At 46.8% G+C, this 71,284-nt stretch overlaps 2 protein-coding genes across 2 annotated transcripts; both read left to right on the forward strand.

Moving 5' to 3' along the window:
* Positions 1–41,138: 41,138 nt before the first annotated feature.
* LOC310637052 (zinc finger protein 24-like) lies at positions 41,139–45,880 on the forward strand (the record flags this gene model as incomplete). Its single annotated transcript, XM_083379955.1, has 4 exons — positions 41,139–41,721; positions 42,560–42,680; positions 45,649–45,704; positions 45,851–45,880. Exons 1-4 carry the CDS (start codon positions 41,248–41,250, stop codon positions 45,878–45,880), a joined length of 681 nt encoding a protein of 226 aa, XP_083236081.1. The 5' UTR covers positions 41,139–41,247.
* Positions 45,881–45,953: 73 nt separating this feature from the next.
* LOC310637055 (uncharacterized protein) lies at positions 45,954–51,352 on the forward strand. The gene is made up of 2 exons (XM_083379961.1): positions 45,954–46,236; positions 48,517–51,352. The coding sequence occupies exons 1-2, from the start codon at positions 46,119–46,121 to the stop codon at positions 50,145–50,147; spliced, it is 1,749 nt and encodes a 582-aa protein (XP_083236087.1). The 5' UTR covers positions 45,954–46,118; the 3' UTR covers positions 50,148–51,352.
* Positions 51,353–71,284: the final 19,932 nt, after the last annotated feature.

Raw genomic sequence — 71,284 nt, forward strand, 5'->3', positions numbered from 1 at the left:
GGAGACAGCAAAACGACTGAGGACTAGGGTGCATGAACACAAGCTTGCTATTAGAAGACAAGAACAACATTCACAGGTGTGGACACACATGGCTACACGCATCCATCCTCTAGCAGGGACCGAGGCAATTGCCAGCGACAACACTAAAGGCAGACGCTTGTTTAAGGAAGCTTGGTTTTCAAACCACTCCTCCATCAACCGGCATATAATATAATGCCCCCAGCATACCAGGCACTAAGAAATTGGGAAGAGGAATGACAGTGCGCAACATGAAGACAAACAGTGCAAGCATTCACAAATTACCTCATTGCATCAAATCCAAGATTGCACCAGCACACAACCACTCTGCAATGTCGAACACAAGGAAGAAGAGCAACAACCATTTAAGACCCCTGGCATGAGAACACGGACAATGACCAGAGTTATGGCTACAACACATGGAGCTATAAACAATTCACTTTTAACAACAGATACCCAGAGACAAGTACATCCCCAAAAATGAATGCGTGACAACTCAAAGAAATACGGCAGACCTCAACAAACAGATCTGAGCACGCTCCATGAACAGAGTGGAGACACCAACAGTATAAACGGAATCTCCCCACCCCAGCATCTCCATCCTGATGACGTTGGCAGTTGGCCAACGAAAGCTTGATTTTTTAGCAATAAAAACTGTTTTAGTTTTTAATTCCATCCCAGTGTTCGTTTGTTTGTTAATTTTAACATGCCTGGGATTCATATTTTTAACCTTATCAAGAAATATATATGTATGTGTGTATATGCTTTTTTAAAAAAATCGGAAAGCGTTAAAAAAAAAACCTTAGCAAGTTTCTGTATCCCTCAGGATGGAAAAACAAGAGGTACAAGGACCCTGGGGTTGAGAGCTAAGGCCTATTTTTTGTTAACTTGCTATCCTAAGTACAAGCCAGATTGATACAATGTGAGCTTTAGTCCTGACAGTCCCTCTCTCTAACCCAGGGGCAGGCAACCTTGGCTTTTTTATGTCTCATGGACTTCAACTCCCAGAATTCCTGAGACAGCATGGCTCAGCTTGGAAACCTCTCCCTTTTCCCTCAGCATGGCCGGCTCAGGAATTCTGGGAGTTGAAGTCCACGAGTCACAAAGCGGCCTAGGCCAGAGGTAGGCAACCTTGGCTCTTTTATGACTCGTGGACTTCAACTCCCAGAATTCCTGAGCCAGCACGGCTCAGCTTGGAAACCTCTCCCTTTGCCCTCAGCATGGCCGGCTCAGGAATTCTGGGAGTTGAAGTCCACGAGTCACAAAGCGGCCTAGGCCAGGGGTAGGCAACCTTGGCTCTTTTATGACTCATGGACTTCAACTCCCAGAATTCCTGAGCCAGCACGGCTCAGCTTGGAAACCTCTCCCTTTCCCCTCAGCATGGCCGGCTCAGGAATTCTGGGAGTTGAAGTCCACAAGTCATAAAGTGGCCTAGGCCAGGGGTACGCAATCTTGGCTTTTTATGACTCGTGGACTTCAACTCCCAGAATTCCTGAGCCAGCACGGCTCAGCTTGGAAACCTCTTCCTTTCCCCTCAGCATGGCTTGCTCAGGAATTCTGGGAGTTGAAGTCCACGAGTCATAAAAGAGCCAAGGTTGCCTTCCCCTGCTCTAACCCCTAAGCAGAAGGCAAGGATGAAATTTGGCTTTTTTTAATAATACAGATAGTCGTTGACTAACAACCGCAATTGAGCCCAAGATTTATGTTGCTAAGCGAGACATTTGTTAGGTGAGTTTTTCCCCACGACCATCTCCTGCCACAGTTGTTAAGTGAATCACTGCAGTTATTAAGTCGGTAACACGGTTGTTAAGTGAAACTGGTTTCCCCATTGACTTTGTTTGTCTGAAAGTCGCAAAAGTTGATCACACAACCCCAGGAGCTGCCACTGCCATAAATCTCAGGCAGTGGCCAAGCTTTTTAATCTTGACCACATGACCCATTAGAGAGGCTGTAAGCGTGAAAAATGGTCATAAGTCACTTTTTTCAGTACCATTGTAATTTTGAACCGTCAGTAATTGGACAATTGTAAGTTGAGGACTACCTGTAATTTTATTAAAGTTTACAACACAGAGATAAACTAATGCAACTGAAGTTTAACGAAGAGAAGGGTGAGGGGTGACATGATAGCAGTGTTCCAATATCTCAGGGGCTGCCACAAAGAAGAGGGAGTCAAGCTATTCTCCAGAGCACCCAAAGGCAGGACAAGAAGCAACGGATGGAAACTAATCAAGGAGAGAAGCAACCTAGAACTAAGGAGAAATTTCCTGACAGTGGGAACACATTTTTGCCTCCAAAAATAGAATAGAATAGAATTCTTTATTGGCCAAGTGTAATTGGACGGACACACACAAGGAATTTGTCTCCGGTGCATAAGCTCTCAGTGTACGTACAAACAACAAGTGATAATCACAATCATAATCATAAAATACAATCATCACTGGAGGTTTTTAGAGAAGAGATTGGAATGCTATTTGTCTGAAGTAACAGAATTACAGAATAGCAGAGTTGGAAGGGACCTTGGAGGTCTTCTAGTCTGACCCATAACTCCATGTCAACATAGTGATAGACTTCAGGGCCGGCGCATTGTGCAATAAGTTCACATGGTGCAATAAGATTGTGTGTTTGTTAGTAGGATTCACTGGGTTAGGAATTTATTTATTTTTTTACTTCACTGTGAATTGTGTTGAGGGGGTGCACGAAGGGATGCTCAGCCATCTCAGGGGCTGCCCCAAAGAAGAGGGAGTCAAGCTATTCTCCAAAGCACCTGAAGGCAGAACAAGAAGCAACGGATGGAAACTAACCAAGGAGAGAAGCAACCTAGAACTAAGGAGAAACTTCCTGACGGTTAGAACAATTAACCAGTGGAACAACCTGCCTCCAGAAGCGGTGAATGCTCCAACACTGGAAGTTTTTAAGAAGAGACTAGACAGCCATTTGCCTGAAATGGTATAGGGCTTCCTGCCTGAGCAGCGGGTTGGACTAGATGACCTCCAAGATCCCTTCCATCTTCTTCTTCTTCTTCTTCTTCTTCTTCTTCTTCTTCTTCTTCTTCTTCTTCTTCTTCTTATTATTATTATTATTATTATTATTATTATTATTATTATTTTATTATTATTATTATTATTATTATTATTATTATTATTATTATTATTACACATGTTGTACTTTGACAATCCCCTTCATGGATTACTGCCTTGTCGTGGCGAAGGGGCTTGCGTAATTCAATGAAGCTATGAGCTATGCCGTGCAGGGCCACCCAAGACGGACAGGTCATAGCCGAGAGTTCTGACAAAACGTGATCCACTGGAGAAGGAAATGGCAACCCACTCCAGTATCTTTGCCATGAAAACCCTATGGACAGTACCAAAAGGCAAAACGATATGACGCTGGAAGATGAGCCCCTCAGGTCGGAAGGTGTCCAATATGCTACTGGGGAAGAGCAGAGGGCTAGTACTAGTAGCGCCAGAAAGAATGAAGCGACTGGGCCAAAGCCGAAAGGACGCTCAGCTGTGGATGTGTCTGGTGGTGAAAGGAAAGTCCGATGCTGTAAAGATTTTTTCTCCATAGGAACCTGGAATGTAAGATCCATGAATCAAGGAAAGCTGGACGTGGTGAAACAAGAGATGACAAGACTGAACATCGACATCTTAGGTATTAGCGAACTAAAATGGACAGGAATGGGTGAATTTAATTCAGATGACCATCAGGTATACTACTGCGGACAAGAATCCCTCAGAAGAAATGGAGTAGCCTTCATAGTCAATAAAAGAGTAGGAAAAGCAATACTAGGATACAATCCTCAAAATGACAGAATGATCTCAGTTCGAATCCAAGGCAAACCATTCAATATCACAGTAGTCCAAGTCTATGCCCCAACCACCAGTGCTGAAGAGGATGAAATTGACCGGTTCTATGAAGCCCTACAGCACCTTATAGAACTAACACCCAAAAATGATGTTCTTATCATCATGGGGGATTGGAATGCTAAAGTAGGAAGCCAAAAGATAAGCGGAATAACAGGCAAGTTTGGCCTTGGAGTACAAAATGAAGCAGGGCACAGGCTGATAGAATTTTGTCAAGAGAATACGATGGTCATAGCAAACACTCTTTTCCAACAACCCAAGAGACGGCTCTACACATGGACATCACCAGACGGTCAACACAGAAATCAGATTGACTATATGCTCTGCAGCCAAAGATGGAGAAGCTCCATACAGTCAGTAAAAACAAGACCAGGAGCTGACTGTGGCTCAGACCATGAGCTTCTCCTTGCAAAGTTTAGGCTTAAACTGAAGAAAGTAGGGAAAAGCACTAGGCCACTCAGGTATGAATTAAATCATATCCCTGTTGAATATACAGTAGAGGTGACAAATAGATTTAAGGAATTAGATCTGATAGACAGAGTGCCTGAAGAACTATGGACAGAGGTTCGCGACATTGTACAACAGGTAGCAACCAAAACCATCCCAAAGAAAAAGAAATGCAAGAAAGCAAAATGGCTGTCTGAGGAAGCTTTGCAAATAGCTGAGGAAAGGAGGGAAGCGAAAGGCAAGGGAGAAAAACATAGATATGCCCAATTGAATGCAGAATTCCAGAGAATAGCTAGAAGAGATAAGAATGCCTTCTTAAATGAACAGTGCAAAGAAATAGAAGAAAACAATAGAATAGGGAGGACCAGAGATCTTTTCAAGAAAATTGGAGAGATGAAGGGAACGTTTAATGCAAAAATGGGCATGATAAAGGACCAAAATGGTAGGGACCTAACAGAGGCAGAAGAGATTAAGAAGAGGTGGCAAAATTACACAGAAGAACTATACAAGAATGAGCTTAACGTCCCAGATAATCACAATGAGTTGGTCACTGACCTCGAGCCAGACATCCTAGAATGTGAAGTGAAGTGGGCCTTAGAAAAGCTGAGCAACAACAAAGCTAGTGGAGGTGACAGTATTCCAGCTGAGCTGTTCAAAATCTTAAAAGACAGTGCAGTAAAAGTGCTACACTCAATCTGCCAGCAAATTTGGAAAACTCAACAGTGGCCACAGGATTGGAAAAGATCAGTTTACATCCCAATTCCAAAGAAGGGCAGTGCCAAAGAATGTTCAAACTATCGCACCATTGCACTCATTTCTCATGCTAGTAAAGTCATGCTTAAAATCCTACAAGCTAGACTTCAGCAGTATGTGGATCGAGAACTACCAGAAGTACAGGCAGGATTTCGAAGAGGCAGAGGAACTAGAGATCAAATTGCCAACATACGCTGGATCATGGAGAAAGCTAGGGAGTTCCAGAAAAACATCTACTTCTGCTTCATTGACTATGCTAAAGCCTTTGATTGTGTGGATCATAACAAACTGTGGCAAGTTCTTAAAGAGATGGGAGTACCAGACCATCTTATTTGTCTCTTGAAAAACTTATATGCGGGTCAAGAAGCAACAGTGAGAACTGGACATGGAACCACTGATTGGTTCAAAATTGGGAAAGGAGTCCGGCAAGGCTGTATACTTTCGCCCTGCCTATTTAACTTATATACAGAGCACATCATGAGAAAGGCAGGGCTAGATGATTCAAAAGTTGGAATTAAGATTGCCGGAAGAAATATCAACAACCTAAGATACGCAGATGATACCACTCTAATGGCAGAAAGTGAAGAAGAACTAAAGAGCCTCTTGTTGCGGGTGAAGCAGGAGAGTGCAAAACTTGGGTTGAAACTTAACATTAAGAAAACCAAGATCATGGCATCTGGCCCTCTCAGTTCCTGGCAAATAGATGGGGAAGAAATGGAGGTAGTGACAGATTTTATTTTCCTGGGCTCCAAGATCACTGCAGATGGGGACTGTAGCCAAGAAATTAAAAGACGCTTGCTCCTCGGAAGGAAAGCCATGGCAAATCTAGACAGCACACTAAAAAGCAGAGACATCACCCTGTCAACAAAAGTGCGTATAGTCAAGGCTATGGTCTTCCCAGTTGCAATGTATGGCAGTGAAAGTTGGACCATAAGAAAGGCTGAGCGCCAAAGAATTGAGGCCTTTGAACTGTGGTGCTGGAGAAGACTCCTGCGAGTCCCTTGGACTGCAAGGCGATCAAATCGGTCAGTCCTAGAGGAGATCAATCCTGACTGCTCTTTAGAAGGCCAGATCCTGAAGCTAAAACTCAAATACTTTGGCCACCTAATGAGAAGGAAGGACTCACTGGAGAAGAGCCTAATGCTGGGAAAGATTGAGGGCAAGAGAAGAAGGGGACGACAGAGAATGAGGTGGCTGGATGGAGTCACTGAAGCAGTAGGCGTGAGCTTAAATGGACTCCAGAAGATGGTAGAGGACAGGAAGGCCTGGAGGAATGTTGTCCATAGGGTCGCGATGGGTCGGACACGACTTCGCAGCTAACAACAACAACACTTTGACAATAAAGGTTGATTTGATTTGATTTGACCCCCTACTCAGGCAGGAGACCCTATACCAGGGGTAGGCCACCTTGGCTCTTTTATGACTCGTGGACTTCAACTCCCAGAATTCCTGAGCCAGCCATGCTGAGGGGGAGAGGTTTCCAAGCTGAGCCATGCTGGCTCAGGAATTCTGGGAGTTGAAGTCCACGAGTCATAAAAGAGCCAAGGTGACCTACCCCTGGCCTAGGCCGCTTTATGACTCGTGGACTTCAACTCCCAGAATTCCTGAGCCGGCCACGTTGAGGGGAAAGGCAGAGTTTCCAAGCCGAGCCATGCTGGCTCAGGAATTCTGGGAGTTGAAGTCCACGAGTCATAAGAGAGCCGAGGTTGCCTACCCCTGCCCTATACCATTCCAGACAGGGTCTCCTTCTTGAGCAGCGGGGTTGGACTAGAAGACCTCCAAGGTCCCTTCCAACTCTGCTACGCTGTACTTCCTTGAGGCCACCAAATCTCGAGATGGGAGCTTGACTTAAGCATGCACACAGGGCATGGCATCCTGCAGCTCTTCGGTCCTCGAGGGGTTAAAGGAACAGAAGAGGGGTTCCTAGAGAGGAAGGAACTCGGGGGAGGGGGGGAGGGCGGGAGGGAGTGGAGGACTGAGTCTGTCCAGCGAAGGCACGCCCTGCTGCTGGCAGAAATGCAGGAGGCGCGCGCAGGTTGCATCCTTTGCCTGCAAACTCCGGCAGGCTGCAGCAGCAGCTACAGCCTCCGATCGCCTCTCCGAAGAGCATCTGGTAAGCAATCCAGTGGATCCCGTCCCAGGTGGGAGGCGGTGTCTGCATCAGCCCCTTGGGCTGGGAGGGTCCCTGCTTTGGCCATCGCGGGCTAGGGAGTGCAATTTGCTCAGTTTTGCCAGTCGCCTGCCGGCTGGTTTGATAGTTGGATCTGAATCCAGGTCATAATAATAATAATAATAATAATAATAATAATAATAATAATAATAATAATAATAATAATAATAATAATAATAATAACAACAATAACAATAATAACAATAATAACAACAACAACAACCACCTTCAATCCCTTAATCATCTTTGTTTCTTTTCTTTGCACCCTTTCCAGAGTCTCAACATCTTTTTTATGTCGTGGCAACCAAAACTGGATGCAATATTTAATTTAATTTAATTTAATAATTTGATTTCTATACCGCCCTTCTCCCGAAGGACTCAGGACTGGCGACTATTATTCCAAGTGTAATAATAATAGTAAAGTTGGAAGGGACCTTGGAGGTCATCTAGTCCAACCCCCTGCTCAGGCAGGAAACCCTATACCATTTCAGGCAAGTGGCTGTCCAGTCTCTTCTTAAAAACTTCCAGTGTTGGAGCCTTCACCGCTTCTGGAGGCAGGTTGTTCCACTGGTTAGTTGTTCTAACTGTCAGGAAGTTTCTCCTTAGTTCTAGGTTGCTTCTCTCTTTTCTGGTCCAACTGATGTTGATCAAGTCGGTGTACGGCTGAGAGCGACCACACGGCTAGAGAGAGTTTTCTCCTGGATTTTCTTTCTCTGTCCTTAAAGCCGATCCTTCGGGTCTTCCAACCTAAGGCATTTCCTGACAGTTAGAACAATCAATCAGTGGAACAAGGTGCCTCCAGAAGCTGTGGGTGCTCCAACAGTGGACGTTTTTTAAGAAGCGATTGGACAGCCATTTGTCTGAAATGGTTTTCTTGACAAGGGTTTTGTGTGTGTGTTTTTTTCCCCCAGATAAGGGTTGCCGTTTCCTTCTTCCCAGGGCTGAGAGAGAGTGTCTGGCCCAAGATCACCCAGCTGGCTTTGTGCCTAAGGCAGAACTAGAATGCATAGCTTCCTGGTTTCTAGCTTTGGGCCTTAGCCACTACGCCAAACTGGCGGTCAGAAATATAAACTAGAAATCAAGAAAAATAAGAAAATTCCATCAGTATTTCTCCCCGTCATGAATGAATGAACGAATGAACCTTTATTGTCAAAGTACAACCAAGTATACAATGAGATTGGCTGAGCCTCCCTTCGTGCCCCCACCCCCAACTTACAGTGACACAAACCATCTGATTACACCATGTGAGCTAATTGCACAACACACCGGCCTCCCAAGTCAATCATGCGTAAAGTTTATAAAATTATTTCCCATTCAAAAGCCTAACGTCCATGGATAAAAGCTGTTCTTCAGCCTGTTGGTACGGCTGGCTATACTCCTGTATCTCCTACCCAATGGTAGGAGAGTAAAGAGATACCGTCCAGGGTGTGAGTCGTCCCTGAGAATTTTCCTCACTCTTCCAAGGCAGCGAGCCCCGGCGATGTCATCCAGTGGTGTCAGGGGACAACCCACAATGTCTTGTGCTGTGCTCACTACCCTCTGTAATACTTTCCTATCCGCAGCTGTCAGACCAGCATACCAAACCACAATACCATACGAGAAGACGCTCTCTGTAGTAGACCGGTAAAAGAGGGTCATTAGCCGTTGTTCTACCCTGTTCTTCTGCAAGACCCTGAGAAAGTGAAGTCTCTGTTGGGCCTTTCTAGCCACCTGGGTTGTGTTAACTTTCCAGAGGTAGACTCCCAGAAATTTAAAGGAGGAAACTCTCTCCACGCAGTCCTCCCCGATGTAAAGTGGGGCAGGTTCCTCCTTTTTCCTCCGGAAGTCTAGCACCATCTCTTTCGTCTTGCCGGTGTTCAGGTGCAAGTTGTTGTTGTACCTCACCCCTGCATGCTGTCTCATCCCCACCTGTAATAAGACCCACTACGGTAGTATCATCTGCGAACTTAATTATCGCATTAGAAGGGTCGGACGATACACAGTTATATGTGTATAATGAATACAGGTAGGGGCTAAGCACGCAGCCCTGTGGCGAGCCGGTGCAAAGCTTCAGGGGGGTGGATAAAGCAGACCTGACCCTCACTGTTTGTAACTGGTCCCTGAGAAAGTCTTGAATCCAATCGCAGATGGAGGGGGGAAAATTCAAGTCAGTCAGCTTTTCGATGAGAGTGCTCGGCAAAATGGTGTTGAAAGCCAAGCTGTAGTCAACAAAAAGCATCTCGACATAGCTTCCAGGTTTCTCGAGATGGCTTGCTACAGAGTGTAAAGGAGTAGCTATGGCATCGTCTGTCGACCTATTCCCCCTGTAGGCAAATTGATGTTTGTTGAAGTCCGATGGGAGGCATGTCCTAAGATGTTGGAGAACCAATCTTTCGAAGCATTTCATGACTACAGACGTTAATGCAACAGGTCTGTAGTCATTCAGGCACTCAACTGCAGTTTTCTTGGGGACCGGGACAATGATAGCTGCTTTCAAGCATGATGGTACACAGGCCGTTTGCAAGGAGATGTTAAAGATCCTTGTCAGGACCCCTGCTAATTGGCCGGCACAGTTGTTAACCACTATCCCCAGCACCCCATCTGGGCGTGCGGCTTTGCTGGGATTCACAGCCTTCAATACAGCTCTCACTTGGTGTTCACACAGGGTGAGTGGCTGATAGTCAGAAGGCCGGCCAGCAGAGGTTACGGGGCAGCTCCCCTGCCAACGAGGCATCGGTATTAACCGTGTTCCTCGTATTGCCCTTGTGGTTGGTTAGGTGCTGCAGTCCCTGCCACACTTGCTTCAGATTCTTGTCTGCTAGGTGGTTCTCCGCCTTGGGTTTATATTGTTGTTTCGCCATCCTAATGCCTCTTCTGAGATTTGCCCTGACCTCTCTGTATGTGTCCCTGTCCCCTGCCTTAAAGGCTGAATCCCGGGCTCTCAGGAGTGTTCGTACCTCTTTGCAATTCCCCTGCACTATCATCCCTAGAGGGACGCAGTGGCTCAGTGGGTTAGGACGCTGAGCTTGTCGATTAGAAGGCAGTTTGGCGGGTCGAATCCCTAGTGCCGCATAACAGAGTGAGCGCCTGTTACTCGTCCCAGCTTCTGCCCACCTAGCAGTTCGAAAGCACGTAAAAATGCAAGTAGAAAAATAGGGACCACTACGGTGGGAAGGTAACAGCGTTCCGTGCGCCTTTGGTGTCTAGTCATGCCGGCCACTTGAACACGGAGACGTCCTCGGTCAAGCGCTGGCTCTTCGGCTTTGAAACGGAGATGAGCACCGGCCCCTAGAGTCGGAAACGACTAGCACGCATGTGTGGGGGAATCTTTACAACGGATGGAAACTAGTCAAGGAGAGAAGCAACCTAGAACTAAGGAGAAACTTCCTGACAGTTAGAACAATTAACCAGTGGAACAGCTTTGCCTCCAGAGGTGGTGAATGCTCCTACACTGGAGGTTTTTAAGAAGAGACTGTACAGCCATTTGCCTGAAATGGTATAAAGTTTCCTGCCTGAGCAGGGGGTTGGACTAGATGACCTCCAAGGTCCCCTTCCAACTTTATTATTATTATTATTACCTTTATCATCCCTAGGGAGATGATGATGAGATAAAGGTCTAGGAATGAACTGTCCTTTTTAAATACCTAAATCAGTATTTTCCAATCTCAGAAACTTCAACTGTGCGTGGACTTCAACTCCCAGAATTCTGTAGCCAGACACCGACGGGGGAACTCTGGGAGTTGAAGTCCACACATTTTAAAGTTGCTGAGATTAAGAAATAGTTGCCCTAAATTGAGCTGGCAAAGCCTTATTACCCAAGAGTCAGATTGGTCTTTAGAAAATGTATCCCTCAGCTATCTGGCTTTTGCCTGCCTCGTCTTGCTGCAGAAATAAAGGTAGTCCTCGATTTACAACAGATCATTTAGTGACCATTCAAAGTTACAACAGCACTGAAAAAAGTGACGTGACCATTTTTTTCCACGCTTAACGACCATTGCAGCATCCCCGTGATCGCGCAATCTAAAATTGGACACTTGGCAATTGGCACGTATTCATGACCTTTACGGTGCCCTGAGGTCATGGGATCCCCTTTTTGCAAAAGCCAATAGAGAAGCCGGATTCACTTAACCAACCGTGTGACTAGCTCAACAAGCTGCAGCGACTGGCTTAACACTTGTGGCAGGAAAGGTCGTAAAATGGGGCAAAACTCACTTAACAACTGTCTCGCTTAGCAACAGAAATATTTGGGCCCAGTTGTGGTCGTTAAGCCGAGGACTACCGATAATCCCCTGCTTTCTCAGAAATATAAATTGTGTCTCCCCTCGGCTTTACAGGGCTGGGTCCATGTGCTGAAGTCACTTTGAAATTACAGCAAGCGATTCTCTGGCCATGTTAAACGTTGCCCAGGAGCCGCAGTCGAATCTACGGCGACCGAACGTTGATGGCCCACAAGCCAAACGTGCCGTTCCTTGCAGTCAGGTGGGTAGCAGTGCCCAAATTTGGGCAGCGACTGTTGACAGTGGAGACCCTATGCCGAGTTTGAGCGCACAGCCTCAGCCCTTCCGGCAATTTTGCTACCAGGAAGTTGAGGGTCCGCGAGAGACTTGCAGTCGGCTCCACGAGCTTTGTCGTCTGTGGTTGAAGCCGGAACATCACACCAAAGCGGAGATCTTGGATCTGGTGGTGCTGGAGCAGTTTCTGACCATCTTGCCCGCAGAGATCGAGTGCTGGGTGAGACAGTGTGGGGCAGACACCAGTTCTCAGGCGGTGGCCCTGGCCGAAGGCTTTCTCCTGAGCCAAGCGGAAGACAGGAAGCAGGAAGATCAAAAGGTGAGGGAGATGCCTCCTGGCTAAGTTGAGAGGTGGGTGAATGGTCCTGGAAGTCACCCCTTTCCTAATTCCGTCGGATTTTTCTGGAAATGGTCTCTGGAGGAGATTGAGGAGATCCTTTCCCCAAAATCTCGTCCTCTCTCTAATCTCTGCCCTTGGGTGATTCTCTCTCTGATGCAGAAACATGTCACTGAAGTGGCTCCACAGTGGATCTTAGATCGTCGAGATGGTATATCACTGGGTAAGGAATATGAAGTCATTTTCTCACTCAATTCTCCCCCCCCCATTGATTTTCTTCAAAGATAATTGTTATATTGGGTATAGTTGGCTTCTGGGAAATATTTTTAGGGTTTTGTCTACCCATATTTTGCCTTTTGGTACTGCCATGGGGTTTGCAATGTATGGCAGTGAAAGTTGGACCATAAGAAAGGCTGAGTGCCAAAGAATTGAGGCCTTTGAACTCTGGTGCTGGAGAAGACTCCTGCGAGTCCCTCGGACTGCAAGGCGATCAAACCGGTCAGTCCTAGAGGAGATCAACCCTGACTGCTCTTTAGAAGGCCAGATCCTGAAGCTGAAACTCAAATACTTTGGCCACCTAATGTGAATGAAGGGCTCACTGGAGAAGAGCCTAATGCTGGGAAAGGTTGAGGGCAAGAGAAGAAGGGGACGACAGAGAATGAGGTGGCTGGATGGAGTCACTGAAGCAGGAGGCGTGAGCTTAAATGGGCTCCAGAAGATGGTAGAGGACAGGAAGGCCTGGAGGAACGTCGTCCATGGGGTCGCGATGGGTTGGACACGACTTCGCAGCTAACAACAACAACTGCTACCCATATTACCATCTTGAAAAGAGCTTAAATGAGGAGGAAGATTTTGGTGACCTCTTTTCCCACTGAATTGAATACAGGTGGTCCTTGACTTACAACCGTTCATGTAGTGACCGTTCAAATTTAACAACGGCACTGGAAAAAAGTGACTTATGACCGTTTTTCACACTTACAACTGTTGCAGCATCCCCCCCCATGGTCACGTGATCAAAATTCAGACGCTTGGCAACTGACTCGTATTTACGACGGTTGCAGTGTCCCGGAATCATGGGATCCCCTTTTGTGACCTTCTGATAAAGTCAGTGGAGAAGCCAGATTCACTTAACAACCGTGTTACTAATTTAACAACCGCAGTGATTCACTTAACAACCCTGACAAGAAAGGTCGTTAAATGGAGCAAAGCTCACTTAACAAATTTCTCACTTAGCATCAGGAACCTTGGGCTCAGTTGTGTTCTTAAGTTGTGGACTATATGTACTGAACTTGAAAAATATGCTCCCGTGATCTTGACCACGGTGTTTGGCAACTGGCTCAGACTTATGATCAGTTGTAACACCCGCTGTCATGTGTTGCAACCTTCCCTGCAGGCTTCCCCAGAAAGTCAGTGGGGAAGCCGGCAGGGAAGGTCATAAGTCGCCAGGGTAAGTTTCTCTTCTACCCAGGTAGTCCTCGACTTACAACCACAATGGAGGCTAAAATTTCTGTTGTTAAGTGAGACATTTGTTAAGCGAGTTTTTGCCCCATTTTATGACCTTTCTTGCCATAGTTGTTAAGTGAATCACTGCAGTTGTTAAATTAGTAACACAGTTGTTAAGTGAATCTGGCTTCCCCCATTGACTTTGCTTTGCAGGCGGTCGGAAAAGGGGAATCACATGACCCCAGGACACTGCAACGGTCATAAATATGAGTCAGTTGCCAAACATCTGAATTTTGATCATGTGACCATGGGGGGGGGGGAATGCTGCAACGGTCGTAAGTGTGAAAAACGGTCATAAGTCACTTTTTCCAGTGTTGTTAACTTTGAACGGTCACTACATGAACGGTTGTAAGTCAAGGACTACCTGTATTCAATTCAATGGGAAAAGAGGTCACCAAAATCTTCTTCCCCCAAGCCTTGCCGTGCCTCCCTCGTGCAGCCTTGCTCCCCCCCACCCCCACCCCCCACTCGGCAGCAGCCACTTATCTGCCTTCTTCCCTTGGACTTCCGATTTCCTGCTGGCTTCCCCACTGACTTGGTTGTAGGGAGCTGACAGGAAGTTTACTCAGCTAATTGGTTAACGACAGCAGTGGCAAGAGTTTGCCATCGCTAAGTGATGCAGTCAGACTTTATAAACACATCACTTCGTGTAGGAAGTTCTGCTTGAAATTGCTATTTTAAGTTGAGGACTGTCTGCTTTTAAAATCCCTTCCTTCCTTCCTCCCTTCCTCCGTTTTCTTCCTTCCCTTCCTCCCTCCCTTCCTTAAATTCCTTCCTCCCTTCCTTCCTTCCTTCCTTAAATTCCTTCCACCCTTCCTTTTCTTCCTTTCCTTCCTTCCTCCTTTCTTTCTTTCTTTCTTTATAATAATAATAATAAGGGACCTCGGAGGTCATCTAGTCCAACCCCCTGTTAAGGCAGGAAACCCTATACCATTTCAGACAAATGGCTGTCCAGTCTCTTCTTAAAAACTTCCAGTGTTGGAGCATTCACCTCTTTCTTTCTTTCTTTCTTTCTTTCTTTCTTTCTTTCTTTCTTTCTTTCTTTCTTTCTTTCTTTCTTATAATAATAATAATAAGTTGGAAGGGACCTCGGAGGTCATCTAGTCCAACCCCCTGCTCAGGCAGGAAACCCTATACCATTTCAGACAAATGGCTGTCCAGTCTCTTCTTAAAAACTTCCAGTGTTGGAGCATTCACCTCTTTCTTTCTTTCTTTCTTTCTTTCTTTCTTTCTTTCTTTCTTTCTTTCTTTCTTTCTTTCTTTCTTTCCTTCCTTCCTTCCTTCCTTCCTTCCTTCCTTCCTTCCTTCCTTCCTACATTTCCTTCCCTCCTTCCTTCCTTCCCTTCTTTCTTTTTCTCTGCCTGCCTGCCTGTCTGTAGAAATGAACATGCAGCCTACTTTGTCTCTCTAACTAACGTCCGTCAGAAGATACTCCCTGTTTTCAACAGCATATGAACAGATACAAGGAGCCCCTGATTTAGGGTCATAATTTGGACCAGAAATCTGGTGGTGAGTCAAGGCACCCGCCTGACTAGCCCCGGTTTTTTTTTCCCTACTTTTTTCCTGGTGGTTGTTAAGTGAATCACAGCGGTGGTTAAACAAACCCTTCTTCCAAATAGTTGGGGGTGGGTGTGTTGTTTTTTTGGGGGGCCGGAAGCTGGCAAAACATGTCGCAAATCATGGTCAGGTGACCGCAGGAAACTGCATCCTGTCCTAAAGGTGAGCCGGTTGCCAAGCGTTGTGTGACTGCAGTGTGGAGGGACATTTTACACAAAACACACCTCTGACGTAACTCCAAAAGTTCATAAAATGACCCATATCTTAGAAAACTTTGGTCATTTTGCCTAGAAGTGGGGCGGAGGGAGGGGGAGGTTTGTCCCTGACTAAAATAAATAAAATAAAGGGACGCGGTGGCTCAGTGGGTTAGGACGCTGACCTTGTCGATCAGAAGGTCAGCAGTTTGGCGGGTCGAATCCCGAGTGCCGCATAACAGAGTGAGCACCTGTTACTCGTCCCAGCTTCTGCCAACCTAGCAGTTCGAAAGCACGTAAAAATGCAAGTAGAAAAATAGGGACCACTACGGTGGGAAGGTAACAGCGTTCCGTGCCCCTTTGGCGTCTAGTCATGCCAGCCACATGACCACGGAGACGTCTTCGGACAAGAGCTGGCTCTTCGGCTTTGAAACGGAGATGAGCACCGGCCCCTAGAGTCGGAAACGACTAGCACGCATGTGCGGGGGAACCTTTACCTTTAAAATAAATATCCCCTATATTTGTCCCTTTCTAGGAACTGCACCAAGGCCGACTGGCTTACGCTCCTCTTTGTCTCTCGATGGTTCGGTGGAAACCTGTCCTTTGCCACAGGACCAGGTACGTGGGGAACAGCTGGAGAGGCGTCCAGCCCTTCTTCTGTTACCTTCTCTCCATCACACTCTCTCAGCTCCCATTGCAACAGGAAGTCCACGGATGGAAAGTTGATGGGGGCACAGTGGTTAGAATGCAGTCTAACTAGTCCTCAACGTACGACTGCAATTGGGCCCCCAATTTCTGTTGCTAAGTGGAGACATTTGCTAAGTGGGTTCTGCCCCGTTTTACGACCTTTCTTGCCTTGGTTGTTAAGTGAATCACCTGGTTGTTAAGTGAACCTGGCTTCCTCATTGGCTTTGCTTATCGGAAGGTCGCAAAAGGGGATGCCCTGACTTTGGGGCACTGCAACCGTCATAAATGTGAACCCATTGCTAAGCATTCGAATTTGGATCACACGATCGTGGGCATTGCGGCAAAGGTCGTAGCGTAAGTCATAAGTCACTTTTGTCCGGGCCGCTGTAACTTTGAATGGTCACTAAATGAACTGCTGTAAGTCGAGGATTACCTGTATTGCAGGCAAACTCTGCATTCCACAGCCAGGAGTTCGATCCCGACCGGCTCAAGGTTGACTCAGCCTTCCATCTTTCCGAGGTCGGTAAAATGAGGACCCAGACTGATGGAGGCAATATGGTGACTCTGTAAACCGCTTAGAGAGGGCTGTAAAAGCCCTGTGAAGCGGTATATAAGTCTCGGTGCTATGGCCATTCCTGACTTCTGTTCTGCGACCCTCCACCAGGTGGAGCTCTCTAGATAAGTTGGGGCTGAGCCCCCAGTTTTGCCAACTGGGCCTGCTGAGAACGATCGGTGTTGGAGTCAACAGCCTGTCTGCAGGGCACCGAATTGCCAACGGGAGTTTAGTTGATAATGCTCACTGCAGCTTGGCCAAGACTTTGCCCAGTAGGAGAAGCCTGGCACGGGATGGGTACGAAGGAAAGTCTTTCTTTCTTTCTCTTTCTTTCTCTTTCTTTTTTTCTTACCTTACCTTACCTCTCTCCTTCTTTCTTTCTTTTTTCTTCCTTTCTCTTTCTTTTTTTCTTACCTTACCTTACCTCTCTCCTTCTTTCTTTCTTTTTTCTTCCTTCCTTCCCTTCCCTTCCATCCCTCTTTCTTTCTTTCTTTCTTTCTTTCTTTCTTTCTTTCTTTCTTTCTTTCTTTCTTACCTTACCTTACCTTACCTCTCTCCTTCTTTCTTTCCTTTTTCTTCCTTCCTTCTCTTCCTTTCCCTCCCTCCCTCTTTCTTTCTTTCTTTCTTTCTTTCTTTCCTTCCTCCCTTCCTTTCCCTTCCCTTCCCATCCTTTTCCTCTCTCCCTCTTCCTTCCTTCCCTTCCCTCTCTCCCTCCCTCTTTCTTCTTTCTTTCTTTCTTCCTTCCTTCCTTCCTTCCTTCCTTTCTTCCTTCCTCCCTTCCTTTCCCTTCCCTTCCCATCCTTTTCCCCTCTTCCTTCCTTCCCTTCCCTTCCCTCTCTCCCTTTCTTTCTTTCTTTCTTTCTTTCTTCCTTTCTTTCTTTCTTACCTTACCTTACTTTACCTCTCTCCTTCTTTCTTTCTTTTTTCTTCCTTCCTTCTCTTCCTTTCCCTCCCTCCCTCTTTCTTTCTTTCTTTCTTTCTTTCTTTCCTTCCTTCCTCCCTTCCTTTCCCTTCCCTTCCCATCCTGTTCCTCTCTCCCTCTTCCTTCCTTCCCTTCCCTCTCTCCCTCCCTCTTTCTTTCTTTCTTTCTTTCTTTCTTTTTTCCTTCCTTCCTCCCTTCCTTCCCTTCCCATCCTTTTCTCCTCTTCCTTCCTTCCCTTCCCTCTCTCCCTCTTTCTTTCTTTCTTTCTTCCTTCCTTCCTTCCTCCCTTCCTTTCCCTTCCCTTCCCATCCTTTTCCTCTCTCCCTCTTCCTTCCTTCCCTTCCCTCTCTCCCTCCCTCTTTCTTTCTTTCTTTCTTCCTTCCTTCCTTCCTTTCTTCCTTCCTCCCTTCCTTTCCCTTCCCTTCCCATCCTTTTCCCCTCTTCCTTCCTTCCCTTCCCTCTCTCCCTTTCTTTCTTTCTTCCTTCCTTCCTTCCTTCCTTCCTCCCTTCCTTTCCCTTCCCTTCCCATCCTTTTCCCCTCTTCCTTCCTTCCCTTCCCTTCCCTCTCTCTCTTTCTTTCTTTCTTTCTTTCTTTCTTACCTTACCTTACCTTACCTTACCTCTCTCCTTCTTTCTTTCTTTTTTCTTCCTTCCTTCTCTTCCTTTCCCTCCCTCTTTCTTTCTTTCTTTCTTTCTTTCTTTCCTTTCTTCCCTCCTCCCTTCCTTTCCCTTCCCTTCCCATCCTTTTCTCCTCTTCCTTCCCTTCCCTCTCTCCCTCTTTCTTTCTTTCTTTTCTTTCTTTCTTCCTTTCTTCCTTCCTCCCTTCCTTTCCCTTCCCTTCCCATCCTTTTCTCCTCTTCCTTCCCTTCCCTCTCTCCCTCTTTCTTTCTTTCTTTTCTTTCTTTCTTCCTTTCTTCCTTCCTCCCTTCCTTTCCCTTCCCTTCCCATCCTTTTCCCCTCTTCCTTCCTTCCCTTCCCTTCCCTTCCCTCACTCCCTTTCTTTCTTTCTTTCTTTCTTTCTTTCTTTCTTTCTTTCTTTCTTCCTTCCTTCCTTCCTTCCTTCCTTCCTTCCTTCCTTCCTTCCTTCCTTCCTTTCAGGGTCTGGTGACATTGGAGAAGGTGGCTCTGGGCTTTACGGAGGAGGAGTGGGGGCTTCTGGATTCGGAGCAGAAAGCTTTGCATCAAGAAGTGATGGAGGAGATTAGGGGGATCGTGGTTTCTCTCGGTAAGGCCCCCTTTAATGCTTGTTTCTTAAAATCAGTGTATTTTGTTTTAAAAAGTCAGCAGTTCAGAACGACCCATGGTTGTAGTTAAATTTGCAGGATGTTTTAAAATTCTCTATCCCTCCCTCCTCACCCCCCACAAAAGCTGAGAAGCAGTTCTCCAAGGCCTTACAGCAGGGTGGAAAGCAACCTGATCTCAGAAGTGGCGGGGGAGGCGGCACAGGCCCAGCCAGTCAATACTTATTGGCTGACGGTACCCACAGATTACAGATGATTGTTTTTATTCTTCTTATCATTATTTAGTATAGGGGTGTCAAACTCAATTTCATTGAGGGCCGCATCAGCATTGCGGTTGCCCTCAAGGGGCCGGGTGGGTATGGCCAGGGTGGGCGTGGCTAGAGTGCGTATGGCCTACTGGGTGAGCATGGCCAGCTCTACATCGTTCGCATCAAGGGTGCCTATGGGGGCCTGGGCAGGAGTGGGACAGATCTGAGGGTCTCTGGCAGGAGGAGGGTCTCTCAGCCAGGGCCAAGGCAGTGGGGGCCGTTCCCTCACTGTTTCCAGGATGGCTTCACGGGCCACATGAAACCACTTTGCGGGCCGGATGTGGCCCCCGGGCCTTGTGTTTGACATGTCTGATTTAGTACATAACTGCTCGGCTTTATTATTGTCAATTGCCTTGAATGCCAAGGTTTGGCAGAACAGAAGCTCGAGAAACAAACAGCAGGGACACTTGAGGTTTTATTATTTGGTATAACCAGTCTTTATCTCCAGGGAGTCATTTTTTATTGTGGAGATGCTACGAGAAGTCAAAAGCTTGAGGAACGGTTGTAAGTCACTTTTCTCAGTGTCGTCCTACGAATAGTTGCTGAACAAATGGATGTAGGTTGAGGACAGGTGGTCCTCAACATACGACCACCATTGAGCCCAAAATTTATGGTGCTACATGAGAAGTTTGCTAAGGGAGCCTTGCCCCATTTTACGACTTATCTTGCCACAGTTGTTAAGTGAATCCCTTAATCTAGTAGCATGGTTGTTAGGTGACTCTGGCTTCCCCACTGATTTTGCTAGTCAGAAGGCCACAAAAGGGGGGGTTACATGACCCCGGGACACTGCAACCGTGATAAATGTGATGTCAAGCCTCGAAGAATTCCTGTGCTGTGTCAGCCATTATTGCTTCTTAGTTTGCCTACAGACTCGGGGGAGGGGAGGGAAGAATGGAATGCAGGCTTCAGACATCAGACTGCCATCCATGGGAACCAAGGTCGCTCAAGATTGTTGACAGAACTAAAGACATCCTCTCATAATAATTCTCTGATTTATAATTGGACAATGTGACCTGCACTAATAAGGGGAGGGAGGTTTCTCTACTTTTAACGTAACAATTTAGGCACAAAAAAAACAGAGCTGGTTTTCCTTTCATCTGTGCCAAAATGATGTGCTCAATAAAGTTTTGCATTAGAGATTACATTGTCTCAGCTAGGCTTACTTTGTTCGGTTCGTCCTTTGGAACCTTGACATGTGAGTCACTTGTCAAACATCCGAATGTAAATCATGTGACTCTTGGGATGCTGCAACGGTCATAAGTGTGAAAAAGGGTCATAAGTCACTTTTTCCAGTGCTGTTGTAACTTTGAATGGTTGCTAAGCAAACTATTGTACATCAAGGACTACCTATATTTTTTTTCGCGATCTTTTCACAAACTGATCCTTCCATATTTGTGTTTTTTTAAAAAAGATTGACCAACAGGATTCATTATTGTGAGCTAAACCTTAGTTCCACAATTCCAGATTTGACTATTTGCTTAAAAAAAAAACCTTTTGTACATGCCAAGTCTCTCTCACTTCTGGCTTTTTGTCATTCTTAGTTGTGCTCATTCTTTGATTTTTTACCTCTTCTCTGAATCCTTTTTTTCCCCAGAGGCTGACAGACAGCAGAATATGTCTGATGGAGAACCAAGCAATCTGTCTTTGGAAGGAATTGGACGTGAAGTAGAGGAAGAAAAGAAAATAACAAACGCCGAATTAAACAGTGAGGCCCGTGAAGGGCGAACAGAGAAAGCCATGGAGAAAAATGAGTGTCTGATATGTGGGGAGATCTCCAGTTGTAAATCCTCCTTTTATCTCCACATGGGATCCCACGCGGGGGAAAGACCTTTCCGGTGCCAGGTGTGTGGCAAGAGTTTCAAGAGGAGAGATATCCTGATTTCCCACCACCGGACTCACACGGGCGAGAAACCGTACGAATGTTTCAAATGCGGGAAATGCTTCAGCGACATCAAATACCTCAGCTCCCATAAAAAGATCCACACGGGCGAGAAGCCGTACAAATGCAAGGAGTGCGGGAAGGGTTTCAGTCAGAGCGCCAGCCTCACTTCCCATTTCCGCATCCACACGGGCGAGAAGCCGTACCAGTGCCCGACGTGCGGCAAGGCCTTTGCTCAGCAGTCGAACCTCAATTCCCACCAGATCAGTCACACCGGAGAGAAACCCTACGAATGCCTGGAGTGCGGGAAGAAGTTCAGCCACGGGGCGAGCCTCACCCACCATCAGCAGCTCCACACCGGGGAGAAACCCTACGGATGTCTGGAGTGCGGGAAGAGCTTCAGCAGTAGCAAAAATCTCATTTCCCATCAAAGAATCCACACCGGGGAGAAACCGTACACGTGCTTAGAGTGCGGGAAGAGCTTCAGCCAGAAGGTGTACCTCATCACTCACGAACGGATCCACACGGGAGAGAAACCCTATCAGTGCCTCGAGTGTGGGAAAAGCTTCACCAGCGGCAAATATCTTCTTTCCCACCAGAAGGTGCACACCGGGGAGAAACCGTACACCTGCTTGGCCTGCGGGAAGGGCTTTCGGCGCAAGATGCAACTTGCCACTCATGAAAGGACTCACGGGGGAGAAACCCCCAAGTGTTGAATGCTCCTCGGGAGGAGAAGTGAAAGCCCCTTTGAAGTACAGGTAGTCCTCAACTTACGACCACCATTGAGCCCAAAATTTCTACTGCTAAGCGAGACAGTCATTAAGTGATACTAATGAAGGAGAATATTTGGAGCTCAGGGTTGAAATGAGGGGTCCTTGGTGTTCTCTGAGCCTGCTTGTTTTCTTGCAGACATTTAGGTGACATCATCAGTGCTAATAAGGAGTGCTGTTTGCTGTCGGTTTATATTCTGGGGTCTTGCCTGTCTGGGTGGGTGGGGGCGGCCTTAGGGATTCTTTGGTTGGGCTGTTTACTAATGGCCCCTTGGCAGTTTCTTGATTGGGGTATTGCTTACTTGACTGTTGGTCAACTCCAAGGTCAATTTCAGACCAATAATCAAGTAAGCAATACCCCAGTCCCAGAATTCCTGAGCCAGCCACACTGAGGGGAAAGGGAAAGGTTTCCAAGCTGAGCCATGCTGGCTCAGGGATTCTGGGAGTTGAAGTCCAAGAGTCATAAAAGAGCCAAGATTGCCTAACCCTGGCCTAGGCCACTTTATGACTCGTGGACTTCAACTCCCAGAATTCCTGAGCCAGCCACGCTGAGGGGAAAGGGAGAGGTTTCCAAGCTGAGCCATGCTGGCTCAGGAATTCTGGGAGTTGAAGTCCACAAGTTATAAAAGAGCCAAGGTTGCCTACCCCTGGCCTTAGGCTGCTTTATGACTCGTGGACTTCAACTCCCAGAATTCCTGAGCCGGCCACGCTGAGGGGAAAGGGACAGGTTTCCAAGCTGAGCCATACTGGCTCAGGAATTCTGGGAGTTGAAGTCCACGAGTCATAAAAAGAGCCAAGATTGCCTACCCCTGGCCTAACCAAAGAATCCCTAAAACGTCTGCAAGAAAACAAGCCAGCTCAGAGAGCACCAAGGACCCCGTCACCTGTTAAGTGAGTTTCGTCCCATTTACAGTCTTCCTTTTCACAGTTAGATCCCTGCAGTTGTTCAGTTGGTAACACAAGTGAATCTGGGCTTCCCCATTGCCTTTGCTTGTCGGGAGGTCGCCAAAGGTGATCACATGACCCCGGGACACTTGCAGCCATCATAAGTATGAACCAGTTGCCAAGGGTCTGAATTTTGATCACATGGTTGTGGGGATGCTGCGATTGGTCATCAGGGTGAAAAAGTCTTGTCGCTTTTTTTCAATGCCATTGTAACTTTGGACAGTCACTAAATGAATAGTTGTAAATCGAGGACTGCTTGTGGTCCAGACAAGAAACCAAAGCTGTGACTGCTTAAGACTTCCTTTATTGTAAAGTCACAGTAAGAGAATCTTTCCAGTCTGAAAACGCGTCTCCCCTCTCCTGCCTTTACTTTCCAGGGAACTAGAGATGGTCCCTGCTAAGATGCTTTCCATGCCTTTTGTTCTCCTACAGGCTGAAATATTTCTTGTCTGATTTACTTAGGCTGCTGTTCGTCATCCTCCTCCTCCTCTCTCCCTACTCTCACAGACCATTACAATCAGAGTTGAGTGGATGAAGGAGGAGGAATTTTGAGGTGCAGAAATTCCAAAGGACCCCTAGAGGACAGCAAAGAGTTACTTTTTCCCCGTGTCTCTTTCCTGCCATCTAGTGGCCATCTCAATCTTTGCAGTCCCTGAGCAAAATGAGAATTACCCTGCTCTTAAACCTCTTGCCACAACAGGATAAACACATTCAGAAGAGAAGAAGCTCAAATAAATTGCGGAATACCTCAGACTCCAGACATTTCTTCATCCCACACACACCTTATGAGGGTTAGGATGTAACAACTTTGTTGAATACACAACAGTGATTCTAGTGAATCCTTCCCGGCAATATGTCCGAAGACTTTTTGAAATTGCAATTAATTCAGAGTGCTACCGTGGCTTTGTAGAAGATTCCAGCAGTTGACATTGTTTCTTTAAACTAAGCAGGGTGTGCAAAAGGGATAACCTAAAAGGATATCTAAGAACCTTTCCTTAGATCTGCTTGATAAGCCGGGCTGGCGCAGTGGTTAGAATGCAGTACTGCAGGCTGACTCTGCCCACAGTCAGGAGCTCGATCCTGACCGGTTCAAGCTTGACTCAGCTTTCCATCTTTCCTAGGTTGGTAAAATGAGGGTACAGATTGTTGAGGGCAATATGCTAACTCTCTAAACTGCTTAGAGAGGGCTGTAAAGCTCTGCGAAGCAGTATTATATTTATATTTATATATTTATATTTATTAAATTTTTATACCGCCCTTCTCCCGAAGGACTCAGGGCGGTGTACAGGGCAATAAATATAAAAACGGAATACAAAAGTTAAAAAGCAATTAAATATTATGCCCAAGTTTAAAACAGTAATTAAAAGACATATTAAAACCCCAACCCTAACCCATCAAACCAGTTCAGATTGCTCGAATAAATAAGTTTTTAGATTGCGCTGGAAGGAGCGAAGGTCGGGGGCCATCCGGAGCTCGACCAGCAAGCGGTTCCACAGGTCTGGCGCGCCCACAGAGAACACCCTCCCCCTAGGGGCCACCAATCGACATTCTTTGATCGGAGGCACCCTGAGGAGGCCCTCTCTGTGGGAGCGCACTGGACGGAGGGAAGTTGACGCCGGCCGCAGGTGTTGCCGTAGGTAATCCGGACCCATGCCATGTAGGGCTTTGTAGGTCATTACCAACACCTTGAATCTCACCCGGAGGACAAACTGCAGCCAATGCAGTATATAAGTCCAAGTGGTGTTGGTGTTGCTATTGCTATTCCAATGGAGAAACGTGGCTTTAATCAAGCTGGGGTGGAGATCCGACAGGAGAAAAAGACTTCTCACTTCCAGCTCTGGTAGACCTGCAGTTGAACAGGACCATAGAAAAGGTCTTCTGTCCCACATCTGTGGAATTCCCTGCTCCCTTTGTTCGTGCTCTTCCAGCAAATATGACTATCTTTATTTGTGGTGGGATTCGTTCCACGCAGATACAGATTTTATATGATATTTTACTTTGTGTTGTATCTGTCTGTGCTTGCTATATGACACTAGTAGTCCTTTGTCATTTTCAAAATGAATCTTGTACTAGTTTAAATTGTTGCTAGTTAACTCTAAATTGAAGAGACGCGGTGGCTCAGTGGGTTAGGACGCTGAGCTTGTCGATCTGAAGGTCGGCAGTTTGGTGGGTTGAATCCCGTAACAGAGTGAGCGCCTGTTACTCGTCCAAGCTTCTGCCAACCTAGCAGTTCGAAAGCGCGTAAAAATGCAAGTAGAAAAATAGGGACCGCTACGGTGGGAAGGTAACAGCGTTCCGTGCGCCTTTGGCGTCTAGTCATGGCGGCCACATGACCACAGAGACATCTTCGGACAAGCGCTGGCTCTTCGGCTTTGAAACGGAGATGAGCACCGGCCCCTAGAGTCAGAAATGACTAGCATGCATGTGCGGGGGAGCCTTTACCTTTACTTACTCTAAATTGAAAACTAGAAGATCAGGATGTATTAGAAATGTTATTATTAAACTATTGTGGGATTTCCAAATATAAACTGATAAATGTCTGGGCGTGTAACACAGCAGATTTAACTGGGGTTGAAAGAAGAAGCTGTGGACAATTGATGTGGCAAATACCAGTGGGTAGTAGAAGAGAAGACAAAGAATTGGAGAACATTGCAAAGTGTCAAGATCTGAAAATCAGAGTTGAAAAATTAAGGTATGAACTGGCCATGGTGGCGCCAGCAGCTATGGGCATGCTGGATGCCATACCCAAAAAATCTTGGAGATGCTTAGAAAACATTGACAAAATTTGCATCTGTCCGTTGCAAAAGGCTACACATTGGTACATTGTGCTATGCTTGCTTCTTGGGAATAACTCAATGCGAATTAAGGCCAATACCAGCTAAAGAAGTGGCAGCTGTTACAGGAATTGGGTATGTCTAGTAGTCTAATCAAGGGACGTGGTGGCTCAGTGGGTTAAGACGCTGAGCTTGTCGATCAGAAGGTCGGCAGTTTGGCGGGTTGAATCCCGAGTGCCGCATAACAGAGTGAGCGCCTGTTACTCGTCCCAGCTTCTGTCAACCTAGCAGTTCGAAAGCACGTAAAAATGCAAGTAGAAAAATAGGGACCACTCCGGTGGGAAGGTAACAGCGTTCCGTGCGCCTTTGGCGTCTAGTCATGCCGGCCATATGACCACGGAGACGTCCTCGGACAAGCGCTGGTTCTTCAGCTTTGAAACGGAGATGAGCACCGGCCCCTAGAGTCAGAAATGACTAGCACGCATGTGCGGGGGAACCTTTACCTTTACCTTTTAGTAGTCTAATCAAAAGAAGGACTGTTCCACAAAGAAGAGTGGGTCAAAATATTTTTCAAAGCACCAGAAGGCAAGACAACAAACTAACCAAGGAGAGAGAAAACCTAGAACTGAGGAGAAATTTCCTAATGGAATATCTTGCCTTCAGACGTTGTGGGTGCTCCATCACTGGAGGGTTTCAAAAAGAGACTGGACAAACCATTTGTCTGAAATAGTACAGGGTCTCCTGCTTGAGTAGGGGGTTGGACTAGAAGACCTCCTAGGTCCCTTCCAATTCTATTATTCTGTGTTCCAATACATTATAAGAGATTCAGAAACAGGCTTCTTTATAGACAGCAAAATGAATCAGGATAGGTAAGTATGTTAAGGAAGTCGACAAAGGAAAATGTAATTATTCTGAACATAGATAAATGTCACGGGTTCTCCCTAATGGACTGATGGAGGCTTTGCCCGCTTTAGAAGAAACTCCATATAAAATTTCAGACAACAATGGATTTAAACAATGATCTTTGCAGGTGTTTAATGACATCTGGGGAAGAAATGGAGGTAGTGACAGATTTTATTTTCCTGGGCTCCAAGATCACTGCAGACGGGGACTGTAGCCAACAAATTAAAAGACGCTTGCTCCTGGGGAGGAAAGCCATGGCAAATCTAGACAGCACACTAAAAAGCAGAGACATCACCCTGCCAACAAAAGTGTGTATAGTCAAGGCTATGGTCTTCACAGTTGCAATGTATGGCAGTGAAAGTTGGACCATAAGAAAGGCTGAGCGCCAAAGAATTGAGGCCTTTGAACTATGGTGTTGGAGAAGACTCCTGCGAGTCCCTTGGACTGCAAGGTGAGGAAATCAACCCTGACTGCTCTTTAGAAGGCCAGATCCTGAAGCTAAAACTCAAATACTTTGGCCACCTAATGAGAAGGAAGGACTCACTGGAGAAGAGCCTAATGCTGGGAAAGATTGAGGGCAATAGAGGAAGGGGACGACAGACAATGAGGTGGCTGGATGGAGTCACTCAAGCAGGAGGCGTGAGCTTAAATGGACTCCAGAAGATGGTAGAGGATAGGAAGGCCTGGAGGAACGTTGTCCATAGGTTCGTGATGGGTCAGAAATGACTTCGCAGCTAACAACAACAATGACATCTACTTAATGAGACAGGTAGAAGCTGAAATTCTCTTGAGCAAATGATTAACGCAGCGGTGAGATAGAAATTGCTGTCATTAATATTAGTGTTAATTGTGACCACATTTTAATTCCTCCTATTGTAGAGCTATCAACATAATGGTTGTCATTATATTTTAGATGATCCTTGTCTATTATTTGGGGTGTGTTTGTAAATAAACGACAGCTGATTCATTCAACGTGATCATTATCAGAGATTTTCTTTTTGGTAAGAAAGAAACACCCCGGTTTTCAAAATGAGGAACCTAACAAACTGGGAAATGTCTTTCCAACTCAGAGGATTGATTAGTAGGGGCGGTAAAACTCCTTTGAAGTTAGTTCAGCCAGTGACGTAATGGACAGCTCCCTGAAGTTTTGGGAGCAATGCGGAAGTAGCCAGCCATTCCATCGGAGGCTTTTTTTTAATCCTGCCAATTTCCCAACATCTCTAGTACGTGGGGGTTTAAAAAAAAAAATTGGCCACTTTAAGGCAGGTGGACTTCAATTCCCATGCTGTCTGGGCTATTCTGAGAGTTGAAATCACCCGTCTTAAGGAGACCAAGATTGAAAAACACTGTCCAAAGGGATCACCAAAACTTGGCTATTGGCAGCTACCGATGACTCAAACCATTTTGCTGGATTTCCATGTTAGGGACAGCCGTCTGTTGACCCAACTCTACATGGGGAGCAAGATGCAGACTAGACCACTGTGTTTGGTGGGCATAACTGGTTACAAATCCAACCCATTGATCTCCAGTCCTCAACTAGCCCAAAGGGCCCATTGGCTGAACGCAGCCTCCGGCTTTCAAAGCCCTCCTGGCTACACACCGGCTGTCAACCCAACCCAGGGTTCTTCCGATCCACGTTCCCTTCCTTCCAAAACCGTTCAGTAACAACGATCCTCCCTCCAGACAGGTTAAAAGAGGGATGCCAAGAAAGGAAGGGAAAATGGAAGATTGTGGAGGGACCTGCCTGGTGTGAATGGAAAATTGCTCCAGGGGAGGACAGTGTGGGGTTGCAGCCTTGTGGCTGCAAGGCTCACGGTTCGGGGATGCAGATATGCCAGCGGGCAAAAGGAAGGGTGAAGGCGCAAGATAGAGAGAAACTTTATTGTCATTTTTTTATTGTGAGCACAATGGCACACATCAAAAATGAAATTTAGTTGCCCGCTCTCAGTGAGACACATACATGACACACACCTAAAACAAACTACATACAACATATGTATAGACCCACACCCCTACATGTACATAACAGTAAAATATTAAACACTGTCCATCTTGAATATATAACGGAGGAAGGAAGCCTAAGAGTTCACAAGGTTAATGCTGTGTGGAATGAAACTATGGCTGAATCTGGATGTTCTGCTGCGGATACCACAAAGCCCCCTCCCAGAAGGTAACAAGGAAAACAGGTCGTGAAGAGGGTGTGTAGTGTCCCAGATAATCTTACGGACCCTGCTCAAGCAACGCTTCTGTGCTATGTCCTGGATGGGAGGGAGGGAGCTGACAATGATCTTTTCAGCCATCCTCACCACTCTCTGCACCGCCTTCCTGTCCGAAGCAGGGATGCTTCCAAATCAGACTGTGATGCTGTATGACAGGATGCTCTCAATCATCCCCCTGTAGAAAGTGGTCAGGACAGGGGAAGGAAGATGAGCTTTTCTCATGTGACGCAGAAAGTACAGGGGCAAGCAAGGGAGGAGGAGGAGGTGGTGGAGGAGAGGGCAGCCCTTTCCCCAAGCCGACAAGACACATCCCCATTCACATGGGGGGGGGCACATAGCCCCAGATTGGGCTCATTGGGAGCTTGTTATCAGAAGGGGTGAGGAATTATTTCCCAATGTTTCTTAGCTAGAAAGAAAGGGTCCTTGGGAGGAACTGGATAGGTGGATAAAAATGACAGATCCGGTCCAAATATCTGGCTGACTGCAACAATAGCAATAGCCCTTACACACACACACACACACAAACACACACATAAAGTATTTGTTAAGTATTTTAGAATACCTTGCAAGGCCCAAATACGGGCCAAATCTTATTGCCTGTATCAGCCTAACCCAAGGCCATCAACAAGCTGTAGTCACAACTGTGACAACTCATTATTTGTGTAAATTTTTTGGATTGCTAACAAAGAATTAAAGGGAGACTGATATGGCCATTTCAAACTCATTTGTTCTCATCAGTCAGCGTAAACAACTGCCTAATGTGCAATCGGCCCAGGTTCGAATCTCAGAAGGGTATGGCTGACTGATGAGAACAAATGAGTTTGAAGTCAAGTTCAAGCTGGTGAGAATCGAACTGCTGGCAGCTGGCAGTCAGCAGAAGTAGCCTGCAGTAATGCATTCTAACTACTGCACCACCACGGCTCTTGAATAACCCAAGAACCAGGTTTTTTCCGCACGGAGTTAAAATATAACCCCACCTTTCTTTCAAGCCCCTCAGCGACCTTTCTCCAAATAGGTGGTCTGCGGGCATTTCAAGTTTGCGCTTCCTATCAGCCCCAAGCCTTAGCTGCAAGGTTAGACTGATGGGACTTGTAGTCCAAACCACCTGCAGGATGAGAGGGTTGGAAAACAACCTTGGAATCACAGATGCTGAAACAGATCATGGTGCCAGCTGCATGAGAGTTGCGGTCCACCCATCTTAGTTATCGAGACTGAAAAATACTCGCCGTCCTGTGTTGCAGGCTGGAGGGCCATAAACAATCAATCAGAATACAGCTGGAAGGAACCTTGGACGTCCTGTAGTCCAACCCCTTCCTCAAGCAGGAGACCCTATACCATTTCAGGCAAATGGCTGTCCACTGTCTTCTTAAAAACCTCCGGTGTTGGAGCGTTCACCACTTCTGGAGGCAGGTTGTTCCACTGGTTAATTGTTCTGTTAGGAAGTTTCTCCTTAATTCCAGGTTGCTTCTCTCCTTGATTAGTTTCCATCCATTGTTTCTTGTCCTGCCTTCAGGTGCTTTGGAAAATAAGTCGACCCCTCTTCTTTGTGGCAGCCTCTCAAATACTGGAACACTGCTATCATGTCCCCCCTAGTCCTTCTTTCTGTCAACTCCACGTCTTCGCCGGATCAACAAGCACACAGGAAAAACCACGACGAAGTACGGATGACTGGAAAGAGTACCTTTAATAGCAGGATCTCTAAACCTTAACAAAGTCAGCGTTGGGAACCACTCGTCCCAATGTTACTTTTAAACGTAACTACCAATTGAGTAATAGCCCCACCCTGTTAGCCCCACCCTCCCCTCCGCAGACCAGCATCCGCCCGGACTACGTAAAACCCCACCCCTTTATCCAGACGCCCTACGCCCTGCTGCCGCCCCTGACGCCGAAGTCCACTCAGCGCGAAGGAAGGTGTAAGACCAACATCCCCCTCTCTCACCCCCTGGATTCCCTAACGTGCCCCCCTCCACCAACCCAGTGCTTCGTGTAACACCCGTTCCAAGCCGCCGTACAGCTGTTAAGGCTGGCGCGGCTCCCCCGTGCGCGACAAGACCCGTTCGGGCATAGGCAGGTCCTTTGCCACGCGCTCCCGGCCACCGATCAGCTGTGCGAGCAGGCGCGGCCATGGAGTCGACACCCGGAGTCTCTGTCAGCCGCCAAGCAGCACGCCGAAAAGCCGCGGCTCCAGCGCGGGCGCCCGGGGTTTTCTGCAAACCAGCTGGTGGAAAGGCAACGGCTCCGGCGCGGGCGCCCGGGGTTTTCCTCGGCCGCGGACCAGCTGACAGGCGCGGCTGCGGCTGCAGGCCGTCCAGGGTCTCCGTTGGCCGCCGAGCACCTGGGCGAAGCGTTATGGGCCCAGCGTGAGCGCCCGGGATCTCCATTGGCCGCTGAACAGCTGTCGGGCCTGGCTGCGAAACGCGGGTGGCGACTGGATCCCTCTCCCGGTGAGTATGTCGAGCCGGAAGGGCTCGACACTTTCCTCTAGACCAGGGGTGCCAAACTCAATTTCATTGAGGGCCGCATCAGCATTGCGGTTGCCCTCAGGGGGCCGGGTGGGTATGGCCTGGGTGGGCGTGGCCTACTGGGTGGGCGTGGCTAGAGTGCGCATGGCCTACTGCAGACATGTCAAACACAAGGCCCAGGGGCCGGATCCAGCCCGCGAAGTGGTTTCATGCGGCCTGCGAAGCCATCCTGGAAACAGTGAGGAAACGGCCCCCACTGCCTTGGCCCTGGCCCAGAGACCCTCCTTCTGCCAGAGACCCTCAGATCTGTCCCAGTCCTGCCCAGGCCCCCATAGGCACCCTTGACGCGAACGATGTAGAGCTGGCCACGCCCACCCAGTAGGCCATACACACTCTAGCCACGCCCACCCAGTAGGCCACGCCCATCCTGGCCATACCCACCCGGCTCCCTGAGGGCAACCGCAATGCTGATGCGGCCCTCAGTGAAATTGAGTTTGACACCCCTGGCCTACTGGGTGGGCATGGCCAGCTCTACATCGTTCGCGTCAAGGGTGCCTATGGGGGCCTGGGCAGGAGTGGGACAGATCTGAGGGTCTCTGGCAGAAGGAGGGTCTCTGGGCCAGGGCCAAGGCAGTGGGAGCCGTTCCCTCACTGTTTCCAGGATGGCTTCGCGGGCCGCATAAAACCACTTCGCGGGCCGGATCCGGCCCCTGGGCCTTGTGTTTGACATGTCTGCTCTAGACTAGCCATACCCAATTCTTGCAACCGTTCTTCATATGTTTTTGTCTCCCGGTCTTTAATCATCCTAGTTGCTCTTCTTTGCACTTTTTCCCCCAAATCTCCACATCTTTTTGTATCATGTGACCAAAGCTGAACACAGTATTCCAGCGGTGGTCTTACTACGGCTTTATAAAGTGCTACTAATATTCATAGTTCTGTATCTTTCACATCTCTTGTACTCAAAAGCAGTAACTGTGAGAGGGACCTTGGAGTCCTAGTGGACGATCATTTAAACATGAGTCAGCAGTGTGCGGCGGCAGCCAAAAAAAAGCTAATAACAATCCTTGGTTGTATAAACAGAAGAATAGGATTCTAAATCATGTGAATGACTGGTACCGCTTTATAAAAGCCTTAGTAAGACCACAGCTGGAATACTGCACCCAGTTTTGATCACAATATTATAAATTCAGGGGATCAATTTATTCCCCAAGGCACCAGAGGGCAGGACAAAGAAACAACAATGGATGGAAACTGATCAAAGAGAAAAGCAGCTTGGGATTAAGGAGAAACTTCCTAACAGTGAGGACAATTAAGCAGTGGAACAGCTTTGCCTCCAGAAATGTTGGGTGCTCCATCACTGGAGATTTTTAAGAAGAGACTGGACAGTCACTTGTCTGAGACGGTATAGGACAGGGGCAGGCAACCTCGGCTCTTTTACGACTCATGGACTTCAACTCCCAGAATTCCTGAGCCAGCCATGCTGACTCAGGAATTCTGGGAGTTGAAGTCCATGAGTCACAAAAGAGCCGAGGTTGCCTACCCCTGATGCTGACTCAGGAATTCTGGGAGTTGAAGTCCATGAGTCACAAAAGAGCCAAGGTTGCCTACCCCTGGTCAACTTCAAGCCAGTGAGAATCAAACTGCTGGCAGCTGGCAGTCAGCAGAAGTAGCCTGCAGTACTGCATTCTAACCACCGCACCACCACGGCTCTTGAATAACCCAAGAACCAGGATTTTTCCGCAGGGAGGAAAAATACGACCCCACCTTTCTTTCCAGCGACCTTTCTCCAAATACGTGGTCTGCGGGCATTTCAAGTTTGCGCTTCCTATCAGCCCCAAGCCTTAGCTGCAAGGTTAGACCTATGGGACTTGAGTTTGAGCAGGGGTCTGGACTAGAAGACCTCCAAGGCTCCCTATAAAGGTAAAGGTAAAAATTCCCCCGTACATGCGTGCTAGTCGTTTCCGACTCTAGGGGCCGGTGCTCATCTCCGTTTCAAAGCCGAAGAGCCAGCGCTTGTCCGAGGACGTCTCCGTGGTCACATGGCCGGCATGACTAGACGCCAAAGGCGCACGGAACGCTGTTAGCTTCCCACCGGAGTGGGTCCCTGCTTTTCTCCTTGCATTTTTACGTGCTTTCGAACTGCTAGGTTGGCAGAAGCTGGGATGAGTAGCAGGCGCTCACTCTGTTACGCGGCACTCGGGATTCCACCCGCCAAACTGCCGACCTTCTGATCGACAGGCTCAGCATCCTAGCGTCCCTTAAGGCTCCCTATACCAGCTCTATTTCTGACTCTGGGATCATCACATCTCTTCCCCTCCCCCTCAACCCGTGTAAACCTCCAAGATTTCCTCTCTTCCTTTTTTCCCACTCCTTCCTTCCTTCCTTCCTCCCCCCCTCACTCCCTCTTTCCTCCCTCCACCCTCCCCCCCAATTCTGCCTCTTGGCTTCTGAAGGGTTACACGGATGGTAGAAAGGGGATTCCTAGAGAGGGAGGGAGGAAAAAAAAAGGGAGGAAAATTTGAGGAGGGGAGGGAAGGGGGGGGCCCTCCACGGCCAAGCCACCTCCCTATCCGGCCTGGCCAGCCTATCCCTCGCAGGAGCGCCGGAGGGGGGGTGGGGAGGAGAAATGCAAGCGAGGAAAGGACAGATCGGATGCGAAAAGGGTGGGGCGAGGTGGGAGCCGGCTGGGGGGGCTGAGTTTGAGTCTGGGGTGCACCCGCCCTCCTGCTCGAGCGTCTCCCCTGGTCTTTGTTTCCCCATCGGAAGGGTGCGGGGAGGGGGGGGCGGCCCGGTGAGTCCGGATCTTCAGCCTTGCCTTTTTGCAGTGGGTGGGTGGGTGGGTGGGTGGGCTGGATCGAGCTGCAGAAGCAGGGCGGAGTGGAGTGGGGGTAGGGTGGGGGGGTGGGGTGGAGAGAGAGACCAGGCGCGGTCCATCGGTGCCTGGAGAGACAATGCAAGGAGGCTTTGTGATGGGGGGTGGGGGTGGGGGGGTGGGGGCGGCACGGGTTGGGGAGAGGGGAAAACAGCAGGTGAGAAAAAGCAAGCCCCCTCCCCTAAAGAAATCTCCCACCCACCCCCCCAAAAAATCTCCCACCCACCCCCCAAAAAATCTCCCACCCACCCCCCCAAAAAATCTCCCACCCACCCACCCACCCCCCCAAAAATCTCCCACCCACCCACCCACCCCCCCAAAAATCTCCCACCCACCCACCCACCCCCCCAAAAATCTCCCACCCACCCCCCCCACCCCCCAAAAAATCTCCCACCCACCCATCCACCCCCCAAAAAATCTCCCTCCCACCCACCCACCCTCCAAAAAAATCTCCCACCCACCCCTCCCCCAAAAATCTCCCACCCACCCACCCCAAAAATCTCTGCTCCCTTTTGCATGCGATTGCTCCCTCCGAGGTTATTTTGGCGCGCCGATTACAGCTGCGTTTCCAAGCGTCTTCCAACCCCCCCAAACCCCCCAATCTGACTCCCTCCGTCTCTCTCGGGGTGGGAAAGGGCGAAGCGGAGCCCCCGGAGGGAGGGGTGGCGTTTTGTGTAGCTGCTCCCTCCCGATCGGGGGTCCCGAAACAGCGCCGGGTGGGTGAGTAAGTCCAAAGGAGCCGTTCTGTAAACTGGTTTGTGCTAAGGAAAGTTAACGGGGCGTCGGGTTTTGGTCGGTGCTTATCCATTGGGAGGTTGGGGGGGGGGTTTACGTAAGCTCTCCCCCCTCCTCTAATTTACTCCATAGTAGTTACATTTACTCCATAGTAGTTACAGTCCTGGGAGGTAGAAGAACTGGCTCCAAATCAGCCCTTAAAGCAATGTTTCTCAACCTGGACCACTTTCAAATGGGTGGACTTCAACTCCCAGAATTCCTCAGCCTGCTCTTCTGGCTGGGGAATTCTGGGAATTGAAGTCCACAAATCTTAAAAAAGTGGCCCAGGTTGAGAAACACGGACCTTTAAGGTGAATCAGGTGGCCCAGGTTGAGAAACGCTGGCCATTTTAAGATGGGTGGACTTCCAACTCAGTTACGCTGGCTGGGGAATTCTGGGAATTGAAGTCCACAAATCTTAAAAAAGTGACCCAGGTTGAGAAACACGGACCTTTAAGATGAATCAGGTTGCCCAGGTTGAAAAACACTGGCCATTTTAAGATGGGTGGACTTCCAACTCAGTTACGCTGGCTCGGGAATTCTGGGAATTGGAAGTCCACAAATCTTAAAAAGTGGCCCAGGTTGAGAAACAGTGACCTTTAAGGTGAATCAGGTTGCCCAGGTTGAGAAACGCTGGCCATTTTAAGATGGGTGGACTTCCGACTCAGTTACGCTGGCTCGGGAATTCTGGGAATTGGAAGTCCACAAATCTTAAAAAGTGGCCCAGGTTGAGAAACAGTGACCTTTAAGGTGAATCAGGTTGCCCAGGTTGAGAAACGCTGGCCATTTTAAGATGGGTGGACTTCCGACTCAGTTACGCTGGCTGAGGAATTCTGGACGTTGAAGTCCACCCATCTTTAAGTGGCCGGAGTTGAGAAACACGGACCTTAGGGTTTCTGTGTGGCTGAGAGGGTTTCCCTGCTAAGAATCGGACCACTTTCCCAATCCCCCACTCTGGCCTCTCAGATTTGGCAGGGAGACCACCAGGAGATCCCAGCTCCGGCAACAACTTTTATCTTGAGAAGGGAGAAAAGACGAAACGTGAGGGAAGTTAATTCTGGAACCATTTCTGCACGGTTGACAAAAGAGTGGCATGGTGGTGCCCACAATGTTTCTAGGAATCAAGCTGAACTTGAGGTCAGCTTTTTGCCTTTTCTTTTATTTTACAGATTTCTGGCGAAAGGCTCAAAATTGGGAGGTTTTTTTCCCACCCTTCACTCCTTTGGGCTGCCAACTCCCCATCATCCTTGGAAGTAGGATTTTTGGAGAACGAGATATTCAAATGTGGGCAGAGGGGAAGCTTGGGTTTTGGGGGGAGATGATTCCGATTGGGGATGAAAAAAGAGAGGAACTCTTATGGATGAAGGAATTTTTTCCCCCTCATCCCGCTAAGAGTGAAGAAATCTAAGCTTTGACTGACGTGAAGGAGAGATTTAACTTCAGGTTTTTCTATCGGGTGGAGAACTTGCAACCAGCCTGAGCTGATCCGCTGAAATTATTTGCGGTTGCGTGGTGCGTGCAGATTTCCACGCACACATACGTGCATGCTTTTCATTGGCTCTCTTTCAAAAGGAATATTTCCCAGGACAGGTAGTCCTCGACTTAACAACCACAACCGAGCCCCCACATTTCTGTCGTTAAGTGAAACATTTGTTCGGTGAGTTTTGCCCCATTTTGAATTTGAATTTGAATTTTATTGAATTTATATACCGCCCTTTCCCGAAGGACTCAGGGCGGTTTACAGGGTATATAAAACAGCTTTCTTGCTGTAGTTGTTAAGTGAATCACTGCACTTGTTAAATTAATAACAGTTGTTAAGTGAATCTGGCTTCCCCATTGACTTCGCTTGTCAGAAGGTCGCAAAAAGCGATCACGTGACCCCGGGACACTGAAGCCGTCATAAATATGGATCAGTTGCTAAGGCTCTGACTTTGACCATGTGACCATGGGGAGGCTGCAAAATTTGTAACTGAAAAACGATCACGCATCACATTTTTCAGTGCCGTTGTAACTTTGAACGGTCGCTAAGTGAACTGTTGTAAGTCAAGCATTACCTGCAGGGAGCCGTCTAACATAAAATGATAATTTTTCTAAAATTGAAGGGTTTGGTGCAAGACATTTTTAAACCTATCAAAAAAAAAAATACTGTAAGATGCAGATTAGGAGCGGAAGTCAAAATAAGCAGGAAAAATGGTAAGGGAGCACCTGTCCACTCAAATAAATCACCAGGACCAGATGTTTTACACCCCAAAATTCTGAAGAAAGTGGCTGTTCGTTAATTCTGTCACATTGTCAAAGAATGCAACAAGTTTTATCTGGCAGGATCTGTTTCTGACAAACCCACATTGGCTTCTGGTTATGACTTTGTTTACCTCTAGGTGTTCGTAGATTAGTTGCTTGATTACGTTTTCCAGAATCTTTCCAGGTATTGATGTCAGGCTGATAGATCTGTAGTTTCCTGGATCCGTTTTTTTTTCTCTCCTTTTTTTTTGAACATGGGAACAAGATCAACTCTTTTCCAGGCTTCTGGTAGTTCCCCGATGCTCCAGGATCTTTAAAAAATATGTTTCAGGGGTTCTGAGATCACGTCTGCCAGTTCCTTCAGAACTTTGGGATGTAATCCATCTGGTCCTGGTGAGCTTGTCGATCAGAAGGTCGGCAGTTTGGCGGGTCGAATCCCGAGTGCTGGGTAACCGAGTGAGCACCTGTTACTCGTCCCAGCTTCTGCCAACCTAGCAGTTTGAAAGCACGTAAAAATGCAAGTAGAAAAATAGGGACCACTACGGTGGGAAGGTAACAGCCTTCTGTGCGCCTTTGGCGTCTAGTCATGCTGGCCACATGACCACGGAGACGTCCTCGGACAAGCGCTGGCTCTTCGGCTTTGAAACGGAGATGAGCACCGGCCCCTAGAGTCGAAAATGACTAGCATGCATGTGCGGGGGAACCTTTACCTTTACCTTAGAGCTGGATAGGCGTTCTCTTTCCATTTTCTTGCTTATTTTGACTTGCATTACTAATTTGTGTTTACAATTTTTTTTTTGATAGATTGGTCTGTTTTTGCTTTGTATTGTGTAAAAGATGCAAAAAAACGAGCTAAGCAGTTCTGCTTTCTCTCTGCTGCTCATCACTTCCTTGCCATTTTCTCCCATTAATGGACCCGTTGTTTCCTTGATTTTTTTTCTTCTTCTTTTTTTACAGGTTGAAAGAAGTTTCTGTTGTTGTTATTTTTGACTTTAGTTCATTTTGAGCCTTAAATTTTATGACCTCATCTTTGCGGGCTATTTGCTGATCTTCTGCCTTAAGAGTTATGTGCTCGTCTTTCCACTTTTTATACTTTGTCCCCTTTGTCTTTCAGTTTATCAGAGAGTTCTTTATTTTTTTTATTTTTTTTATTTTTTTTATTCCATTTATATCCCGCCATTCTTCGAAGACTCAGGGCGGCTTACAAGCTTAGCAGTAGCCTTCATTCTATGTATATGCCTGCTTTATTAGGGCTTTCACGCGCCCCCCCCAAGCGGCATTATTACAAAGTCAGCTTAATTGCCCCCAACAATCTGGGTCCTCATTTTACCTACCTCGGAAGGATGGAAGGCTGAGTCAGAAGGGCGGCATATAAATTTAATTAAATAAATAAACCTTGAGCCTGGTGGGATGAGAACCTGCACTAATTGCAGGCAGCTGGTATTACTTAAGGAGGCATTAGCCCACTGCTCCACCAAGGCTCTTTGTGCAGCCATGTTGGGGGTGTGTGTGTTTCTTTGAGATCTCTTTATTTTTCTTTCCTCACTGGAATTGTGCTAGACTGGGTTTTTATAATCTCACTGTTCAAGTTTTCCCAAGCTTCTTGCATTGTTTTTTTCCCCTCCGGATTCTCATCCGTGGAATCCTTCCCAAGTTCTCCCTGAGTTTTTTGAAATCAGCTCCTTTAAAGTCCAAGATTCTAGTCTGACTGTTCTGTTGCTTATTTGTGCATAATGTTGAATTCCAATATTACACGGCCACTCCCCCCACCCCGGGTTCCTGTGCCTTCTATCCTTTCATTTCTGTTGTTGTTGTTGTTGTTAGTTGTGAAGTTGTGTCCGACCCATCGCGACCCTATGGACAATGTTCCTCCAGGCCTTCCTGTCCTCTACCATCTTCTGGAGTCACTTTAAGGTCCCGCCTACTGCTTCAATGACTCCATCCAGCCACCTCATTCTCTGTCGTCCCCTTCTTCTCTTGCCCTCAATCTTTCCCAGCATTAGGCTCTTCTCCAGTGAGTCCTTCCTTCTCATTAGGTGGCCATTTCTGTTAGTGAAAATTAATTCCAGTATGACTGACCCTCTAGTTCCCTTCTCTATCTTTTGGTAGACAAAGTTGCCCGCTAGGTTTGTCAAGAATCTGTTTGATCTTCCACTAGGTGCAGAGTTTGTCTCCCAGTTTATTTATTTATTTTATTGGGATTTATATACCGCCCTTTCCCGAAGGACTCAGGGCGGTTTACAGGGTATTTAAAACCAAATCAATACAAAAGTTAAAAACAATTTAAAAAGATTAAATTAAATCCCTAAAAAAATAAAAAAAACAGTTAAAAATTCTCAGCCTGGGCCGGAGAGCTCAAAGAGCCAGGTCTTCAGGTCCCGGCGAAATGAACGAAGGTCGGGGGCAGTCCTAAGCTCCGCGGGCAGCTGGTTCCAACGGGCAGGCGCACCCACAGAGAAGGCCCTCCCCCTGGGTGTTATCCGCCGACAGTCTTTTACCGGCGGCACCCTGAGAAGGCCCTCCCTGTGGGAGCGCACTGGACGAAGGGAATTTGATGCTGGCAGCAGGTGTTCCCTCAGATATCCCAGATATCAGTTGATGTCAGGATAGTTGAAGTCCCCCATTACTATTATGATGTGCTTCCTACATACCTTAGTTAACTGACTAGCAAAAAGTTCATCTATTTTCTGTTTGGTTAGATGGCCTACACAGCAATGTCATTGTTTTTTTTTTCTTTTATATTTACCCAAATGCATTTAAGACAGTTTTCATCATTGTTCTACCATACTTCTGTTGAAAGATAGTTATTTCTTATATTAGGTCTCTTTCTTTTGATTTAAATAATTTAAATCCATCTAGCTGTATATTACATTCATGGTTTTCATCCAACCACATTTCGCTAATGGCAGCAATATGGTATCTGCCCTCATGTGCCTGGATTTCTCGTTCACCCTGTTTGTTCCTCATACTTTGTGTGTGGGTGTAAAGGCATTTCAGCCCTTTTTCACTGACTCTTCCTCCTTACCACCTATTTTGTACATACATTTGTACCTTAAAACAATGGTCCCCAATCTTGCTGGCTTTGTGAAGCGGCGGCGGTGGTGATGGCGAGAGGGGATGGTTCCGTGCAAGTGGCAGGCGTGCGCAGCTCCATTTGCACAAGTGGCGGGCATGCACGTATGCCACTTGCACAAACGGAGCTTCGCGCGTGTGCGCACACTTGCCTGCCCCTCGTGCAGGTGGAGCTGCACACACACACACATGTGTGCTCGCCCTGTCAGAGGTTCCGACTGATGATCGCAACGAAGTGAACACAGCTGAGACATTCCAATCTCTAATGCAAAACTTTATTGAGCACAGCATATCGGTACTGATGAATGGAAAACCAGCTCTGGGTAAATTGGCACCAAGTCAGTACATTAAAAGTCTAGAAACTCCCTTCCTTCCCCCTGAGAGCACAGGCCACATTACCCAGTTAAGCTTCAGACAATTATTATGAGAAAGAATCTTCAGCTCTCGGAAAACAAAATCTTGAACGATCTTAGTTCTCAGGCTTAGCAGCTCCACAGCTTGCAATACACATTATGTTCTTCCTCCATTCCCCTTGGGCCTGTAGACAAGGCAAGAAACCGAAATAGCCGAAGCAGTAGGAGGCTTCTTCTAGCCCAATTCCAAATGGGCCACAGGTTGGGGACCCCTGCCTTAAAACTATGTACATACAGATACCTGTTCCTTAAAAGTGGGTCAGGAAAATGCGCCAAGAGTTGCATCTGAAGCGGGTGGGGATAGCTCTCAAAGGTGCCTATCCTTGGATAGTCCCCCTCCCTTCATCCCCAGAGCCAGTGCAGGACAAGGGGGAAAGGGCCATACTAGGAACGGTGAAATGCAGGTTTTGGTCCCCTTTCAGCCATGAAAGTTCTTTAGGGGTCTGAGGCGGCCTTCACTCAGTTGAGGCTACCTCTCAGGATTGTTGTAGAGGTAACATTGAAGTTACGATTGCCCTTTCTCACTGTGGTGGGGAAGATGCTAGTCTGCAAGGGGGGGTGGCAATCCAAGTTCCCCAGTAAGCCATAATGTGATTTCTGTCTTCAGGCAGATCATATCATGTGAATGCAGCGGTCGTCTTTGGCTAACTTGGGTTTCAGGGTTCTTGGTTTTTTTTTACCCGCAACATGTGAATCAGGTCTTGCTTTTTTTTTGCTTGTCTGCAGGCAGAGGAGCTGGGAAAACAGCTGCAATTGGGCTGCATAACAGTGTCCTCTGTCACAAGCGTCCCATCAAAGCCCTTTTTTAAGGGCTCGGCAGGACTTGGCACCCCCTGCTGGTTGGGGCCAGTCTTTTGTTGGGAAGAGAAGGCCTTGGAACAATGCCGTCGGGAATGACCTTGCAGGACAGGCCAAATGTGGCCACGTCACAGGCCGAGCCAGATCACAGATTGAAGAAGAAATCGGCGGCCTGCCCAGAGGCCAGAAAAACCCCTTGTCCTCTTCAGGGTTCAAGCAGCGGAGAACCTGGTGAGACAGGGGTGCAGAGAGCCCTGATCAAGGACATGCCCGGTTCCGACGTCCAGCGAGAACACTTCCGGCAGTTTGCCTATCAGGATGATAAGGGTCCCCGAGAGCTTTGCAGCCAGCTCCACGATCTTTGCCACCAGTGGCTGAAGCCGGAGAAGCGCTCGAAGGCTGAGATGCTGGACCTGGTGATCCTCGAGCAGTTCCTGGCCGTCCTGCCCCCAGAGATGAAGAACTGGGTGCGGGAATGTAAGGCAGAGACCAGCTCCCAGGCCGTGGCCTTGGCCGAAGGCTTCTTGCTAAGCCAGGCGGAGGAGAAAAGGCAGCAGGTGAGAACAGGGCCCTGATTATTGTCTGGAGGGAGGGGAGTAGCGTGGAGGGAGGGGCTTAAACCGAAGTATGTATGTTGAGAAGTTAAAAGAAAAAGATGTATTAGAAAGTTTTGATTTCGGAAATGTGATTAAAGAATAAACAGAATAGAATAGGAATAGGAATAGAGTAAGTAGAATAGAATAGAATTAGAATAGAATAGAATAGAATAGAATAGAATAGAATAGAATAGAATAGAATAGAATAGAATAGAATAGAATAAGGAATAGAGTAGAATAAGAGTAGAGTAGAATAGAATAGAATTAGGAACAGAGTAGAATAAGAGTAGAGTAGAATAAAATAGAAATAGAGTAGAATAAGAGTATTCTATTCTATTCTATTCTATTCTATTCTATTCTATTCTATTCTATTCTCACATACACCCATTGCAGCATCCCCATGATCAAAATGTGGTTTTGGCAACTGACTCACATTTATGACGGTTTCACTGTCCCAGGGTCCCAGAAGGTTTGCCACCTTCTGACAAGCAAAGTCCATGGGGAAGCCAGATTCACTTAACAACCGCGTTACTGACTTAACATCGGCAGGGGTTCCCTTAACAACTGGGGCAGGAAAGGTCATAAAACGGGGCAAAACTCACTTAGCAACTGTCCTGCTTAGCGGCGGAAATTTTGGGCTCAGTTTTTGTTCGTAAGTTGAGGACTGCCTGCATACAAGTTACAATATTAATGGTGAATATTCAACCAGGCTTTCCCCCCCCTCCCCCCTCTTTTCTGCAATTTTTTTTTTATTTCATCTTTGCTCTTTGGAGTTTACTGTTTTCTTTTTCCTTTGGAGGACCGAGTTGTGACAGAACCCACCAACTTTCCCAGGGTACAAAAAAACCCACCCGGGCCTCATCCGAAGCCCCCCTTAAGGCGGGTCAAGCAAGAAGTGGACAAGATAGCCATTACATTAGGTAAGTGCTTGGAGGCCATTGTTTGGGTGTTTACCTCTTGCTTGTAAAAGGTAAAGGTTCCCCCGCACATGCGTGCTAGTCGTTTCCAACTCTTGGGGCCGGTGCTCATCTCCGTTTCAAAGCCGAAGAGCCAGCGCTTGTCTGAGGACTTCTCCGTGCACTGGCTTCTGGTTGCCCTCCGGGTGAGATTCAAGGTGCTGGTGATGACCTATAAAGCCCTAAATGGCTTGGGTCCGGGATATCTGAGGGAACACCTGCTGCCAGCATCAAGTTCCCTTCGTCCAGTGCGCTCCCACAGGGAGGGTCTTCTCAGGGTGCCGCCGGTAAAAGATTGCCGGCGGATAACACCCAGGGGGAGGGCCTTCTCTGTGGGTGCGCCTGCCCTCTGGAACCAGCTGCCCGCGGAGCTTAGGACTGCCCCCGACCTTCGTTCATTTCGCCGGGACCTGAAGACCTGGCTCTTTGAGCTCTCCGGCCCGGGCTGAGAATTTTAATTGGGGTTTTTATTTTTTAAGGATTTGATTTAATCTTTTAAAATTGTTTTCAACTTTTGTATCGATCTTTGTTTTAAATACCCTGTAAACCGCCCTGAGTCCTTCGGGAAAGGGCGGTATATAAATCCAATAAAATAAATAAAAAATAAATAAAATGTGGCCGGCATGACTAGATGCCAAAGGCGCACGGAACGCTCTTACCTTCCCACCGTAGTGGTCCCTATTTTTCTACTTGCATTTTTACGTGCTTTCGAACTGCTAGGTTGGCAGAAGCTGGGACGAGTAATAGGCGCTCACTCTGTTACGCGGCACTCGGGATTCGACCCGCCAAACTGCTGATCCTCTGATCGACAAGCTAAAATATACCGACCACTTTTCTAGTTTTGAGTCAATGCAAACGTAAACCTGGGTTAGGCAACTCTTTGGGACTTGGGGCACGTTTTGTGAGGGCCGTCACTAAAAGGCTGTTGTGGTAAGGTAGTCAGAACCATAAAAAGCTATCGAGGCAAAGGCATGCCGATCAGGGCATGCCGTTTTCCCAGATAGAAAACATGGATGACAAGGAATTAAATGTATTTTATTGGGCTGGTTTGGATTGGCGTGCTTCAAGCTTGACAACTTTTAAGAGGAGTGGGCTTCGACTCCCAGAATTCCCCAGCCAGCATGGAATGATGAGTCCACTCCTCTTAAAGTTGCCAAGGTTGAAAAACTACAGGCAGTCCTCAACTTAAGAACGGTTCATCTAGAGACTGTTCAAAGTTACCACAACAACACTGGGAAAAAAGCGACTTATGACACTTATAACGGTCGCGTTACTAACTTAAGAACTGCAAGGATTCACTTAACAAGCGTGGCAAGAAAAGGGTCGTAAAATGGGGCAAAATTCACTTAGCAACCGTCCCACTTAGAAATGTAGGGGTCGGTCGTGCTCATAAGTCAGTGTCTACCTGCATTTTAAATCTTTGCAAGTTTTTGCCCTTTAAACACTTCAAAACAAAAGACATAAATGCAGGGGGGGAGGGTTAACACACGTTTGCCCAATTATGGAAACTTTGCAGAAGGCTGGCTTCTCATATTTTTATTTATTTATTTATTTATTTATTTATTTATTTATATTCCATTTATATCCCGCCCTTCTCCGAAGACTCAGGGCGGCTTACAAGCTTAGCAGTAGGGAGAGGCAGTGTGGGAGAGAAGGGGCTGGACTAGAGGTAGTGAGAATCAACTCCTGGTCCCCTTAAACTGCAGAAGCTCTCTGTGGAGGCTGAAGTATCCCTCTCTCGGATCCTCAAGGTGGGGTATGGGTGAAGATACTGGACCAGGATAGAGGAAACTGGGATGGTGTCAACCTCCTGCTCAAATATCCAAATAATAAAGTCCAGGATTACTTTCATTTTTGAAAAGGTTACTGGTTTATTAAATACATGGCAGGGTATAGGCCAGGGGTAGGCAAAACCTTGGCTCTTTTATGACTCGGGGACTTCAACTCCCAGAATTCCTGAGCCAGCTATGCTGAGGGGAAAGGGAAAGGTTTCCAAGCTGAGCCATGCTGGCTCAGGAATTCTGGGAGTTGAAGTCCACGAGTCATAAAAGAGCCAAGGTTGCCTACCCCTGGCCTAGGCCGCTTTATGACTCGTGGACTTCAACTCCCAAAATTCCTGAGCTGGCCATGCTGAGGGGAAAGGGAGAGGTTTCCAAGCTGAGCCATGCTGGCTCAGGAATTCTGGGAGTTGAAGTCCACGAGTCATCAAAGAGCCAAGGTGGCCTACCCCTGGTATAGGCGAAGGAAAACTAAAATCCCAAGGCATCAAACCATAGCATATAACAATCATATTCCCAGCCAACCCCCCCCCCCACCCCCACCCCCAGATAGCCACATAGCTCATGTGAACAAATTCTCTTTGTTGTGAGAGCCGTCTGCTATCTTCTTCACACCCTCTAGAATGTCCTTGAAAGGTTTCCAGTCGGCCACCTTTCAGCAAACGTCCGAAGAACTGGAGAAGTTTCATTTCTCTAACTAACCCAGTGGAAAGCATCGTCTCCCCCGCCCCTTTTACTCTTAATGGCAAGATGAAAAGAAAAGAGGCATCTAGCTGCCAAATTTTCACTCTTGACAGACGGCCCCTCTTGCTCCACCCAGCCCCATTCCCACGATTATTGTGGGAAAGGAAAGGATGAAGCATTTTTGGCCCCACCCTTCACAGAAGGGCAAGAGGATTAGTGAAGAACAGTAGGTGGGCTGTCATCCACACTTAATAATAATAATAAGTTGGAAGGGACCTTGGAGGTCATCTAGTCCAACCCCCTGCTAAGGCAGGAAACTTGTCTACCTGCATTGCAGAACCTGAGTTTGCTTTCCACGTCCCAGCTGTCAATCATCCTTGCATATCTCTCTCTCTCTCTCTCTCTCTCTCTCTCTCTCTCTCTCTCTCTCTCTCTCTCTCTCTCTCTCTCTCTCTCTCTCTCTCTCCCAGGGGATGAACCACAACTGGCCACTGGATGTAACCTGCCTTCTGCACAGCTGGATCAGGTAAGGGAATAATCTCTCGGAAAGATAACTTGGGCCTCACCTCCTTGGATTCAGAAGAACTTTTCTCCTGTCCGACAGAGGTAGTCCTCGACTTTCAACCAATTTGTCCTGAAAAAAGTGACTTGTAAACCGTTTTTCACACTTAGGACCGTTGCAGCATCCCTGTGCTGATGTGATCAAACGCTTGGCGACTGGTTCCTATTTATGACAGTTGCAGGGTCACGGGGTCCCCTTTTGTGACCTCCTCACATAGCAAAGTCCATGGGGAAGCCAGAGTGACTTAACAACCTGGACTGGACAGCCATTTGTCCGAAATGGTATAGGGTTTCCTGTCCCACTGGATCCTCGAGGCCTCCCATTGGACTTTGCTAAGCCTTAAATGTAAGAAGCTGCTCTTTGCTACATTTTTAGGTGATGCTTGAGGAAGTGTCTGTGACTTTTACCGAGGAGGAGTGGGCGCTGCTGGATCCGGACCAAAGAGCCCTGCACAGGGATGTGATGGCAGAGAACAGTGGTATTGCCTCCTCTTTGGGTAAGTTTCCACTTAGAGAAAAAGAAAAAGGGCAGGGAACAGTGCAGTTTAAGAAAGAAAAATAAGATGGAACAGAATAGAAAATAGAATAGGAATAGGAATAATAGAAATAGGAATGGAATAGGAATAGGAATAGAATAGGGATGGGTTGGGATGGAATAGGAAGTAAAATAGGATAGGATAGGATGAGATGGAATAGGAAATTGGAATAGATTAGAATAGAATTGGAATAGATTAGAATAGGGATGGGATGGGATGGAATAGGAAATTGGAATAGAATAGAATAGAAATAGAATTGGAATAGAATAGAATAGGAATGGGATGGGACTGAATGGAGTAGGAAGTAAAATAGGATAGGATGGAATGGAATAGGAAATTAGAATAGAATAGAATAGAATAGAATAGAATAGAATAGAATAGAATAGAATAGAATAGAATAGAATAGAATAGAATAGAATAGAATAGAATAGAATAGAAATAGAAATAGAATTGGAATAGAATAGGGATGGGATGGGATGGGATGGAAGTAAAATAGGATAGGATGGGATGGAATAGGAAATTAGAATAGAAATAGAATAGAAATAGAATAGAATAGAATAGAATAGAATAGAAATAGAAATAGAAATAGAAATAGAAATAGAAATAGAATTGGAATAGAATAGGGATGGGATGGGATGGGATTGAATGGAGTAGGAAGTAAAATAGGATAGGATGGGATGGAATAGGAAATTAGAATAGAAATAGAATAGAATAGAATAGAATAGAATAGAATAGAATAGAATAGAATAGAATAGAATAGAATAGAATAGAATAGAATAGAATAGAAATAGAAATAGAAATAGAATTGGAATAGAATAGGGATGGGATGGGATGGGATGGGATGGGATGGGATGGGATGGAATAGGAAGTAAAATAGGATAGGATGGGATGGAATAGGAAATTAGAATAGAATAGAATAGAATAGAATAGAATAGAATAGAATAGAATAGAATAGAATAGAATAGGGATGGGATGGGATGGGATGGGATGGGATGGAATAGGAAGTAAAATAGGATAGGATGGGATGGGATGGGATGGAGTAGGAAATTAGAATAGAATTGGAATAGATTAGGAATAGAATAGGGATGGGATGGAATAAGAAGTAGAATAGGATGGGATGGGATGGAATAGGAAATTAGAATAGAATAGAATAGAATTGGAATAGATTAGAATAGGAATAGAATAGGGATGGGATGGGATGGGATGGGATAGAATAGGTAGTAGAATAGGATGGGATAGAATAGAATAGAATAGAATAGAATAGAATAGAATAGAATAGAATAGAATAGAATAGAATAGAATAGTTGGAAGGGACCTTGGAGGTCTTCTAGCCCAATAGACAGGAAATCCTATACATTTCAAACATATGGTTGTCCAATCTCTTCTTAAAAACCTCCAGTGTTGGAGCATTCACAACTTCTGGAGGCAGGAAATTTCTCCTTAGTTCTACTTGCTTCTCTCCTTGATTAGTTTCCATCCATTGCTTCTTGTCCTGCCCTCGGGTCCTCTGGAGAATTGTTTCACCCTCTTCTTTGGGGCAGCCCCTGAGATATTGGAACACTGCTATCATGTCCCCCCTCGTCCTTCTCTTCATCAAACTACACATACCCAATTCCAGCAACCGTTCCTCATATGTTTTAGCCTCCAGTCCCCCAATCATCTTTGTTGCTCTTCTCTGTACTCTTTCTAGAGTCTCGACATCTTTTTTTACATCGTGGCGACTATTTTAATTAATTAAAGAAGCAAATACCACCCTTTACCAGAAGGGTCCCCAACCCCTGGTCTATGGCCCAGGGCCAGGCCACAGCCCATTTGAAAGAAAAAGAAAGAAAGAAAGAAAGAAAGAAAGAAAGAAAGAAAGAAAGAAAGAAAGAAAGAAAGAAAGAAAGAAAGAAAGAAAGAAAGAAAGATGATTAGATTTGATTAGAAGGGAAGGTAGACGCACAATATATAGAGATTAGATTAGGAGATAGATAGATAGATAGATAGATAGATAGATAGATAGATAGATAGATAGATAGATAGATAGATAGATAGATGATTAGATTTGATTAGAAGGGAAGGTATACACACAATATATAGAGAGATTAGATTCGGAGATAGATAGATAGATAGATAGATAGATAGACAGACAGACAGACAGACAGACAGACAGACAGACAGACAGACAGACAGACATGCAGAATGTCAGGCTCCATCTCATAATTTACCGAAAGTCTTTTCATTTCTCCATCCTGCCAGGAAGCGACTGGCCAGAGAGCGAAGATGGAGAAATCTATGAGATATTGTTCGGAAAAATCGGAAGCGAAGCGGAGGAGAAGCGGAGACTAGAAACTGAAGCCGGCAGAGTGAAGGATGAATCTCCGGGTTCTTACAGCACCGAATTCTACGAGCTTCCGGTCCGTGAAAAAATAGAAGACGGGATCGAATGGAGCCAGTGCCTTCTGTGCGGCAAAGCCTTCGACTGCCAGTCGAGCCTGATCACCCACTGGGAGAGCCACACCACCAAGAAGCCCTACAAATGCCTGGAGTGCGGGAAGAGCTTCAGCACCAGGCAGTACCTGGGCTGCCACCAGCGCGTACACACAGGGGAGAAGCCCTTCAAGTGCGCCAAGTGCGGGAAGAGCTTCAGCACCAGGCAGTACCTCGCTTGTCACCAGAGGATCCACACCGGGGAGAAGCCCTTTAAGTGTCTGGAGTGCGGGGAGACCTTCTGCTGGGCCAATTCCCTGACCTTGCACCAGATCATCCACACCGGAGAGAAGCCGTTCAAATGCCTGGTGTGCGGAAAAAGCTTCAGCAGGAGCACCAGCCTGTCCTCGCACCAGAGGATCCACACCGGGGAGAAGCCGTACAAATGCTTAGAGTGCGGCAAGAGGTTCATCCACAACACCAGCCTCACTTACCACCGGCAGCACCACACCGGCGTGAAGCCCTACAAGTGTCCCGAGTGCGGCAAGAGGTTCAGTCACCGGACGAGCCTGACCTACCACCAGCGGAGCCACACCGGCGTGAAACCGCACAGCTGCTCGGAGTGCGGGAAGAACTTCAGCACCCGCCAGTACCTCATGTCCCACCAGAGGATCCACACGGGGGAGAAACCGTACAAGTGTGCCGAGTGCGGGAAGCGCTTTGTCCACAGCACCAGCCTCAGCTACCACCAGCGCCTCCACCGAGGGGAGGAGCCCTTTCAGTGCCTGGACTGCGGGAAAGGTTTCATTACGCGCCAGTGCCTGACGTCGCATCGCAGAATCCACACAGGGGAGGAACCCTTCAAATGCCTGGAGTGCGGGAAGACCTTCCGAAGACGCACAAGCCTCATTTCCCATCAGAGTGTCCACCTGGGAGAGAAGCCGTACAAATGCCTGGAGTGCGGAAAGAGCTTCACGACCAGCAAATACATCCTTTCCCATCAGAGGATCCACACCGGAGAGAAACCTTACAAATGTTTAGAGTGCGGACAGACCTTCTGCTGGGCTAATTCCCTCACCTTACACCAGATCACGCACACGGGAGAGAAACCCTTCAAATGCATGGAGTGCGGGAAAAGTTTTAGCCGAGGCACCAGCCTTACCTCGCATCAGAGGATCCACACCGGGGAGAAGCCGTACAAATGTTTAGTGTGCGGAAAGAACTTCAGCACAAACAGGTACCTGACTTGCCACCAGCGCATCCATATTGTGGATAAAGCTTACAAATGCCTGGTGTGTGGGAAGAGCTTTAGTACCAGCAAATACCTCAGCTGCCATCAAAGAATTCACACCGGAGAGAAGCCATTTAAATGCCTGGAATGTGGAAAGAGCTTCTGTTGGGCATACTCCCTCACTTTACATCAAAGAATCCACACTGGTGAAGATGGGTTTAAGTGCTAGGAGTATGAAAATTACTTTTCTTTTCTTTTTTAGAGAAGGGCAAAAGGACAGAGAAGCCCTGATCGTGGAAGGATTTCGGAGAAAAACGACAGAAATCACTGTGGAAAGAGATTTTGTGTAGAACACGGACTCCATTTCTTTGCATTAGATATTAGAATACTGTGTATATGTGTGGGGTTTTTTTTGTTTTTCTGGTGTTTTGGCCCATTGTGGTTGTCCAGTGTTTCCGACGGCTTCTTTTGCCAGCCCTGCTTTGAAGAACTGGGAACTGGATTTGAACCTTCAGCTCACGCCACCGTCGGACCTTAAATTGAATTCTTGGGAGTGAGAAGGAAAGAGCGCTATTTTGCGCATTGATCTCACTTCTCGATGAGGACCAGGGACGCGAGAGGATCTGTAGAAATGCCTGGAGTATTGCAGAGGTCTTTCAGTTGAAGATTCAAGGATCCCCTATCATAGGTTTGCTAGGAATATGCGAGGAATTTAGGATGCTCATCCATAGCCCTTTAAGAGCCCTTGCGAGTTCCTACAAAATTGAGCTTCTAAAGCTCCAGTGATCTAAGGGTAGCTCGTTCTAATCAAAGTTCTCTGATTTGTTGCTGTAAGACAGGGATCCCAGGCCCGTTCTGATCCTTGGCCACCAAGTCTCCCTCAGCCTCCTAGCCAGCATACTTGACTCCAGTTTTTGCACCGAGAGTCATAAGTGCCACCAAATCTTCCAGAAACAGGGTTTGAGAAGAAGAAGAAGAAGATATGGCCTCCAGGAGAATCAAGCAGAATCGGTGTGCAGTGTGCTTTCTCCAGCAAATGCAACAATATTCGAGATTGCTGGGGCGGGTGGGGGGAGAATTTTGTGGTTGCTCCCAATCCATTTACTGGATTTTTCTTATCAGGGTTATATCCTGCCTTTGATTCTGGAGCCTCCCTGCTGGGATGTCTCTTCATTTCATCTCCCCAGCAAAATTCCGCAAGGTAACCAGCTCCAAATCAACCAGGAGGTTTCCAGGATGGAAGGTGAATTTGAACTCGGATCTTTCCCTCCTGATCTAATTCCCCAAATTGCTCTATGGTCATAGGAATCCACAGAGGGGAGGAACACCGGTTGCCATGTCGCTAGTATAAACAACCCTGACATACTTGTTTGTGGCATCGGCATGCAGGTACCCAAGGAAGAGTTCTTTGGTGTGACGTCGTAGCTCAATATCACCGAGAGGGTTTCTGTGATGGAAGGTAGCACTTAGACTTATATGGCGATAGCACTTAGACTTATATACCGCTTAACAGTGCTTTACAGCCCTCTGTAAGCAGTTTACAGAGTCAGCCTATTGTCCCCCAACAATCTGGGTCCTCATTTTACCCACCTCGGAAGGATGGAAGGCTGAGTCCAACGATGAGTCGGTGAGAATCAAACTGCTAAACTGCAGACAGTCGGCAGTCCACAGAAGTAGCCTGCAGTACTGCATTCTAACCACTGCACCACCACGGCGCATCCTCCAACTGATGTTTTGCAACAGGGCCCCCCCAGTGCGTTGCGACCATTCCAAAATGTGGCTGCTAGAAGATTGGCAGTCCCTGATTTAGCCTCTCTGGATCTAGTTCTTCACATCCTCTTCCTCCAGGCTGACTTTGAAAACATTTGGGGAACTGCCGTTGCCAAACCAATGACTCGAGCAGGCAGAATGGACCATCCTTTCTGGTTTTCCCCCCCGTGTGTGTTTTCCACCCGCCCATCGTTCTAGGCTGCCTTCTGTGTGGGGACCTCAGTCATTAACACCACAGACAGTTACCCTTTTTGCTTCTGTGAGACATTGGGGTGATAGGTGGATCTAAGCAGCAGGGCCTTTTTAGTGGTGGCAGCGAGACAAAAGAGTCTGCCTGAATGACGGAAGTTGCACCGTTTGAGAAACTGCAGAAAGAGCTTTTTCCTGTGGGTCGCTTCCACTGCTGCTAAGACCGCATGGGAATTTTTCTTTCCTGCTCAGTTTGGGCCATGCTGTAGTGCTATCTCTCTGGTTTTAACTCCGATCCATTGTAGGGATGGGCAAAATGTTCGGTGCACAAACCACCTCGTATGTGGAGGATTTCTTTTTAAGTGGGCTGTGCCACGATCAAAATGCAGTTGTTTGAGGTGTGTTGATCTATGCACATGTGATGGAATGTAGTCCAGAGTCACAGGCGGGGAAGGGTTCTTTCACAGAGAGTAAAGCAGGGGTCTTCAAACTCGGCCCTTTTATGACTCATGGACTTCAATTCCCAGAATTCCTCAGCCAGCGTGCCTGGCTGAGGAATTCTGGGAGTTGAAGTCCATGAGTCATAAAAGGGCCGAGTTTGAAGACCTCTGGAGTAAAGAGTCAAAAGTCAATAATATGGAGGAAGAGGTTGGAACGTGGAGCACCCCCTAGCCCAGAAGTGGGGGACTATGGCCCCTTTATGACTTGTGGACTTCAACTCCCAGAATTCCTGAGTCAGCATGGGTGGCTCAGGAATTCTGGGAGTTAAAATCCACAAGTCGTAAAAGGGCCATTGTTCCCCGCGCTGGCTCAGGAATTCTGGGAGTTGAAGTCCACAAGTTATAAAGGGACCATCGTTCCCCATGCTGGCTCAGGAATTCTGGGAGTTGAAGTCCACAAGTTATAAAGGGACCATCGTTCCCCATGCTGCTTCAGGAATTCTGGGAGTTGAAATCCACAAGTCATAAAAGGGCCATTGTTCCCCATGCTGGCTCAGGAATTCCCAAAGTCCTCATGCCATAAAAGGGCCCATCATTCCCCATGCTGGCTGAGGAATTCTGGGAGTTGAAGTCCAACAGTCATAAAAGGGCCATCGTTTCCCAACCCTATCCTAGCCATTTGCAAGGTAGATGGAACACTTATGCAGATAAGTATCTGAGCCTGGCGAGATTGATGTCCAGTCCAAGGAACCAAGAATGACAGACACCACAGGAAGAGTTGCTTCAGAGTAGTTTCTTGATTATTGCTCACCCAGAGACGGAGATCTTCCAAGCTGTGTTGTCTCTGATAAAGGAGAATATTTGCAGCTCAGGGTTGACATGAGGGGACCTTGATGCTCTCTGGAGCTTGCTTGTTTTCTTGCAGATGTTTCATTACCCCAAACTAGGTTGCATCATCGGTGCTAGTAAGGAGTGTAGTTTGCTGTCAGCTTTATATTCTGCTGTCTTGCCCTTGTTGGTGGGGGTGGCTTAGAAATTCTTTCTTTGGGCTGTTTGTTGTTGGCTTCTTTGGCAGTTTCTTGATTGGGGTGTTGTTTACTTAATTTATTTATTTATTATTTAAATTTATATACCGCCCTATTCCCGTAGGACTCAGGGCGGTTTACAGGGAAAATTAAAATACGTAGTATACAAAATTAAAATCAATTAAAGCTATTAATTAAATTACAGTCCCTGAAGTTAAACTAAAACCCAATTAAATTAAATTAAATTAAAACCCCTCAGTCTGGGCCAAACAGCTCGAAGAACCAGGTTTTCAAGTCCCGGCGAAATGAGCGAAGGTCGGGAGCAGTCCTGAGTTCCGTGGGAAGTTGGTTCCATAGGGCCGGCGCGCCCACAGAGAACGCCCTTCCCCTGGGAATAACCCGCCGGCAATTGTTGGTGTTGATGTTAACCTTGGAGTTAATAAGGTCCTTGGAGTTAATAAAGTCCATTAACACCAAGGTTAACCTCAGACCAGCAGTCAAGTAAACAAGACCCCAGTCAAGAAACTGCCGAAAGAAGCCAACAGCCCAAACAAAGCATTTCTAAGCCCACCCCCACCCCCCACCAACCCAGACAGGGCAAGCCACCAGAATAGAAAGCTGACAGCAAACTGCACTCCTTACTAGCACTGATGACCCCAAAGTGCTTTTTCAAGAAGCAACTGGACTTTGTTGTTTTTCTTTGAAGACGTTTCGCTTCTCATCCAAGAAGCTTCTTCAGCTCTGACAGGATGGTGGGGAAGGGAAGGATTTATACTCCTCGCAGACAGCTGGTCATTTGCATTTTTTTTTTAGAGAGTCAACTTGAGGCCGCTTGGAAGTTCTATCTGTGTCTTCGGGGTCACCTGAGTGGTGCAAATGGGTGTGGAGCCTTCTTGGAACTGTTGAAAGGACTGTGTTGTGGAGCTGTGCTTTCTGCAGGATGTTTTTCTGCCCTGTGTCCCTTGACTGTTGAAGACAGGCGCAGGCTGTTGGGGATGGATCTGTGTTCTCTGCCCCTCAAAAGTGAAGCACGAACGGTTCCTGTAGTCTGCAATGTTGTCTGGAAATCTGTTCATGCTCCGGCGCCATTCGAGTGGCGTTCATCCCAAAGTGCATAGCTAAATGACCGGCTGTCTGCAAGGAGTATAAATCTTTCCATTCCCCCCCCCACCATCTAGTCAGAGCTGAAGAAGCTTCTTGGATGAGAAGCGAAACGTCTTCAAAGAAAAAAACAAACAAAAAAGTCTAGTTGCCTCGTGAAAAAGCACCTTTGGGACAACCATGATCCGGATGACTGAGAATCTTCATGGACATTTAGCACTGATGATTTATTTTATTTATTTATTTTTGGGACTTATATGCCGCCCTATCTCCCGAAGGACTCAGGGCGGCTAACAACAATAAAACACAATAATACAAACGTTAAAAAAAAGATTAAACTAACAAGCCCCAATGATAAAATATTAAAAACATTCTATTTAAAAATCCCTATCGTCAGTCCAGGTCAGCCTGATGGAAGAGAAATGTTTTAAGGCCGCGACGAAAGGACCGGAGATCCGGGGCCATCCGGAGCTCAAGGGGAAGTTGATTCCACAGGGCCGGCGCTCCCACAGAGAAGGCCCTCCCCCTGGGGGTCGCCAGCCGACATTGTCTAGCCGACGGCACCCTGAGGAGGCCCTCCCTGTGTGAGCGCACCAGGCGATGGGAGGTCGTTCCTGGCAGCAGACGGTCCTGCAAATATCCCGGGCCTAAGCCATATCTTCTGCATTTGGGCATTAGGGTTTAATTTGTTTTCAATTTCTGTATTTGTGCATTTTGATATTTATGTCACTGTTCACCGCCCTGAGTCCTTAGGGAGAAGGGCGGTATACAAATCAAATAAATAAATAAATGTAGGGCTTTATAGGTAAGAACCAGCACCTTAAATCTCACCTGATGATGTTACCCAGATTGGGTAATGAAACGTCTGCAAGCAAACGAGCTCGGAGAGCATCAAGGACCCCTTGTGTTGTCTCTCTGCTCTTTATGAAAGAGCCCCTCTGTGCTACGTTTCACCACACCTGGAACAAAACAGGACCATTTTGCCCCTCCTGAAAAAGAATTGGTCCAGATGGAAGTGGTTGAATGGGGAGGATGATGACGGCCCGGGCACATGGGAGAAAAAAAGCAGGACGGACAGTGGGATGCATCATCCCCTGAGGACCTCGGTGGCAAGGAAGGAAAGATGTTGTAGGCTGGAACTGGTGGGAAGCGTCATGCAAAGAAGGAGAGACGTTCATCGGACATGCCAGCTTGTCCTGTCCGGATTTTGCTTCGCCCTAAACCAAACAGCCGAAGCCCTTCTAGAGTTTGTTAACTGCTGGACTGTGGCTGAGTTTGGCAGAACTTTTGCAACACGTCCGGTTCTGGTTTTGAAACAAACTGTTGATCCTGTCTCGGGCCCAGCCCTGTTTTGTTGATGAACTTTGGATAGATGTGTAAAAAAGGTGGGTTTAATGGGGGGGGGGAAAAAAGTAGAATAGTAAATCCTGTGTAAAGCAACTTCTTCCCCATCATAGGAATCCGCTCAGGTGAGGCCCTGTGAATTGGGAGACGAGAGGTGTTTTTATCTGTTAGAACAGGGGTCCCCCCAACACACACACACCCTGGGCTGCACCCCACTCCCGGGGCTGTGCAAGCGCCAGGCGATTGTGCGCACGTGTGCAGTTCTGCTTGTGCAAATGGGAGTTGCGCATGCTCGTGCGTGTGCCTGCCGCTCGCACGAAACTGCCCCCTCCCGCTGGTCCGTCAAGCTGGAAAGATTGGGGACCGCTGTCTTAGACGACCAACTAAGCCTCTGGTAGATTGGCAGCCTGAATTGGCCCAGGGTTTGAGGTGCCTTTGAAAAAGAGGCTCTTCTGAATGGCTGGGTTTCGTTGCCGAGAATTCAGCTTTACTAGTTCTAGAGCCACAATCTGCTTTTCCACAGTGAGTTACATGCGGCTTTTTACTCTCTTTTGAGTTTTGGTCGGGGTTTCCCCCCCCCCTCCATTTTCTCTGTAATTTCATTTTTGTATCCTTTCTTGGATAGTTAGCTGGTTAATCTCCTGTACTTAAAAAGCATGGAATGACGGATGGTTATTTTGAGTGTCAGCTTTTGTGGGGAGTGCACAAAAGGCAGCGTCGCGCATGGTGGGAGGGGACAAATCACACGTCATGATGTGATACTGCCATGAGGTCATGCACGGTATGACTGACATCGTAGTAGCTGATATAGGTAGTCCTTGATTTACAACAGTTCGTTTAATGACCATTCAGAGTTACGAATAGAATAGAATTAGAATAGAATAGAATAGAATAGAATAGAATAGAATAGAATAGAATAGAATAGAATAGAATAGAATAGAATAGAATAGAATAGAATAGAATAGAATAGAATAATAGAAGAGTTTATTGGCCAAATGTGGTTGGACACACAAGGAATTTGTTTCTGGTGCATAAGCTCTCAGTGTACATACAAGTAATAGTGGTAATCATGATCATATCACATCACCCTGGGATAATTTATATACCGCCCTGAGTCCTCAGGGAAAGGGCGGTATATAAATGCAATAAAATAAATAAATAAAATAAATAATGCAATTGTCATAAACATGAGCCAGTTGCCAAGCATCCAAATTCTGATCACGTGACCGTGAGGATGCTGCAATGGTTATGTGTATGTAAAATCATGAATCATTTTTTCAGTGCTGTTGCAAGTTTGAACAGTCACTATACGAACGGTTGCAAGTCAAGGACTATAATGAGCAAGGAAGATGGCCTGGATGGTAATATGCAAGATCACTATCCAAGCAAAAGCGGCTGAGTTATTATTATTATTATTTTGAAGTTACTGGAAATGAGATAACACTTGGAGGAAACTCAGGCAGATGTCTCCCTGATTCACTGCAGAAGAAGAGGAATATAACATCTTCAGATCCGCGTGATTCTGCCAATAAGCCAAACTCAAGAGAGAGAAAAAAATACTTTTGACATTTTGTGGATTTCCTGGTTTGGTCCACCTAACAGGGCTGACACAACATAGCTGTCCAAAGCTCTTCCTTGCACTCTTTTCCAGTAGGACAACCCCCATTCCTGCGAGGCCATTAAGTCTGGGGTCTAAAATGAATTACTGGGCATAAAATGCAGAATGTATAAAGCCATTTGCAGAGGAAGCGATGAAGAGGATTGTAGCACAGTGCCAACTCAACTTATATGCACTACAATGCAAGAAAAAAAAGGACCAAGCTTGTATTATGACATCATAAGGCCTGCCTTGATAGCTGGCGTTATCATGGCTATGTTGTGATTCAGGGTCAGCCTGTGGGTTCGGCAGTTGGGTCGGATGACTCAGAGGAGGAGGGGGGTGTTGAAGAGCTTGCTGAGGGGGTTGAAGATCTTGCTGATGAGAGCCCTCAGCCAGGCCCCTCCCACCTGGTCACGATGGAGACCCAGCTGTGTGAGCCTGACAGCGTGGATGAAGATGACCCACAGCTGGCCCTGTTCAAGGACGCCCGACGCAGGAGGCAGTCAATCAGGAGTAAACAGAGGAAGGCAATGGGGCACCTCGGAAGGAGGCAGAGAGAATCCACGCCCTGAACTGTATAAAAGGGGAATGCGTGGGAGGGCTGGTTTGCTGAAGGCAACCGGTTGAATAGTTCCTGTTTCATAGCTCCTGTTTCATGGTTGGTGTTTTGTTTTGCTCTGCTTTATGTTAATAAATTTGGCAGGCTTAATTCCAGCCTCTTGCCGTTTGTAAAGGGGTTGTCCCTGCCTTTTCTGCAGGGCCGGTAGCAGGCTGGTACAGAACAGGCTAGGAGGGGATGCTCACAAGTAAGTAAAGAAACAATGATTGTATTTAACAGTAACCAGAGCTTCTGGTGCTGACCAGGAGAAATTTTAGGGCAGAGCAATTAAGCAGTGGGACAACTTGTCCCAAAGGTGCTTTTTCAGGAGGCAAATGGACTTTCTTGTTTTTCTTTGAAGACACTTCGCTTCTCATCCAAGTTCTGACTGGAGGTGGGGAATGGAAGTCAGGGCTGAAGAAGCTTCTTGGATGAGAAGCGAAACGTCTTCAGAGAAAAACAAGAAAGTCCAGTTGCCTCCTGAAAAAGCACCTTTTGAGACAACCATGATCTGGATGACGGAGAATCTCCATAGACCAGGGTTAGGCAACCTCGGCTCTTTTATGACTCATGGACTTCAACTCCCAGAATTCCTGAGTCAGCTGACTCAGGAATTCTGGGAGTTGAAGTCCATGAGTCATAAAAGCCGAGGTTGCCTACCCCTGCCATAGACGGTGGGACAACTTGCCTTCAGAAATTGTGTTCTCCATAACTGCAGGTTTTTAAGAAGAATTGGACAGCCATTTATCCGAAATGGTACAGGGTCTCCTGCTTGAGCAGAGGGTTGGACTAGAAGACCTCCAAAGACCCTTCCAGCTCTGTTGTTTTTTTGTTCTGACAGGAGACTGAAATGGTTAGCCGTCTGTAAAAAAAAAAAAAAGCCTATTTGCCCCAATTCTATTGCAAATGATTAAAAAGTTGCTCAGGATCATAAAGCCGCAACAGCTCACCTTACTAGAAGTTCCATGTTGGACTACCAAAACCAAAAGTTAACAGAAGAACAGAGTTGGAAGGGACCTTGGAGGCCATCTAGTCCAACCCGCTGCTGAAGCAGGAAACCCCATACCATTTCAGACAAATGATATGTCCAGTCTCTTCTCATAAACCTCCAGTGTTAGAGCATCCACAATTTCTGGAGGCAAGTCGTTCCACTGATTTAATTGTTCTCACCGTCAGGAAATTTCTCCTTAATTCTAGGTTGCTTCTCTCCTCGATTAGTTTCCATCCACTGCTTCTTGTTCTTCCTTTGGAAGGCTAGGTGAATTTCCCACTTCTTTGTAGCAGCCCCTCAGATATTGGAATACTGCTATCCTATCATCCCCCTAGCCCTTTTCAGTAAATCAGACATATTCAATTCCTGCAATCGTTCTTCATATGTTTTAGCCTTCGATCCCTTAATCATCTTTGTTTCTTTTCTTTGCACCCTTTCCAGAGTCTCAACATCTTTTTTATATCGTGGCAACCAAAACTGGATGCAATATTCCAAGTGTAATAATAATAATAAAGTTGGAAGGGACCGTGGAGGTCATCTAGTCCAACCCCCTGCTCAGGCAAGAAACCCTATACCAGGTGTGTCAAACTCAATTTCATTGAGGGCTGCATCAGCATTGCGGTTGCCCTCAAGGGGCCGGGTGGGTGTGGCCAGGGTGGGCATGGCCTACTGGGTGGGTGTGGCTAGAGTGTGTATGGCCTACTGGGTGGGCGTGGCCAGCTCTACATCGTTCGCATCAAGGGTGCCTATGGGGGCCTGGGCAGGAGTGGGACAGATCTGTGGGTCTCTGGCAGAAGGAGGGTCTCTGGGCTAGGGCTAAGGCAGTGGGGGCCGTTCCCTCACAGTTTCCAGGATGGCTTCGCGGGCCACATGAAATCACTTCGCGGGCCGCATCCGGCCCCCGGGCCTTGTGTTTGACATGTCTGCCCTATACCATTTCAGACAAATCACTGTCCAGTCTCTTCTTAAAAACTTCCAGTGTTGGAGCATTCACCGCTTCTGGAGGCAGGTTAGTTGTTCCACTGGTTAATTGTTCTAACTGTCGGGAAGTTTCTCCTTAGTTCTAGGTTGCTTCTCTCCTTGACTAGTTTCCATCCGTTGCTTCTTGTCCTGCCTTCAGGCGCTTTGGAGAATAGCTTGACTCCCTCTTTTTTTGTGGCAGCCCCTGAGATATTGGAAGACTGCTATCATGTCACCCCTAGTCCTTCTCTTCATTAAACTAGACATACCCTTCTTACCAACGTCTTAAAAAGAGGTAGTAACACTAAATGTGTTCTTGATTCTGCTCCTCTGTTCATGCAGATCCTTGAAGTGAAAGCTGAAGACTTGCTTGGAAGATTCCCTTACTGGTCAGCAGTAAGAGAAATGCAAAAAAAAAAAATCTCCAAAAGTACCAATCCAGGCACAACATACATGGAAATAAGGCCTTTCAGTCAACCGAGACTTAAATATGTGGGTGGTTTATTTAGTTCTTGAAACCATTTACACTGTTTCAGCAATTTTGTGTGGCTCAAAAGGCTTCTAGGAAAAGTTTGCAAACTAATGACAGCCCCACCCCTCAAGCTTCTACTACCAAAGGAGACAGGGAAAAATCAGAAAAAAGTGGGATGGTGAGGGAAAGGATTACGAGTTCCTATAATCACTTGATGTCCTTGTTCTGTTCCAGTCTACGACTGGCCCTGTTTGTGTGACAGGGACAACCCCTTTTTCCTTTTGACAAATTAATAGGCTGGGAAAAAAACCCAACCCAAATTTATTTACAGTTCAAAAGTGATAAAAGTCTTTCAAACAAAAAAGCAGCAGAATATTTTCTTCCATAAATGATTCAAAACATGGGACAAGCGTCAACAAACAAGAGTCAAACAGATTAGCAAGAACAGACCAGGATTCTCTTTGAATGTCTCCCAACGGTTGCCTTCAGCAACCAGCACCACCCACACCTTCCCCTTTTATTATCTGTCCCAAGGCGTGGCTTCTCAATGCCTTCTCCTCCTTTCACTGAGTTGCCTCATTGATTTGCTCTGCTCTGCTCTGCTGGATTGCCTTCTGCTTCTAGCATCTCTGAACAGATTCAGCTGTGACTCCTCTGAGTCCGACACCTCCTCCTCAAACAGCTGAGCCTCATGAGGAACATGACTGGAGGGGCCAAGCTGAGAGTCCTGCAGTGCATCAGAGCCTCCCTCCAACACTGAAGGCTCTCCAAACCCCTCCTCCTCCTCCTCAGATTCCTCAGACTCAGCTGCTGGGAGCACAGGCTGACACTGAATCACAACAGTCCTGTCCCAGGCCAGACACACATAAATACACAAAGGGGTACTTTTTTTTTTATTGAAAAGTTTTACAATACAGTTTTCCTTTAAAGAACCCCCCCTTCCCCCCCCCCTCCTCCCCCCCACCTCCCCCCTACCTCCCCCCCTCCCACAAAGGGGTACTTTTGTATTCTTTACTAAACAAGGCTTGCAAACTCCACAACTACAGGAGAGAGACAAATCTCCTCCCCCATAGAGTTCAACAAGTTTGGCTTGGAAGAGTTCCAGTTCAAAGCGCACATGAAGATCGGAACCTGTAACTTGATTCATCAGCCAGTCCCGACTCAAAGTCAGGATTGTGAGGTTCACAGGTCAAGGCACAAAAAGGGGACGTTGTCAATGGAATGTTAATAGAAGCAGACTTGATAGCTGCGAAGTTGTGTCTGACCCATCGTGACCCCATGGACGTTCCTCCAGGCCTTCCTGTCCTCTACCATCTTCTGGGGTCCATTTAATCTCACACCTCCTGCTTCAGTGACTCCACCCAGCCATCTCATTCTCTGTCGTCCCCTTCTTCTCTTGCCCTCCACCTTTCCCAGCATTAGGCTCTTCTCCACTGAGTCCTTCCTTCTCATTAGCTGGCCAAAGTATTTGAGTTTCCACTTCAGGATCTGGCCTTCTAAAGAGCAGTCAGGGTTGATTTCCTCTAGGACTGACCGGTTTGATCGCCTTGCAGTCCAAGGGACTCGCAGGGGTCTTCTCCGGCACCATAGTTCAAAGGCCTCAATTCTTTGGCACTCAGCCTTTCTTATGGTCCAACTTTCACAGCCATACATTGCAACTGGGAAGACCATAGCTTTGACTATATGAGCTTTTGTTGGCAGGGTGACGTCTCTACTTTTTAGAATGCTGTCTAGAAGCAGCCTTGGTGTAATAATAATAGTAATAGTAATAATAATAGTAATAATAATAATAGTAATAATAATAATAATAATAATAATAATAATAATAATAATAATAAGAAGAAGAAGAAGAAGAAGAAGAAGAAGAAGAAGAAGAAGAAGAAGAAGAAGAAGAAGAAGAAGAAGAAGAAGAAGTTGGAAGGTACCTTGGAGGTCATCTAGTCCAACCCCCTGCTCAGGCAAGAAACCCTATACCATTTCAGACAAATGGCTGTCCAGTCTCTTCTTAAAAACTTCCAGTGTTGGAGCATTCACCACCTCTGGAGGCAGGTTGTTCCACTGGTTAATTGTTCCAACTGTCAGGAAGTTTCTCCTTAGTTCTAGGTTGCTTCTCTCCTTGACTAGTTTCCATCCATTGCTTCTTGTCCTGCTTTCAGGTGCTTTGGGGAATAGCTTGGCTATAGTTCATTCAGAGAGGCGGGTCTCCTTCCCCACCAGCAGAGTGCCTTTACTCTCTTTGCAGCCCACCGAGGTCTTGCATTGCCACGGGCGGTAATTCTATGCCCCCATCTTCAGAGAGTGATAGTGGCTTGGTTTGCTGTTTTCTCCTACCTCTTTTTCCCGCCCAGACAGCAGTCCATCCAGTGGCGCTGGAGGTAGTTGCTTGTTTTCACTCCCCTCCAAATCTCCACCCACCTTACACTGGATGTGTTTGTAATTCAGACAAGCTAGCTAACCAGGCTGCCTGCGGTTTTTTTACAAAAGTACTTTGAACACCAGGACTTCTATGAACTAAGTTCTTGTGTTCACTTAAGAAGAGTACCACATTTGCTTTGATTTCATGCAAGGTGGCCATTCTCTAGCCATAAGCAAGAAACTGCCCCACTCCCTGCCCTACAAATGCAACTATCATTAGAAACATTCGAATTTATTATTGTTGTTGTCATTATTATTATTATTAGAAAATAACTCTTTTTTTTCAAGTACTGGCTTATATAGCAATAGCGCTTAGACTTACATACCGCTTCACAGCCCTCTCTAGGCAGTTTGCAGAGTCAGTATATTGCCCCTCACAATCTGGGTCCTCATTCTACCAACTTGGAAAGGATGGAAGGCTGGGTCAATCATGAGCCGATGAGAATCGAACTGCTGGCAGCGGGCAGAGTTAGCCTGCAATATGCATTCTAACCACTGCACCACCACCACAAAAAAGTAGATAGTCTAAATAGCATGTTTCGTAGGGCAGACGTATGGAGAGGAGACTTTAAAAAGTCAAGATGGCGGCAGGGGCCAGACTGTATGTTCATAGTGGCCATCTTGATTTTTTGGACTACCATCCCAGAATGTGCCACCCAATTGTCTCCAATTGCCACACAATGCAGTATATTTGGAAAGGGCCCGACTGGTCTTTTCACAAAAAGGTGACATCATCTAGTTTCCTCCAGATAGACCGATCCAGGTTAACTCCCAACAAAATTTCCAGTTCTTTTTCTATGATCCTTTTCTTTTCCATGTTTCCATAGTAATTAAAGGGCCTATGTCCTTTAATCAAAGATATCCAATTTACAGACTGTTATCCAATCCTATATTTTAGTTCTAATAATACCACTTTACAATGCCTTGGTAAGGCCACACTTGGAATACTGCATCCAGTTTTGGTCGTCACAATGTAAAAAAGATGTCGAGACTCTAGAAAGAGTACAGAGAAGAGCAACAAAGTTGATTAGGGGCTGGAGGCTAAAACATATAGGGAACGGCTGCTGGAATTGGGTATGTGTAGCTTAATGAAGAGAAGGGTGAGGTGGGACATGATAGCAGTGTTCCAATATCTCAGGGGCTGCCCCAAAGAAGAGGGAGTCAAGCTATTCTCCAAAGCACCGGAAGGCAGGACAAGAAGCAACGGATGGAAACTAATCAAGGAGAAAAGCAACCTAGAACTAAGGAGGAACTTCCTGACAGTTAGAACAATTAACCAGTGGAACAACCTGCCTCCAGAAGTGGTGAATTCTCCAGCACTGGAAGTTTTTAAGAAGAGACTGGACAGCCATTTGCCTGAAATGGTATAGGGTTTCCTGCCTGAGCAGGGGGTTGGACTAGATGACCTCCAAGGTCCCTTCCAACATCATCATCATCATCATCATCATCATCATCATCATCATCTTATTATTATTATTAGTAGTAGTAGTAGTAGTATATTATTATTATTATTATTATTATTATTATTATTATTATTATTATTATTTACACAGAAGTAAATTTATTTTAAATAATTTCTGCCGCAGAAATCAATTCACAGTGAAATAGGTATGAATGTAAAACTCCATAGACAGGGTTAATGTAAATGTTTAATGGAGCAGTGGCCTAATGCCTCCTTAAGTAACACCAGCTGCCTGCAATTAGTGCAGGTTCGAGTCCCACCAGGCTTAAGGTTGACTCAGCCTTCCATCCTTCCGAGGTAGGTAAAATGAGGACCCAGATTGTTGGGGGCAATTAAGCTGACTTTGTAAAAACGCCGCTGGGGGGGGGGCGAAAGCCCTAATAAAGCAGGCATATACATAGAATGAAGGCTACTGCTAAGCACATTGATTTGTGCTTGTTAGATTGTAAGCCGCCCTGAGTCTTCGGAGAAGGGCGGGATATAAATGGGATAAATAAATAAATAAATCATTTTCTTAAATGTATCTGTTTTAGGATCACTTCTGTGTTATTGTGAAATGCCTTAAATTCTATTTTTAAGTCAAAGCGATGACATATTTTTCTTTATTTTCACACACTGATTCTCCCATTCTAATGATTTACAAAGTATTAAATTAAAAACAACACCTCTGGAATACTTAAGATGAGAAAGCACCAGAACCTATAAAAAAATTACTTAACAGTGAATTGGAATACAGTTGGCTATCAATATTTCAAATATTTTATTTAGCCCAGGAGAGATTCTTCCTCCTCAATCTACTTCTATCAATTTAATTAGAAAAACCTCTAATCTATTTATCTGTTTTAAAATTATTGCAGTTATCACTGAAAGATCATTCTTGGTCCTAAACATTCAGAAAATCCACTCCGATTTGCATTTTTTGATGTGAAATAAGCAGGAGTGTCTACTGACGAGGGGGCATGTTATGTAGGTGTGGTTGAGACCGCCAACTTGTTATTTTTGACACCATTCCTTTGTAGACGGATGCATCGGTAAGTGTTTTGTTGAAATACAGGTAGTCCTCAGCTTGCGACCATAAATGATGACAGACATAAATTGGGTCACCCACGCAACCGAGCCAATTTTACAATCTCTTTCGTCCCAATCATTCAGCGAATCAATGGTTTGTCGAAAACCAAAAGTAAAACTTGCAGTCTTGGGTCTGCAGCATGTTACAAATAGCTGTAAATGTAGGCCCGTTGCCGAGCAACCAATATGTGGTCATGTGACCACAGGAAGAGCGACCATTGGAACTTTGGAATCAGATCGCAAATACTCCCAGGGAGGTACATCATAACTTTGAACGGTTGCTAAGCAACCGGTTGTAGGCCAAAGACTGCTTATAGAAGCTCCTGCTACTCTGCCAGCATGTGATCCGCTGAGCGGATTCTCTGATACCTAAGAAGAACCCATTTTGTCTGGACGTTTTTAGCACACATCCATGTCTCTTTAGGATCTCTGTCCTGTATGACTCCTTTGATGCAATGTTAGATTTGCCTGACTGGAGTAAACCTTCCCACACTCCAAGCATTTATACGGTTGATCCCCTGTGTGAATTCGCTGGTGGGAAGTCAGGGTGCTGATAAAATGGAAGCTCTTTTCACACTCTAAGCATTGTTAGGGTTTCTCGCCTATATGAATCCTTTGATGGTTGTTGCAGTCCCTGATCCTCCAGAAACTCTTTTTGCATACCGGACATTTGTACGGTTTGTCGCCTTGGTGGATTTTTTGATGAGATGCTAGACCGCCGCTGCTCGAGTAGTTCTTCCCACACTCCAAGCACTTATACGGCTGCTCTTCGGTATGAAATTTCTGATGATCCTTCAGGTTAATTCTGCGACGAAACTTCATTCCACAGTCAGCGCAGGAATATGGCATCTCTCCTGTGTGGATTCTCTGATGGACCGTCAGATCCCCATTTTTCCTGAACCCCTTCCCACATTCCAGGCATACACAGGGTTTTTCCCCCTGTGTGGATTCTCTGATGCACAATGAGGTTCGCCCTTCGGGAGTAGCTCTTCCCGCACTCCAGGCATTTATAGGGTTGCTCCCCCGTGTGAATCCGCTGATGCGCGGTAAGGTTCTCCGTCTAGAATAGCTTTTCCCGCACTCCGAGCATTTATATGGTTGGTCTCCTAAGTGAGCCCTTAGGTGGGAATTCAAGCTGGCTCTCATTCCGAAGCTCATTCCGCACTCTGAGCATTGGTAAGGTTTCTCGCCTGCATGAATTCTTTGATGTCTCTTGAAATCCCCATTTTTCAGAAAACCCTTTCCACATTCCACACACTGATACGGCTTCCCCCCTCTGTGCATTTTCTGATGCGTCATCAGGCTCCCTTTAGTGCAATATTTTTTCCCACACTCGAGGCATTTATATGGCTGTTCCCCTGTATGAAATCTCTGGTGATTCCGAAGGTTGACCACAGAGCGAAATTCCATGCTGCATTCTGAGCAAGAATATGGCGTCTCCCCGGAGTGGATCCTCTGATGTCTGACAAGATTCCAGTTCCTCCGGAAAGCCTTTCCACACTCCAAGCAATGATATGGTTTCTCCCCAGTGTGGATCCTCTGATGGGCGATCAGATTGGTTCTGCGAGAATACCTCTTCCCGCACTCTAGGCATTGATATGGCTTCTCCCCTGTGTGAAGTCTCTGATGCACCGTAAGACTGGTCCTTCGAGAATAATTCTTCCCGCACTCTACACAATTGAAGGGTTGTTCTCCTGTGTGCATCCTCTGATGAGCAATCAGGTTCGTCCTTCTGGAGTAGCTCTTTCCACACTCCAGGCATTTATACAGTTGCTCGCCTGTGTGAGTCCTTTGGTGGGAAATCAGACTCGTCCTAAGCGCAAAGCTCTTCCCGCATTCTGAGCAACAACATGGGTTTTCCCCTGTGTGAATCCTTCGATGTCGAGTCAGGCCCCCTTTTTTCAAGAAGGCTTTTCCACATTCCAGACATTGACAAGGTTTCTCTCCCATACGTATCTTGGGTTGAGAGCTTAACTTTCCACCAAGGATATGCCGAGGATGAGGTTCACATTTTTTCGGAAGCTCTTTCCACACCGCAAGCAGTTGAAAGGCCTCAGCCCTTTGTGAATTCTTTGATGTGCTGTAAGGACTCCCTTCTTACTGAAACTCTTCCCACACTCAAAACATTTATAGGGCTTCCCATCCGTGCTGATTTTTTCACTGGGATTGAAGTTTGTGCTTTGAGCGGAATTCTGCGTATGTGGTGGAGCATTAAATAGTTTCTCCTTTGTTTGCACTAGGAGCTCCTGGAGGTGATTATGCTGGCCCATTACGAATTTGTTCCTTCTCCACTCTTCTTCCTCATTGCACCTGGATCTGTTCAAGGACACCCCAAATGATCCTGGCTCCCTCTCCTCCTTCATGATCCCGATTCTCCTGTCACCTGGTAGAAAAGGGAAAGAGAGGATTAGGGTCCAAATCCAAGGAAGATATTTATTTACTTACTTATTCATTCATTTATTCATTCATTCATTCATTTAATGTATATACCACCCATCTCGCTGTCAAGTGACTTTGGGTGGCTAAGATGGAGCCAAACACCAAGGTATCAAAAGGAGCTCATGTTGTCTGAGAAGACAAGAGCCCTCTGCTTCATATATTTGTGCTTTAAGGCAGAATTCCCCAACCTTTCAGGGTTGGCAGCCTGGAGCAGGGGGAGGGGGAAAGAAGGGATGGTTTTGTGTGTGTGGAGGGGTGCGCGCACATGAACACCTGTTGCCAGCGCGAGTGGGACCGTGAGCACTCACAACACTTGGGTGAGTGGGGCTGCGAACACCCACAATGCTCATGGCAATGTTCGTGCGAGTGGGGCCACGAACACCTGTGATGTTGCAATACTTGCGCGAGCAGAGCTGTGCATGAGCGCGCACTGGCCAGTCTCTCATGTGGCCTGGTGGCCGATAGGCCGCGTCCCAGTACTGGGCCACAGCCCACAGGTTGGGGACCCCCGCTTTTAAGTGGTAAGAAAACTGGGAACAAAAGGACCCTGCCAATATTTAATATTGAACTGCTTTCAAACTTTGGTTGTTCAGTCACAACCCCATGGACCGTAGCCAGGGCTTTTTTTGTCATAGAATGCTTAGAACGGAGTTCCAGCACCTTTTTTGGATGGAACCTTGTATGGTAGGCAAGGTGGGTTGTATGACAAGTGTGAGTTCCAGCACCTTTTTCTTTTACAAAAAAAAGCATTGACCGTAGCACACCAGGTCCCAGGTCCTTCACTTCTCACAGAGTTTGCCCAAATTCATGTTCGTTGCATCGCTGACCCTATCTAGCCATCTCCTCCTCTGCCGACCTCTTCTCCTTTTGCCTTCTAACTTTTTCCCAGCGTCAGGGTCTTTTCCATGGAGTTTTCTCATCAGATGGCCAAAGTATTTGAACTTCAACTTCAAAGAACAGTCAGGGTTGATTTCCTTTCAGATTGGATCTCTCACGGTTTTCTCTCAACACCACAATTCAAAAGCATCGCTTCTTTGATGCTCAGTCTTCCTTGTGGTCCAAGTCTCACAGGTTATACATTACTACTGAGAAGACCATAGCTTGGATTATACAGACCTTTGTTGGCAAGGTGACGTTTCTGCTTTTTTTAATACAGGTAGCGGTGGCTCAGTGGGTTAGGACGCTGAGCTTGTCGATCAGAAGGTCGGCAGTTTGGCGGGTCAAATCCCGAGTGCTGCGTAACAGAGTGAGCGCCTGTTACTCGTCCCAGCTTCTGCCAACCTAGCAGTTCGAAAGCACGTAAAAATGCAAGTAGAAAAATAGGGACCACTACGGTGGGAAGGTAACAGCGCTCTGTGCGCCTTTGGCGTCTAGTCATGCTGGCCACATGACCACGGAGACATCCTCGGACAAGCGCTGGCTCTTCGGCTTTGAAACGGAAATGAGCACTGGCCACTAGAGTCAGAAACGACTAGCACCTTTACCTTTTACCTAGTCCTTGACTGAACAACAGTTTGTTTAGCATTGGGGGAAAAAGTGAGTTATGGCTCTTTTTCTCATTTATGACCGTTAACAGCATCCCCATGGTCAGGTGATCAAAATTTGGACCCTTAGCAACCGGTGTGTATTTATGGTGGTTGCAGTCACCCAGGGACCATGTGATCATCTTTTGCAACCTTTAAGTCAGGGCTTTTCAACCAGTGGTATAGGTACCACCTGTGGTACATTGACACCTGGCAAGTGGTACGCGACCATCCTAGAAAAGTGGTAGCGGGGGAGGGGAATGAGCTGAACCGGTGGCAGCATCGCACAAGCCTGCGCGAGAGATGGCTGGAGTTGCAGGGCTGCCGGGGCTCAGCGGAAGCACCAGGATTAGCGCTTCTTCGGGGCTAAAGCGCCAGGATTAGCGCCAGGCTCCAGCTGGAGCTCAGCACTGATCCTGGCACTTCTGAACCCAGAAGAACCACCGATCAGCTGGAATGTTGCAGCATCTCCAGGATCTTGTGATTTACATTCAGATGCTTGGCAACTGATTCATATCTATGATGGCCACAGTGTCCCAGGGTCATGGGAAGTGACCAAAACTTGCTGCAACCACCCAGCAGATGGGAGGAATAAAAACCAAACACACGCCCACTCCATCCCCACTGCCAATCCTCAACTGAAATGCTCACAACAATGAAAACCTCGGACAGGAGGAAGAGAGTCACCGGGCAGGCAGGCAGGTGGCTTGGGGGGGGCACTTTTTTCAGTGCCATTGTAACTTCAAACAGTCACTAAGCGAACTGTTGTAAGTTGAGGACTACCTGTACTTCATCACTTTTTTCCTTTTTTTTGTCATCACGTTTTTGACACCTTGCTAGGTAACTGGTGGTACTCGGATGATGCCATATCCTAAAAGTGATACAATGGGTGAAAAGGTTGAAAATCCCTGCTTTAAGTCAATGGGGAAGCCAGACTTCACTTAACAAGCGTGTTACTAATATAACAAGTGCAGGGATTCACTTAACACTTATAACTAACTGTCGCAAGAAAGGTTGTAATGGGGCAAAGCTCCCTGAACAACTGTCTTGCTTAGAAACAGAAATTTGGGGGCTCAGTTGTGGTCATACACTGAGGCATACCTATGTGCTGTCTAAATTGGCCATAGTTTTCCTCCCAAGGAGCAAGCGTCTTTGGGTTTCAAATTTTACTGCCTTGATAATGATCGATTTAGTAACAGACTGTAAATGCTTTCCTGTAACAATTTCTCAAGATAGTTTATGGCAGAGGTCCCCAATCCCCGGGCTTCGGTCCATTACTGGACTGTGAGCCGTTTGGAACCAGGCCACGGAAGCAGCGGTGTCATGGTTCGGACCGATGAAACTCTTCAAAGAACTTCGAGGCATTGTTTACCTTAAAGAATCTTTGTTTGAGTAGCATAGCATCGGCACTGACATAATCGAAGCCAAAACTGAATTCCCCTCCCCTTGGCACATAGTATCGAAGCACAATTCCCTCCTTCAATTTACAGTCGTAAATCACATTCCCCAATTCGCTTGAAGCGCGGGCTTCCTCTCCAGCTCTCCAGCCCGCCAATTCTTTATCATCTCTGATTTCAAAAACCTTGAGTCTCACGCTAAGTTTTAGTGTTGTTATGTCTAGCTGGACTCTCATTCACATTTCCCCCCTCCCCAGCAACATCTAACTGTAAAAGCGAAAAGAAAAAAATGACTACATTTCCATCTGTTGTCAATGCAAAAACATCTGATGTTAGCAGCATTGACAGGTGGGTGGGCGTGCACATCCCCACTTGCCAGCTGCTCGCACACCGCTCCCCTTCCCCCCGCCCCCCCCCCCCCCCCCGCATTGGTGGCCAAAGCCGGAAAGTTTGGGGAACTCTGGTTCACGATACTCTTAACAACTATTGTTCTGTACCAGCCTGCTACCGGCCCTGCAGAAAAGGCAGGGACAACCCATTTACAACCGGCAAGAGGCTGGAATACGCCTGCC

The sequence above is a fragment of the Vipera ursinii genome (assembly GCF_947247035.1).
Source record: "Vipera ursinii genome assembly, contig: SUPER_2_unloc_1, whole genome shotgun sequence".
Classification (NCBI taxonomy): Eukaryota; Metazoa; Chordata; class Lepidosauria; order Squamata; family Viperidae; genus Vipera; species Vipera ursinii.

Excerpts from the sequence above, each read along its gene's own strand:
- LOC310637055 (XM_083379961.1), top strand. The coding sequence starts at position 46,119 with ATGCTTGAGGAAGTGTCTGTGACTTTTACCGAGGAGGAGTGGGCGCTG. Across the intron at positions 46,237-48,516 it reads TGGTATTGCCTCCTCTTTGG|GAAGCGACTGGCCAGAGAGC; the intron begins GTAAGTTTCCAC and ends CCATCCTGCCAG.